At 40.1% G+C, this 60,948-nt stretch overlaps 1 protein-coding gene across 6 annotated transcripts; it reads left to right on the top strand.

Annotated features, from left to right (window-relative positions):
- Positions 1-458: 458 nt before the first annotated feature.
- On the top strand, positions 459-30,110 carry TMEM63A (transmembrane protein 63A). Of its 6 annotated transcripts, none has more exons than XM_035559373.2 (24): positions 459-602; positions 1,710-1,830; positions 2,757-2,953; positions 5,121-5,200; positions 6,730-6,793; positions 8,214-8,251; positions 9,401-9,543; positions 10,183-10,234; positions 11,342-11,450; positions 11,826-11,896; positions 12,347-12,427; positions 12,953-13,076; positions 13,435-13,568; positions 16,255-16,392; positions 17,795-17,948; positions 18,695-18,801; positions 20,403-20,489; positions 21,113-21,175; positions 22,190-22,352; positions 23,437-23,542; positions 24,859-25,026; positions 27,847-27,962; positions 28,352-28,414; positions 29,022-30,110. In XM_035559373.2, the coding sequence occupies exons 3-24, from the start codon at positions 2,768-2,770 to the stop codon at positions 29,121-29,123; spliced, it is 2,349 nt and encodes a 782-aa protein (XP_035415266.1). In that variant the 5' UTR covers positions 459-602; positions 1,710-1,830; positions 2,757-2,767; the 3' UTR covers positions 29,124-30,110. The 6 variants fall into 6 exon arrangements, with proteins under 6 accessions (XP_035415266.1, XP_050565672.1, XP_035415256.1 ...); XM_050709715.1 differs by lacking the exon at positions 459-602 and adding an exon at positions 817-908; XM_035559363.2 differs by lacking the exon at positions 459-602 and adding an exon at positions 820-898.
- The last annotated feature ends 30,838 nt before the right edge of the window (positions 30,111-60,948 follow it).

The raw sequence follows: 60,948 nt of genomic DNA, 5'->3' as shown, positions 1-60,948 counted from the left end.
ACCCCCTGTATCTGACTGGGATTTGTGAAATTCAGTGTCCCTCTTGAAATCCCACCTCTCTTCCTCCTTTTCTGCTAAAAAGAATGCAATTTAAAAAAAAAAATCTCCTTGGGGATCTGATTTTTTGCAGAGGCCAAAAATCCCTGTCACAGAGGCACAAAATGGTTTCCTCCTAAACATAGTGCTGTAGCTCATGCTAACATTAAAACTTAAAATATCATGAAGTAGTTAAAAAATGTTTTAGGCCTCAGCAGAGATTTTTGTCTTTAGGAACCAGTATAAAATTTTCATAGATATGCCATGAATGCCTAAAATAGCTGTTGTAAGCCACAACAGATGTTATTTAAATACTGTTAGATAAGCAGAAAAGTTGTCTTCTAATCTTATAAAGGCAATTCTGTCATATCCTGTTTCTTTTTTTTTTTTTTTTCTTCTCCAAGTTTTTTTCTGATCCTTCTGTCTGGGAGTAAGCACAGCTCATAGCACAGCTCGGGGCTACTCCCGTGGCCAAACAAGCCCTGCTGGCTAAAGCTGTGTGCCTGCGTCTCCCAGCTGCCACGTAACATTCGTTGCAGCACTACGGAAGAAGAGGAATCACGACGGTACGAGCAGCTTCCCCCGATGATTTCACTGGAGCGCCCCTTCTCTGAGGGCAGCACTTCAGGGTCTGGAAAACATGACAAAAAAGAGGCGGGCGGCAGCGGCTCCCCCGTCAGGAGGCGAGGCCTCCCCGTCCTGTCAGGCGGGCGGCACCAACCGCCGCCGGCCGCCACGCGCCCATTGCCCGTTGCCCGCGCGGCCCCGCCCGCTGCCGCCGCTGCCCTAGGCACGCATGCGCGGCCCCGGGGACTTGTTGCTGGGGCTCGTAGCCGGGGCTGGGGCGGCGCGGCGGGGACCGGTGCGGTGCGGTGCGGTGCGGTGCGGTGCGGTGCGGTGCGGTGCGGTGCGGTGCAGGTAGAGGGGAGGGGGCGAGCCGCTGCCCTCAGCCCGGCCCTTTTGGGGAAGGGGCTGTCGCCTGCGGGGCTTTTACTGCCTGCCGGCAGGGGCTGGCGGGGCCCCGGGCTTGGGGCAGGGGGGGCCGGGCAGCCCCGGGGGCGTCGCCGCCCTCCGTCCTGTGGGGAGAGGCCCCGCGGGTCCTCTTCGGCCGAAAGCAGAGGGAGGGAGGCGAGCCAGGAGCACAGGGGCCGGCTCCTCGCGTCAGTTGCGAGCCTCAGCAGCCTGGGTTTGCCCCGTGTGGCGCTCGAGGATAAACGGCGCTGGGGCTGTCAGGCTGGCGCAGGGTCCCTGCCGAAGTCAGGGGATGGCAAAGTGGCGGGGTGTGCTTGCCGCTGCACAACTCCGCCTGCGGGAGGTGTTGCCGTCTCTGACGAGATGCAGCGTGTTACTTTAATTTTAACTCGCAGTCTCTGTAGCTAGCGTGGCAAAAGTTTCCGAAGTTTGTTAAAAAAGACCTGTTCATTTGTCAGCGCTAGATTACAGTCCTTAGAAAGCAAGGACAGAATTATGGCACAATTAAGTGTGGTTTTTTCACAGTGCACCTGTCATCTGAGACAGAATCCTTCCCCTACCTCTCCAAGTGTCATGCAGTCCACCACTTAGTAAATTCTGCTTTGGGAGAAGTATTCTCCATGGTGGTTTTATTATTATTACTATTTTGCTCTTTAGAGGGAGACTTTGAGCTTAATCATATTCTTTTGTTTTGTTTTCAGCATCTGGAACAGTGTTGCCATGTGCGCTCTTCTTGTAGAGGCATGATATCCCAAAAGTAGTATTCCTGGACCTGTGATGAGGACCTACAATCTTTGATTTCAGAGGATAGAGTTTTTTGCGGTATGCTTTTTTTATGAATTTATCAGTCAATATGTGTTCTACATGAAGCGCACTTTTGTCCCAAGTAGATAAGAACGATGAAGTTTATAAGATCCAAGAAAAGAAGTGTTTGAAGTGGAAAGTCCTAAAGTAAGTGGGCAACTGCCTGCACTGATTTAAGAAAAAAACAAAACCCCAAAAATAGTGTTGTGTCAGTAGCTAAATCTTGCCTGATCTTGTATGTTACTAATTTATCTGAGCAAGTCAGTTGACTAAAATGAGGTATATGGCTGTCTCATAGAAAATTGGAAATACTCTGTTCTTTCATGGTAATGATATATTGTAATTACTGTGCTGCTCTCCTAGTTAAACTCTCCAATTGAAAAGGAAAATATTCCAAGAACAGAGAAAGAGGAGCATGTGTATTTGGGTAGTAATTTTTCTTCTGGGGAATTAGTGGCAGATTTGTTAATAATCTCAACGTTTTGGATTCAAACATTTGGATTCAAAGTTCATAAGCTAGTGTAATCACACATGCTCATCAACTAGGAGCCATCTTTGTACTTTTATAGTTTGTTGGAATATTTAATGCCCTGTCTTACTCCTAGAATCAGAATCCAGCCTGAAAGTAGTTTAGTGTTATAAGTTAGATAAGAGAGGAGTTTGTGTGTTCTTCTGTAGCCTTCCTCAGATGTCTGCACAGAACGTGGTTGGTTAGATGTCTGGAATTCTTGCTTGGGCACTGCTAGCAACTGAGTCTACTGAATAACTGAGTTACTGCAAATATATTTCTCAGGTGAAGAGGAATGATTTATTAAATGTGACTTCTTTTCCAAAGTAGTTTCCTTGTTGAATCTCCCTGTGTTTTCTGTACTTATAATGATAGTACATCTCACAAATATCAGGAAGGCTTTTCACATGGTTGTTTCTCTTTTCTTTTTATTAAGGGAGAGAGAAAATGAGCCTTTCCTTGTTTCTGGGTTTTGGACATTCTCATCTAGCCTACTACTGGAATAGAAGTGTACCTTTCAACTCAACAAATGAGACATACTGCTACAGCACAGCCCGGGGCAGCACGGTGCTCCAGGGAGTAACTTTTGGTGGAATCCCAACTGTCCTGCTGCTTGATGTAACCTGCTTTGTTGTAAGACCAGTTTCTATTTCATGTATTGAAAATACTAGGGCCATCTCAAAAGTTAGACGTAGAATTCTGCACAATTTTTATCAGGTAGCAAGGTAGCAATTTGTTTCCAAGAACCTTCAGAGTCATAAATGTCTTAAGGCTGTCCTGAGAACTTCAAGGTAGTTTACTTTCAAGTATTGATAAAAGCTCACATGTAAGCGGGGTGATGATGTCGCTGTATGTTGGATGTGTAGGTGTAGAGGGAGTGCAGTATGATGGGGTCTGTGTTTAGAATCATGGTGGGCTTTGTAGCGGTAGCTCAGTTTTCTATGTTTTGTCTTAATGGCAAGATCATTTTTTCCCTTACTCTGGATTTAACTCCTGAGGACCTTTTTCAGAAAGGGAACACTTCTGCTAAATTGTTTATCGAGAGGAAAACATCTTGCTTGTTTTACAAGAAGAGATACAATATGGAAAATCTGTCGCTTCAGAGATTTTTGAATTAGATTTTGTGAAGCTGTTGAAGAAATAGCGTACTGATCAGCTCAGTCTGGACAAAAGGAGAAACAAGACTATCTGCTGATCTGGAGGCTCCAAGGCAGGCCTGAGACTCCAATAAAATTTATGGTTATTTCAATGAGTTTGGTTGGTCTTACTGGTCTTAAGCCACCAGAAAAACGGAACTGTAGACCTGCAAATGGGTCTGATAAATAAGGTTTCTGGTAATGAAATGAGACTGAGGGAATCACAGTTCCTGAATTCTAGAAGGCCACTGTGGGGAAACTTAAAACTACCTCTGTGAGGTCTGAGCTGATAGTTCCATATGAACTAGAGGATGTTCCTAAAAGTTACACAGTGACATTGAATAATATTTTGTTGGACTATCTGGGGGGATGTTTTCTGAGCTGAGGTTGATTTTAAAGATGCTGAGTCTCTTCTTTTGAGTTCCTTTCTGTTGTACTCTCCTCTTAAATGGCATTAGGAAAAGTTAGCTGCTGTGTAGAAGACTTTTTTTTCTTTTTCAGGTACTGAGGACTGCAATTTATTTAGCAACTCCTGTATTCCTCCTATGTTTATGACATTTTTATTGCAAATACCCTAAATAAGTGTCAGTTGATGTAATTCTGAATATTATTTCTAGGCTGGTTTCCTAAGGAAGTGAGGTTTATGTATTGCACTGTCCACCCATTTGTCTGCTAGTTCCTTCTAATAACCGCAGAACATATCAGCCAATTTCAACCAAAGTTGTCAGAGACTCTAGTAGATTTGTCATCATCGAAATTTTTGGGTTCCTGAAGTTTAATGGACAGAGAAAAGAGAAAGATCTGAATTTGCATTTCCTGTTGGGGGGAAAGCTATTACAAGAAGGTTTTATTTATTGTGAAATGCGGAAATGAGCTGGGTAGTCTTGACATTTATCCTGGCTGGCCAGTCAGTACTTGCATAGCTTGAAATAAGTTGCGTTACTGGCACTGCTTTCTAGCCAAACAGGTATGGGATGTAGGAGGGGCTAGAAGGTGAGAGTGTAGGTGTTAACATATGTTTAGGGAACTGGCTTTGTTAGTTCTGTGTCATTGCTTCATACAGAGCAAGGTCTTTTTAAGAAATTAAAAAAAAATCCTATGCATCTGTGAAATAAATAGTGATTTTTTTTTCTTGTTTTCTTAGCCTCTTTCAAAATGTGAAAATATAGGGGGGAGAGCAAAAATACATTGGAGAGATCAACTATAAGTTTCTGGGGTTTGAGTTATAATAATGTATTAATGATTACTGAGAAGGATAAAGAATAATTCTCATACTTGAGAAAATAGTTGACCCCCCCCACAGCTGGTTACACCACTGTTTAAAAAAAAAAAAATCATTTAAAGTCTTCTGTTGTAATTCTGTGTGGGAGTAAAGAAAAATAGTAAAGGTGTATTTATGAAAGTTTTGACTTTCTGTCAACTACTACTTGCTAGTTTTCCTGACTCTTACAAACCTTTATCAGTATTCATTATCAGTATTCGGTTTGGAAATACTACATTCAGAATTCTTCCTTCATAAATTAGAACAGGAAAGTAGCCGTTCTGGCCCTTGTGTCCCAGACAAGTTGGCTTAAGAGCTAGGACAGCATTTTTGACAGTACCTATAGAATAACAGTTGTGAAACTGAAAATAAATATTCAAAGATCTTTCTTTTTCTCTTCTAGATTTTCATGTTTTTGTTTTCCACTATAAGAAAGAGATTCTGGGACTATGGTCGTGTTGCTCTGGTGTCAGAAACTGAAAGGTAAAAAGATAATTGGACTGATTTCTTGAAACCTGTTGGGGACTGTGGAAGTAAGTAGAGTAAATAGGGCTTAAATTACATGAATTTTCATCAATTAGATGTGCTTGTAATCACATACGTATTTATTAAAAATATCGTTGTTCTGCTTTGTTTGAAATACTGAGTTCTACTCACAGAGTTCCTCTTTGCAGTGTCAGTTATTAAAACTGTGTTCACCATTGTCATTGTGAATTTCGTTCTGCTGTTGTGGGTTAAGGAAGTGGAGGTAAGAGAAAAGAATAGGCTGCTTGTCTGTTAGCAAGTCACATAACTGCTTGTTAATGTTTACAGTGTTTCTGCAATAGAAGGATATTAACTCGTGTTTATCCTGGTTCAGGCCTAGTATCTTCCCAGAGCTCCCTATGCAGACTGTATCATAATAAGTATGAAGAGTTTCAAAAAAAAAAAAAGTCTTGTTATGAGTTTCTGAAATTCTTCACTGACTTTTTATTAGTGATAACTGCATCTGAGCTTTTTATTTGTTTTAAATAATATTTATACAAGGTGATCTCTTGAGGTGTTTAAAAGCTAGTCATATGTTTATGAAGTGGGTGAACTTTACCAATGAGACTCTTGCTGGTATTAATGTTATATCTAAGTTGTGGTAATCTGCAACTAAGCAAAAGGAAGTGGCTCAAAGTGTGGTTTTCTTAGGCTGTATCCATGTACAAGTGTGAAAAGTGGATGCAGCGAAAAAGATGGACAATAACTGAGACAGCATTAATCTAGCTAGCTCAGGTAGCAGGAATGAAGATGCTCCAGTACAGGCTTCCTAGTGGGCTGTGGAGATCCACAGAGATCCACAATCAGATATTTGAGTCAGACAGGTAGGAGTCTATGTTGTTATCCCTGCTGGATAGTGACCTAGGTCAAAAGTATTGTTGATACACCTATGAATACTGTAATCATGGACGTATCGATGTTGCAACATTTCTTTTTAGCAACAAACTGAAAACAGGTACTTTGCTATTTTTACTGAGACCTACAGACTCTCTAATTGTTTTTAGCCTTGCTACAAGACTGAATTTGCATGAGGAGTTCCTGCAGTTAAAGGACTTAATTGTGCAGGGAAGTTCTGAGAAATGGCTCTAAGATGAAAGGAAGAGAGGTGGAGGGAAAGAAGTGTGAGGAGGAGTATCTGAGCAGGAAACTAAGTTGCAGAATTGATCTTGCCTAGGCTTAAAACCTGTTTTGCATTATTTCATGTGACTTCAATTTAATACTTGAATAAAACATACAGTTTTATTTTTAGTTCAGTTACACACTCTCACTTCAGGAGCTCACAAGTACTAACTTAGGAACGTGAGACGCAGTACAAGCTTCTGTGTAGCATATGCATGAAAAGTGAAAGCTGCAGCCTTCGTAAGAGGAAAAAGTATTTTACTACTACTTCACTTAGTTACTTCAAAATAGCTAAAGTTGAAATAATTCTATGGAATTTTAGCATCTGCTATTAATGGTACTTAAAAACATAATTTCATTTATTTCAGTGAATTGAGATACAACCGGTTGTCAGTATCTTCGCTGGTACCTGAAGCTCTTGAATATGACAGTGTAAGTATTCTAGAGTTTTGATGTTTTTTTAATATAAACTGTGTAATGGAATCTGCTGTGGTTTGCCATTGCACCTAGCCCACTGAACCAGTCATTGCATGTAGATAGCTTTCAAGTGTGAAAAATCAGTCATACGTCATGTACTGTTTTGATAGAACTGTACGGAATCTCCATTTCCTGACAAACTATTGCCATATCATAAACCAGCATCTTGTGTCAGTGTTGTTTTCAAGTAACTCTCTTATCTGGGAGAGGGATTGTACATTACTGTTTCAAAAGGGGCAGGAATGGACTATGAAATATGTACTTAAATAACAGTTCAAAAAGTTACATTATTTTAACATTGTAAATAAAAACCTAGTTGATCTTTATAGTACTTCTTTTTTCTCATGAAAAAGAAAAATGGATGAAAGAGTGAGACTAGTAATAATGCCATCTACTTTTAAAGTTAAAGCTAGTTAGTAGTGGAAGAAAAATTTTGGTCAGATTTCTAATTGATTCTTTCTGGAGTCTTTGAACGTATACATCCCTAGTATTTTGTGTTGCAGCTTCAGAATGAAATCAGGAGAGTTGTCAAAGGGAGGGCAGCCTACATTTTAACATTTTATATATGTGTCAAATTAATATTAAACTTTATAACCAAATAGTTGCATGAGCATCAAAAGCATACTGGTGTTTGATCAAGATTGGTCCACTATTTGTGTGGTTTTCTGCATCCTTTTTTTAAATCCTAAAGCAACTTTATCACTGAAACTGTTGAATACAAATGTCTCATTAATTGAATATTATTAACTTGAAGAATAGTCCTTTCAAGAAGGAGGGTTTTGGCTTTTTTAACCATACAGAACATGCAGTGGGATGTGATCTCTGCTGTACAGTTTCATAGGAGGACTTGGAATTAATAGAAAGGCTTCTTATCTAGCTTTACATCGCTCTGTTGCTTCTAGCTACAGGTTAAGAGATTAACTTGTATGAGACTCGTGTGTAGCTTAACCTTGAAATTGGGGTCTCTGAAAATGTGTTTTTTTTTTGGGGGGGGGGGGGGGGAGGGGGAAAATCACCTGTCTAAAACTATGCATTAGAAACCGATTTTCATTACAAGATTAAATGATGACTTTTGTTCAGAGTTGGGATCTGGACACGCTTTATAAATTTAAAAAGTCCAAGCAGTAAACCTGCAAATAATCCTCCACCACCATCCGCTAATGTCTTAAATACTCTGAAGGCAGACATTACAAAGAACCCTTTAAAAATATGTACAGTAATAGGTATCTTTCTGTATGTTTCTAAACGATGATTTTGGAGTAATGCTGCAAATTTTTTAGCTAAGAAATTGGCTTTAATAGAAACACTTCTCTTAGTTGTACAGATTAGAGAGTATGTTTTTCTATGTTAGCTCCTAAAACTTCTTTCTTTATAGGGGTTTTGTTCCTGGATGACAGCTGCTTTTCGGATGCAGTAAGTATATGGAAAAAGTAGTGAACTTTTTGCACTTTTTTTTTCTTCCCCTGTGTAGATAGAATTAAATACAAACAACAGGACGTGCCCCTCCAGTGGGGTGGGCAATAGTGGGTAGGAAAAAGAATATGAAAACAAGGTGACCACATGGGAATACAGGATACCGTTGCCTTTCTGTTAGCAGTATACGGACTTCCTGATTTAGGAACAGATTTTGAACTGAAGTGAATCTATGGCTTTTGTATGGGTTCTGAGCCAATAACCAGGCTTTAGGCTTTTACCCTTCAAACAGTACTGCATGGGTGTTCCCCTGTTTGAAGCAAGTAGGGCCTTGGGTAGGTAACAGGCTTTCCCTGCAAGGGTTTTTATGGAGAACTGTTGGTTTAGTTGGGGCTGGAATTGACTGACTAGGAAAAGCCAATTCCACTGTCTCTGAGAAACTGAGCATTAGACATGTGATGTTGATTCTTTATATCTCTTTGGGCTTAGTAAACTGTGATTTTTTTTTTTTTTTTTCAAATCGATTCCTAGCTTGGATACATTGAAACAGGAAAGGTGTGGGGATTGAGCCTGTCTTTCTCAGTTTTCGCTAGTTACTTACTTCCTTTTCCAAGAACTAGTATTTTACCCATCTGTCTTGCTGAAAATGGGTAGATGACAGTTCTTTTGGAAACCTATTAATATCTTTTGCTAATTGGGAGTCAAGAGAGTCAGGTGGTTCTGTTATCATTTTCCTCATGGGAAGCCTTTATTGAGATGAGTGAATGCTGTCACAGTGTGATCCTAAAATTTGAGTTAGACTTACTACCCTGTGACTGTCTTAAAACAGGAATTCATGGCAGATGTCTGTCATCTCTAGCATGATAAAATGATATTGTATGCATATTTCCTTTTCAGATTACTTGTTTCTGTCTTAAATTCCCCTATGTTAATTCTCATATCTTGATACTGTGCAAGAAAAAGACACTGTTGGAACTTGAAGTTAAACTTCTGCATGAAAGAACACAACCGTGTTGAAATCTGATAGGGGGAAAGTCATTGGGTAGACTGAGAGAATAATGTACGTTTAAAAAACAAAATGACACAGAAAACAAGAACTCCAGTGCTTCTGAGTAGACTGACCTTTGTGCTTTTCCCTCAATGGTGTAGCGATGATGAGATTCATGACAGATGTGGTGAAGATGCCATACATTACCTTGCTTTCCAGCGTCACATCATCTGTTTGTTGATTGCTGTCAGCGTTTTGTCTGTGGGTGTCATATTGCCTGTCAACTTATCGGGTGATCTACTTGGTAAGTGGTTTTTTTTTTACATTACGTTTATGCTTGTGCAGTTCTTTCTGTTGTGATGGTTTAACTTGTAATAGTTGGTGCTAAAAGATTATTTAGCTTTTCAGATATAGTATATCTCTTTCTCCTTTGAACATATACTCAATTTTCAGTCACTTGAATTATCATTTTTCAAATATCTGACAGTCTAAGAAGCAAAGCCATATAAATTTTCTCATTTTTGACCTCAGTAAGGTTATCGGTATTGTTCTGTAAGCACTGAATTCATGCAGTTTAAAAAAAACTGTCAGAGAAGAGGAAATCAGTGAAGATGGAATAAAAATGTGAAGGAAACTGATTCTAAACCCTGAACAGCATTGTTAATTGGATATGAACAGAGACTTAGAGGAGAGGGGACATGCTGCAAAGATCTGGTATTCAGATCTTAAAAATTGTTATTTCTCTTGATAGGCTGAAAGTGGTTTATTACTTGCACTCTTTTGCCAACTTTAAAATGCAATATTGCAAACCAGCGTTGATTATGATTCTGAATATATTTAATGTTGAATAGATCAACATTTAAAAAAGAGAAAAGCTGGCTTTCTCATAGCTTGCATGTGAATTTTTGCACCAGTTAATTATGATACTTGTTTTTGTTCTTAGTTAAAGATCCCTATAGTTTTGGAAGAACAACTATACAAAACTTAGAAACTGGGTGAGTAAATCCTGCAGAGTACTTTTATGCTTATGTCTGTTTCCTGCCATAGTCTCTAAACACAATGAATTGATACTTGCAACATGGGTCACAGGGTAGGAATTACTTATTCAAGTATCATCAACTGAAACTGGGATGTGTTCTGCTTCAGGCTACGCATTACAGCACTGATAAGAAATTTAGAAACTTGGCTTCTACTCTGTCAGCTCTTACTTTCTATACCATGTGCTTTTCTTGGCTAATGATCACACGTTTAACAATATTATTTTCAGAAATTTCCATGTTGAAAGAAACCATGGTGCAGAAAGGGGAATAAAGCTGACAGCTTTACTATAACATGTAACTCAGATGACTTGAATTCTCTTACACTAGATTTGCGTGTGTCTGTCCCATTTGAGACCACTGTTAAAATTACTTCTATTTTTTAAACCTATACAATAGTTGAAATACAAGGCTATATGTTTTATATCTATCCATGCTGTTATGTCCAATAGAATTTCTGCCAATGCACTTCATTTTTTCTAACCACATTATGATTCCTAGTAACTAGTGGAGACTTTTGATTGTTTTTTTATCTGCAAAATAGATTCCCGTATCTTAATTTACCTGTAATTATTAATGCTCTTCACAAAAATGAAGAGCTGTTCATAGAACCAAACTTTCCTAAGTTTGGAGGGACAAGCTATCAGAGAAGCAGTGTTTACTCCCTGTATTGGGTTATTTTCATTTTGGGTAAGGATTGTCTTCAAGGGGAGCTCAATTATGCACCCAACAAGGTAATGGCAATAAAATATATTTTGGCAAATACCATGGGGTGTACTATTGATCATCTGAATGCAAAGGCACAAGCCAAATGCTTCCTAAAAGATCCATGCTATAGAATAGTGGTTTTCTTTGCAGTTTCATTTACTGTTTATCATAAAATGCTATGGGTAGCCCTAGTGGCTGTCCAAGCATCTTCATGGGTATGACTATTTACCAGTTACTACTTTTTTATTACTGTGTTCAAAGAAAGGTTTTGATCTGCTTAGCATTTTGATGGCTACTTGTATCAGTAGGACAATTAGTTGTTTCTATTTCTCACATTCATAACATTTTGTCCAACAGTAACAATCTTCTGTGGCTGCACACGTTTTTTGCTGTTGTTTACCTGATTCTGACTGTTGTCTTCATGAGACATCACATGAAGGCAGTCACATATAAAGAAGAAAACATAGTAAGTTTGTTTTTTTAAAGTGTTTGAAAGTGAATAGCATTAAAAAAGCAAATTGCTAAGATGCCGCCTCCTTGCTAGAATGTGATGCAAGTGTGAGGGAATTTACTGAAAGCAAAGCTCCACTGAGTGAATTGTGAAACATGGCTGGAGAGACAGGGAGTGGGGAGGGACTTGTGAAATTTTGATTTATCTTCAACTCATATAGAAGGTAAATGTGTTGCTGTCTTGAATAGGTGCAGCTCCCAACAAAATCAGAACATCCTACTTTTTTTCACCCTCTAAAACTTAGCTACCCGTGCTATGTCACTTCCTTCCTCGTATTCTTTTCTCCTTAGTCATACGGTTTCTCAAAATAGGAGTTTTTTTCTTTTGCAGGTTAAGTGCACATTGTTTATAACTGGTCTTCCAAAAAATGCAAATCAAGAGACCATACAAGGTCATTTCACGTAAGTTCCGTGCTTGACTAGTATCATTAACAGGAGATTTAAAATTATCCTGGTAGTTCTACCTGTCCAAACAGAAACATTTTTGACTCTTGCACTATTTCAAATCCATGTTATAGTATCCATCTTTTAAAAGTATATTTATTACTTAGAAATAATTGAGAATAGAAGGGAAGATACTATATTTCAATAAAGCTAGATAGCTGATCTGAATAATAGAATCTAAAAAAGTGGCTGCATATCCACACTTACCATTAATGCTGCCACATGGCTTTTATTTGGGAATAATGCTGCACATCTCATTAAAGTAACTTTCAGCACTTGTCTCTGTGGAAGTCTCCTCTCTGCGTTACACCATTGACATTGATTGAGGTGTCATTTAGGTATCAGTGATGCTCTTTGAAAAAGTTTCTTAAATGTGCTGTGTTTTCTCATGTAGTGTTTCTTTTTCAGTGTTGCCTACCCAACCTGCACTGTGCTGGAGGTCCAGCTATGTTATGATGTAGCCAGGCTTATTTATCTATTTAAAAAAAGGTACTTATTTTGTAATATATGAGTTTGGAATAATTTTTTGAATGCTTTGCCAGTCCTTAATCAACATTTACTAGTAGTACTAAGCTTGCATATACTAGAAGTGCTTTCGGCTCTTAAAGTTCTGGTCTGGTATTCAGTTAGATTCAGTTGTATTTTAAAGTGAGCTGTAGCTGGTTTGTTTGTTTGGGCAGTACAAAGTAGAAAACTGAGCTGTTAAATTAGTAACTAATTAGAAGCTGTAGCAGACCTTGCTTTGGTCAGAAATGTTGGACACAGAAGGAAAAAGGATTGTTTTCTGGGATATACAATAATAAATTTTCCTTCTGGAATCTCACAACAAGTGTAGACTCATGATATTATAGGTTTGAAAATAAATTGTATGAAGTAGACAAAATAAGATACATGAATATCTTTGATTTGTTATGAGTCCTTGACATAATTTTTTCTCTTGGGGTTTATATTCTTTGTAACTTGCTGTTGATACTGTTCTTTTGCAAAATGTTTTGGATGTATTTTTCCATCTAGGAAACAGGCAGAAAAAAGCCTGACTTACTATAAGCATTTGCATCAGAAGCATGGCAAGCGGGTCCAAATCAACCCTAAGCCATGTGGTCAGTTCTGCTGTTGTGAAATGAGAGGATGTGAAAGGGTAAGAGAATGTTCGTTCTTACTTGTGGCTGGGAAGATCATTGTAAGAGTAGAGATGACTAGTTTTTGTGTAACATCTTGTTGAACTTCAGAAGACACTTATTTATTGCAGGGAGCTCATCTTTCATGTTCTTTTACAGTAGGGAAAAGGAGTTCCCTAAAATTTTTGAAATTTAATCTTAGTGCAAAAACAGAAGTACAAAAAAAACCCTTCTGGTTGTTTGTCTTTGTGTGGTGATGTGATTTGTAATTTCTGGAATTAGTGTAAGGAATAGGGGCTATGGTTTGTGTGGACTGTATTTTAATGAAGCTATTAGCCATCTGATACTTGGATGTAACAGTCATCAATTTCCCAACAGGAGGATGCTGTAGATTATTATACTAGAGTTACAAATGAACTGATGGAAGAATTCTCAAAGGAGGAACAAGCTGTTCAAAATAAACCACTGGGAATGGCATTTGTAACGTTTCAAGAGAAATCCATGGCAACCTAGTAAGTTTTGTCTGCTTTCGTCTTTGTTCTGTTTTAACTGTAATAGTACTACTAATCTGATCTGATTTATGTTGCTTGTGTGCTTATGTTGGTTCTTCTTCCTTTCTTCTTCTTCACCATCCTGTGGATTTGGTCTGCTCTGCTTACTGGTAAGTTTCCCTGTAAGTGTGCATTAAGCCTCTATACTTCAAAGAATTTAGATGCTAAGAGACTAAATGGCTCTAGACATTTATTGGGATGAGGAACCTTGCTCTTCTGTGTGGGATCCATCAGTCTAGGCTAATAGTAGGCCAGACTAATTGGATCTTGAATGTGGGTTACTGATTTCTCCATTTTCTACTGTGCAAGTGAAGTTACCAAGCTATCACAATGGGTGCAAATTATACTGCTAGTTAGTAATCTCAGTGAAGTAGTTAGTGACTGACCTGGCCATCAGTGTTTAATTATTTTTATTTTAAAGGTAGTTTCTGGATGTTTGGTGTTGGCAAAGTACCAGGCAGAGTAAAGAGTAGAAACTGAAGTTTCCAGCTTTGAGTGTCTGTAAATAAATAGAAAGCTTAATAACTTGTTGTGCAGAATTCAGGGAAAAGTATGTGTGTATGCACGTGCTGTTTTTTTGTTGTGTGTGTGTGTGTATAAATCTGTATGTGCACATATTTCTAAAAAGTGGTGAATAAGCAAGTTGTTAGATAAGCTAGGATAAGACAATTCAAAAGAGACATTTTTAAAGTTACGTCAAATATTCTAGGTTTTAGTAATAGTTACTTCTTTGCAAGATGATGGAGGGTTATGTGGGACAATCTGTTTCAATATTCCTTTTTTGCTTGCAGATTGCTTATGACCCTCAAAATCTGTTTGACTTCAGATTTTACTACATGTGTACTTCTTACCTTTTGCTATAGATCTATGTGTAGACCTATTATCAGAAGGTGTTCAGCCCCTTTTATTTAGTTGTTTGTAGAGAAAATGCATGTAACCTGTCGTTTTCTGTTAGCAGTTTGTGAGCACCTTTTACTAGCACAGAGTGAGTGAAGGGAAGCAGAGTAATACTTGTAATACAAGCGTAACACATCATGCTTTTTTTAATTCTTCATAGCATTTCTGGTTTAAATTGTCTGTGTTCTTTTGACTCTCAAGTCACAGTAGAGAGTCAGTCTTTCAGGCTCTTTTCAGGGGATTCCAGGGTGTAGGATTTCGAGAATTTGAGACGCTGGAAAAACTTTGCATGCTGCTCTTTAACCGAGTATTAATTATGTGATGAAATCTGCCCTTCTGTTTTTGTGATGTTACATACTATACTTTGAGATTCCAGAGCATGAATTAATGCTTTAAGATGTGAAACTAAAAGGAAAAATAAGCACTGAGGTTCTTTCTCTAGCTGTTAATTTCTTGTTTATAATTTTGATAGGATAATTTCTTCTCAGACGTGTTCTGAATTGCACTGCAGGCATCTGAGTTGGATTATTAAGAAAGATTTTAGCTTGTTTAGCTTGCAGTGGATTCTATTCTTTGGAAAATTAGTTTACGCTTGGAGCTGAGGCTACCATCACATTAGAAAGTCATATGGTGCCACTAGTGGTCTCTGCTCCACAGAGCCCTGAAAAAGGGTGGAAGAAGCCAGAAGCCAGGACTGATGTTCATGGAGTCAGGTAGCTGTAGAAGCTGGATTAAAGTTGGTGCTTATGTTGGTGTAGTGTGGTTGGAATTGCTAAAGCTTGCCTCATATTTACTCTTTAAAAACAAGATATCGAAGTATCAAAAAACTTTCTTAGCATCTTGCAGCAGCAAGTATTTACAGTTTTACATCGCTACTTGAATTCTGGTAAGATAAAAATCTGTTTTGTCTTTTATTGCTTTGTTTGGTGTCTGTGTGGTTCTCTATTTTCTTTATGTTAAGAGCATGACTTAGAAAAAAGCATGTTCAGGAATTTTACAGTCTACTCTTTCAAATACAATGTATACCGTTTCTATGCTAGTGAAATGGTGCTTATCTGGAGTACCTTTTACGCTGTGACTTACACACAGTTGTACTGTCTCTGAATATATGCTTATCACTTCTGTTGGTGTGTTTTGAGAAATCTTTTAGAGCATTTATTCTGGCCATGTTTCGATTTGGTTTAAATACATTGATATTCAACTCAAAATATTAGAAGATAAAACTAAATGTGTTTATTTTGGGAACAGGCAAAAGAGGTTATTATTTTGAATTGTGAGGATACCAGCATGATGATAATTCTACGAAAAGCAAAGATGGCTAGATTTCATATTAGTGTAATGAAGTGTAGACTAATTGTTCAGTCTGCTATGACTTGAGAACAGCTGTAGTTATGTAAGAGGTGTTTGGGGAACTGTCTTTTTTCTGATGCTCTCAGACTTTGTTTTTTAATACGAACCACTGCTGCCGTTAGTGTTAATAGAAGAACTGAACAGTTCAAATCAAGATTGCTTTTTTGTTTTCCAGCTTTGTCAGTTATCAAGGGCCTGTGGTAGTAAGAGTGTCTGATTGTAACATCATCTCGTGTATGTAATAACCATTTTGTCTAAACGCGCTCTCAATCTCTAGTTATTAAGAGTTTGTGTTTTTTATTTTTCCTTTTACCACTATTACCAGTCTTCCTCTATATCTGCAGCATTTTCAGGTGTAAAAAACTTGAAAAAAATCCCCCTCTTTTTTCCCTCCTTACAGCATCCTTAAGGACTTCAATGCCTGCAAATGTGAGGGTATTAATTGTAAAGGAGAACCACAGCCATCATCCTACAGCAAGGAGCTCTGCGTATCAAACTGGAAGGTTAAATATGCTCCATATCCTGAGAATATATGTTGGTAAGATTCCTGTCTTCCACCATTTATTTATGGTAGTGTAGGTTTATAATGGGGACAGGAGAAGGGGTCTAAGTGTATTTTTCTTTAACGCTAAACTGAAACTTTATGGAACGTTTCTATTTGGCTGGTGTGAATATTTCCATTAATGCTGCTCTTCATTGACCTTGGGGACGTCTCTCAGAGGTTGACTATAGAGTTTTACCACAACAAAGTTCTGGTACCTGCAATTCTTGTTAACTTTGATTTTTTTTTAAATCCATTTTTATTTTTTTAATTAGCCTCTACCTCCTCCTCTCCATTTTTTGAGGCTAATGTATATCTACTGTTGAGATATGAGGCAAGGAATTTGGTGTTAGTGCTGAGTATTCTTCAAGTGTGTGTGTGCGTGTGTATATATGTGTGTATATATATATATATATTTTTGGCGATGCCACAGGACAAGTATAACTTGATCCACTCTGAACTATGGTCTGTTTTCCAACTTCTTTTTTTACTGACCCAGTAAATTTCACAGACTTTACTTAGGAGTGTGTGAAAGTAGATAAATGCTTTTTGAATCAAGCTGTTCCTGTGCTGTCTTCTGTCATGCTTATAGGCTAAAAATGACTAAACGTTTTCCAGTTGCTTTGTAAATAATGTAGGATTGCACCAATATAATCTTCAGGTCGTATGACAGAAAATTTGTTGTGACGTTTCCATTGCCCACACCGAAACTGCAAATGAGACAAAAAATACTATTGTTTGGCTTTTGTCTTGAAGAGGTGGCACAGCAATTTGCCATGTTAATGTTACTTACCATGAGAGTTCTCAGCAGAGGGAATGATAATGAGCCTCTGTCCCTGCTTTGTCTGTTCTTAATGCTTGGCTTTGGCTGAGGTTCAAGTCATTCCAGTCCTTTTGGGAACTGTTTCAGAAAACATTAAGAACACTGCCTGTTTAAGACCTGTGGTTGCTGTGGATGCAGTTGGATGTTTCAGCTGGGTGTTGTTTTTTATATAAATCAGAGTTTCTTGGTAGATTCTGCTTCTGATAGCTATTCTCCTTGCTGAAATTCTCTGTGTAATTGCAATCTCGTTCTAACTTTCACAGTTTAATAATGTAGAAATACTAAACAAAGTGTTTCATCCTAAAGCTTAACTACTTTGGACATTGTATTTAAGTGTTACAAAAGACTAAAGTTTTGAAAGTGCAAGTTATGTTATCACTCAAGAAAGGTTGCACTGTTTTCATTATTTCTAACAGCAACTGGGACTTCTGTAGTGCTTTGTTATTTAGCTTTGAGGATATGAAAGCCCAGCTTTGAAAATGCAGTGCCACCTATTACTTGACAAATATATATATATATATATTTTTTTTTTAAATAGCACATGCTTACTGTTTGTTTTTGTCTTTTTTTTGGCAGGAATAATCTTTCGGTGCGTGGTCTGAAATGGTGGTTTAGATGGTTTTGCATTAATTTGTTTCTTTTTATTGTGCTGTTTTTTCTTACCACTCCATCCATAATCATTTCAACCATGGACAAGTTCAATGTCACTAAACCTATTCACTACCTTAATGTGAGTATCACTATGTGTTTGGATATAGCTGTATTTCAGACCAAAATGTTACTAAATGGATAGGTGCATAATAAGAAAATGTAACAATGTCTGTAAGCTAAATTCAGTTGAAATTCTCAAAATTGTTTAATGTAGTTTCTGATTAAAAAGTGTCAGGTCCTTGGTCCTCTTTTGTTCCTTGATAGTAGGCTGGATAATTTCATCTGAAACTTTATATAATAAAATCTTTTATTTGAAGTAAAAGTTGCATTCCAAAGTTACATAACTTTAAATATTTAAAATCTAAAACCTTTTGCCAAAAATGGAATTTCATGTTCAACTTGTATTTTGATTTTTATGATGAGAAGAGGGGAATTCAGATTTTAAACTCTAAAGTAAAATGCCATGGTTTTATTTTGCTTACTGGATTGAAAACCAGGATGTCATATATATCTGGTCCTAGTCTGACTTCAGCTGAAGTCTCTTACAAACTGTTCATTTTAGATATTTCCCCAAGGTGGTATAAACTATATAAAAGCTGCTTGTGAGATTCACTCTCATGGAATTTTAATCCCAATCCTACTCCTGTTTCCTGTTTTGCACACCAGTGCTGAGCTCTACCTCATTCTAAGTCTGCATCTGAATATGATTGTCACTGTTCAACCTGCTATAATTTACAAAAAGCTAATTAGTGCAGCCTCTGTTCTTCTATCACAGCTGCATTAAACTATTTTTAACACCTTTAATTTTATTTTTTTTCCAATTAGAATCCCATCATCAGTCAATTTTTCCCAACACTCTTGCTTTGGTCCTTCTCAGCTTTGCTACCAACAATTGTCTATTACTCAACATTGCTGGAGTCCCACTGGACAAAGTAAGCAAGATCTTCCTCTGTTTCAGTCTTATCTAAGCTGTGTATTACTAGAACAATGGAGAAAGTGCTTATCTTTTATTGTGCTTTTAAATCTCCAGATCTCTCATAGCCAGGAATATCATGTTCTCATCACTTTCTAATGCAATACCTGATAGAATGATAGAATCATGTCATAGAACCATAGAACGGCTTGGGCTGGAAGGGACCTCAAAGACCATCTAGTTCCAACCCCCCTGTCATGCGCAGGGATGCCACCCACTGGATCAGATTGCCCAGGGCATCATCTAACCTGGTCTTGAACACCTCCAGGGATGAGGCATCCCCATCCTCTCTGGGCAACCTGTGCCAGTGCCTCACCACCCTCTGAGTCCCTGAATCCTACTTCAAGAAGAAGTGCTCTGAATGCCGGCATGCTACCTAAAAGAAGGACATCCTTCTTCGTGTTGTTTCACATGGAAGAAATGATGGGATGTAACAGTGCGCAAATCAGTGCTACTGGATACTGTTAGTGGTGTTCCGAAAGACCTACAGGACCAAGGCCTGTCAGATCTGTCGATGCAAGATTTTCAGATAGGACTGGTGATGTGCTGCTAACCTGGGGTATTCAGCACAGCCTGGTTTAGCATACTGGACTTCATCTCCAGTTTACCTACAGTCAGATAAAAGCATGATAGTGTGCACTGAATCCTAGTTACGCTTCATTCAATCTTCTGCCTGCAGCCGTGGCTTATTTATTTTTATATTCTGAGGTCAAATCCTTTTTAGTTTTGTACCATTCCCCCATAAGACATTGTGTCCAGAATCTGCTGTTTATTTGTCGAACTGTATGCTTTTTATCAACTTTTTTATTGATAGTTGTACTAAACACGTGAACTTTGAGCCCTTCTGAATTGGCTGAAACAGTTTTCTAGAGTCACTAGTAATTGCAGGTCTGATTTTAAGCCTTAGTATAATTATACTAACTGATATGTCCCACAGTACCCAGTGGCCATGTGATCCTATAAAAACTCTGGTTTTAATGCCATATGAGACAGCATCTTTGAAAGAGTCTGAATTGTTTATGGCATCTCTGCACTTTTCTGGCAACTGTGTGTCCTTAGAAAGATGTTCCTACTACTGTAGGAGGGGTATAGTATTAGTAGTGTTGTGTTCCCAAAGTCTTGACTCTTGGCAAGTATAATTAAGTAGCTTGTCTGAGTGTCTAGTTTCTTGGCACTGGTACCCTTCAACAAACTGCCTAATCCTTCTTAGCATAGTATTTGAAGAGCAGCTTGTTTACAAGCTGCTGAGAGATGTATCATTAGAAGAGAAACCAGCTGTGACTGGTGCTCATCCCCTTGCTTGTGGTACAGGGTGGTAGTTTTGTTAGCACAGCATCTGGACTAATCTTCTGAAATGTTTTCTGTGCCCAAGAAGATACTGAGAGCCTGCTTGGTCGAAATCAGTGAATATCCCAAAGGTGTTTCTTTTGCAAGTATATCGTAGTGATGTATATGGCAGGGGAAGCTGGAAGTCTCGTGGGTCCTGACATTCTTTGAGCAAGATCGTTCATGTGTGGAAGTCTTTAATATGAATTTCTTAGTAACTTTTTCTGTTGGCAGATCTGCAGAGAACAGAATAATGATGCATAAAGTCTACATATTTCTGATCTTCATGGTATTGATTCTGCCTTCACTTGGTCTGACCAGGTAAAGTCATAGTTTAATAGAGTAATGTTTGGATATTCTGACAGCTTTTGAATGACAAATTTTTTGCTTTCTAGTTGCTAGTTGAGGTACAGTTGATGTACCCCTTTCCAGTGTGTCTGGTGACACACTAAAACATTGTAACATTGAAATCTCATGTTCTTCATCTGAAGACCCTTAATGTTTGTGAAGTTTTGCTTTTTGTGTAGCAAAGAAATCTATGACACTGAAAGATCAATGGCTAATTGAATGTTGCCCACACTGTTGTAGCTGAGAACCTAGTTTCCTGAGTATGTCTTATACCTGAGTTAGTTTTTCTTTTTTTTTCTCTGGACCTGTACTGTGTTTAACTGTCTTTAGCTGATGGGATAGCACATATTTGCCTTACCTATATACTGGCTTCTAAAAATTATTGTCTAGAACTTTAGTATGAAGTAGGTATATTTCTTTTATTATGCATCTTTTTTTTCCTACTTCTGACCAGCAGTAAGTATAAAGCTAAAGTAGTATTCAGATTATTTGATTAAATTCTTTCCATCTGTTATCCTGATCTGAACTACTGAAAGAGAAGCAATTTTACACAGTGCTAAGCTTCTGGACACTAATTTTAACCATCTTTCTTTCAGTCTTGATTTTTTCTTCCGTTGGCTGTTTGACAGAGAATCATCTGATTCTGCCATTAGGCTAGAGTAAGTATTAGCAACAATTTGTACAATTATTTAGGATGCTTTTTTTTGCTATTGACTAACTTTGGTTAGTGTTTATTAAGATTAGCTCAGGGATGGTACCTTAGGGGAGACATCGAGGTTATAAATAAGGGGAGGAGAATGCAGATGCTTTTGCTGTGGAGAAGTCTATTTTTTTCCTGCCAGATAATATATGCAAACATTTACTAAGGAGAGTTATTTTTCCCAAACCTTACAAATTTTGTAGAAGACAAGAAAAGACAGGATGATGTAATGCAGGTGAGGGGACCAGATAACGTACTGAGGGTTTTTATGTATCGTTGACAAAGGAAGGATCTTCCAAAGAATTGCACTGGGACTAAATAGCTGCAACAGTTCTCTTTTTTGAAATCCATTGACTCACTGTTGATATTAAGAAATACAAATGTCTTCATGCGAGTACCGCACACTTGCAGACATTGGTTATTAGAAGCTCTTGTGACTGTGAGCTGAGCATGGTGACTAGTTTGCAAGGTGCCTGGAGGGAAAGAATAGGATGCAGTTATTAAGACTTAAATTATGTTCTCAACTGCTATTTCAAAGTCACTAACAAGAAGATGATTAGGAATTACTACACTGTAATAGGATAATTTTATCTTATAGTCTTCTTATCTTGTCTCAAGTTGCCGTTGTAGCCATCAAGTGATGCTCTTGTCTGTTATCAGCCACCCCATCAGACTGCTGTTTCTTTGCTTGAACAGTTTATTCCTTATCCAACCTGCGTGACTCAGCCGGTCTTCTTACAGATTAGTTTGCACTGGCATCATCAAAGTACGCTTTTACTGCACTTACTGCATTTATCGTTAGGTAGTACTCTTTTTCAGCAAGGTTATCAGAAGTCTTCTAGCCACCTCTTATGGTGGCTAGTACTTATACCTATGGAGAGAGATTTCCAAAGACGATAGAGATCCATTGTATATATGTTTTTTCTATTTGCTTTTCTGCTTTCCAGTCACTGTCTGATGTCTTTCCTTGCAGATGTGTCTTTTTGCCTGACCAGGGAGCATTCTTTGTGAACTACGTGATTGCCTCTGCTTTCATTGGCAATGGGATGGAGCTGCTGCGCCTACCTGGACTCATCCTTTATACCATACGCATGATAATGGCCAAGTCCACAGCAGAAAGAAAAAATATTAAACAGGTGTTAGAGCCCCACCTTAGCCAAGAGGCAGCAATTAAACAATTGGTTTTTATAAGAAACAGTGGGAGCCCCCATCTTTCAGACCATTAACTATCACGTCCTGACATTTTTTGGCCTTTATTTCACTCATCTGTAACAGATTTGTATTGCCTTTCTTTGCAGCATATTTAACTGTGAAGTATTTATTCAAGTAAGAGATGGTCAAAATATTCTCTTTGTAGCTCCAAGTCAGATTTTTATGATTTGGATTTTTTTAGTAGAATTCTGATGCTATCTTATACTCTAAATTGTAGGGTTTTTAAAATTTGGATCTGTCCACAGTTAGTTTCTTCTGTCAGCCATCAAGCATGTGCAATTTGATTTTATTTTGTTAGATGTGCATTCAGATTAATGCTTACCGTCTGATTTCAAGCACTGAACTTTAACTTTCAGATGACATTTTGTCTTGCAGCTTGACATTCAAGCTGTTGGAATACGAACTTAAGCCTGTATACAGCTGCCCCCATTCCTTTTTTTCTTTTTTTTTTTAGGGGGGGATGTCCATTTTAAAATAATCATGTTAAACATTTGCTTTTGTTAACTGTTGCATGTTACACCTTGTTGTGTTTGAACTGATATGTATAGATTTTTTTTCCCATTCCAAGAGGTTCAGGTAAGCATTAGAAAAAAACGGGAGTACCAACCATACCAAAGCTTTGACATCTTGAGCTTTCCCTGGTGTGAAAACCAGCAAAAGGAACAGTATACAGATTCAATGAGAGATGCAGTGAGATGAAGGTTCTGTGTTTGGCCCAATTACTTCCTACTTTGTGGCTTTAATAGTTGCTTCTTGTAGGTGAAAACACTTACCCTTGAGGAATTTTTTTTTTAAGGCTACGGAAGTAGTAACATGTTTTCTGTGAGTGTACCTGTTTAAAACACACAATACTTATACATAAGTGTTGTTTGTACCTCTCAGGGAAATAACTGATCTATCAAAGGGAGAGAATAAGAGAAGGTGGACTTGCTTTAGTGAATCTGTCTTAACTCCTAACAAATTGATAGGTGACACGAGAGATTTAAGTGTTTTGTTTTTCCTTCCTAGCAACAAGCATTTGAATATGAATTTGGAGCGATGTACGCATGGATGTTGTGTGTGTTCACTGTCGTCATGGCCTATAGCATTACGTGTCCCATCATTGTCCCATTCGGTAAGTTGTCCAATGAGCTGTGGACATCGTGAGTGAGATTGAGCCAAGTGGGAGTTAGGAAGGCCCAATTCTAGGTTCTTGGTACAGTTCAGATGCTGATGATCCTTAGGACTTTAAACTTTTCATCCCTTCCTGTGGGGAAAAATAGGACGGAAGATGGTGAATTAGTTCTTGCGCTGCATTTAGAAGTTGAAACTGTATTTGAATATTAAATGCTGATTTTATTTTTGAGTGTTGTGTGAATTAGCTCTGGTGGTGGTTTTTAGTAGTTAAGCATAGGAGTTAGGTTTGGGTGTGAGGGGATTATTTTTATCTCTGGTTCTTGAGGTCTAGGAGAAGCAGGCTGCATAAGGTATCTGGAGGTCCATCTTAAGCAGCCAAGCTTGACTTGAGACATTCTGATCCCCAAATCCTTTAGGCATGTTTGCAATAACATTTGTCTTAAAGTTTGAGTGAAGTATGTAAAATAAGCACAAAAAGAAGTATGTTGATACAGTAGTAAGAGGCTGGAAAACTACCTGTCCTTTGCACTGCTGCAGCTCTACTGTGTTGCAAACCATTTATCTAAAATTCCATGCCCTGAATGAGAAAAGGGGCTGTGGCCATCACCTGCATGCTCCGTGGTCTTGACCCTAGGGATGTGACCTAATGATGTCCTAGCCACTTTGTTTGAGACGACGTCTTGGTGAATGCCATAACTATCCTCTGACAGGAAAGGAAATGCTGTACTCTGCTTGATGCGCTGGCTTAGACAACCAGCTAATTAGTTCAGGGTATGTGGGTAGAGTGCAGCTGCCCTGTAGTGTAGTTAGAGCTGCAGTCCTTCTGTAGGGCCTGGAGAAGGTCTCCAAGTCACAGGCCGCCTTGCTGTGCGGGACGGGTCGGGGAAGGACAAAAGCTGACTTGAAATCCAGTCGTGGATTTATTGAAGGCTCAGGGGAAAAGACAAAGCCATTGCTAGACTTTTCTTCTTTACCCATACTGCAGTGAGGGAGTTACCAAGCCTACCCAAACAGATTGGCCCAATGTGCCAGCACTAGAGAGGAACTCGGGCTCTACTCTGGGAGTACAAGTGGTGCCACAGAGAAGCGTGAGGAGAAGGGGAAGGATAGTGAAACCCTGGGGATGTTGGCCCTGCCCCATGAACTACTGTAGAAGCAGGCTGCTCTCATGAAGCTGTACTCCATTCATATTTGGGCTGTATCCACCATTAGTATCTGGATCTTCAGTCGCTTTGTTGGTATAGATCTCACAGGATTGCTGCTTTTATCAAGTCTTCAACAACCTCTCCTTGGCTCTTCCTTTTTTCCTCCCAGGGTTAATATATATACTCCTGAAGCACATGGTTGACCGCTACAACCTTTACTATGCATATCTCCCTGCCAAGCTGGAAAAGAAGATGCACTTTGCAGCAGTGAACCAGGCTCTTGCAGCTCCAATTCTCTGCCTTTTATGGCTCTATTTTTTCTCATTTTTGCGACTGGGTAAGCTTTACCTTTTTCCACTGAGAACAGTCTTACTTCTCTTGACATCTTTCTTACACGTGAAATGTGAAGTTCCATAGGCGTTATGGGCTTCTCTTTTTGCCTCTGTAAATGGGAAGTCATGGGGGTTACCTGTTGCACTGAGGTATGCAATATTTGCAGCTTATACAAGTTTGCATAAGATGCTCTGAAGAAGGCATAGATGGCTGATGTGTTAACTGGAAATATCATGTTCCATTCAGTTTTTTCACTTTACAGGAAGTTGGGTTCCCTAAATCTGCAGAGTTTGAATTGGCCAATTGGACTGTAGAGTGACAGTATTTAAAAATAAACAAATAAAAATAAACACACCAACGTTAAAGAAAAGTCTGTTCAGAATTATTGTTAGTAGATGGTCTCTGGCTTCACTACACACATTTGTGCAGTCTGTATGTAAGTTGAATTTGCCTGAGTGAATTGGCTATTACTTCTGTTGTACAACTGTTGTTTAGGAAAAAATTCTTAAAATGTTGGCAAATGCTACTAAGGCCTTTGTTTTACATCATGTGTCAAACTTTATACGGAAGACTGCAGTGAGATAGTGACTCTCCTCCCCATACTGTGATTCAAAAACTCATGGTTTTGTGTAATTCATTTTGAATACGCAGATGTTCTTTATTTTGCAAATACTTGGCATTATTAGTATTGGCTGCAGTATACTAACAGCTTTGGCATCAGAAAAGGTACGTGATAGCTTACAGCTTTTTACTCATGATGTAGGAGGAAGCACTCGTCATGGAACAGGAATGTTGGTGATGCTTGAGGGAATTAAGTTTCCCTTCTTGGGAAGGGAGCTCTTGGAATCTAACTGTATTTTACCTTCTCTGTTCTCACAGCACTGATGACAAAGTATGTTTGCATCGTGCTTTTCCAGCGTACTTATAGATAAATGACAGTCTGCCAACAGTATATTTTTTAACTTTGGGGAGTTCCCAGTGGATTTAAGAGGCACTCAAAACTATGGCTTCAGGCTATCTTTGGAGTTGAGCAGGTGTCACTGTGGTAATTATATGCTTGGGAGATTTTCTCCTTTGTTTTGAGATCTCTCTCTGCAACTGGGATGACGAACAAATTCATGTCCTCTAAAATAACAGCAGAATTTTGAGAGCATGCTTTAGAAAAAAACAAACATGCAGCAGTTGACGTGTCTCTAATTGTTATGAAGGAAACCCTGGTGTAGTAAAAATGAAATCCTTATATTTCCTGGTTCTGCGGCAAGACCATCATTTGCTGTGGAACTTAACCCAATCTGTTTTTTCCATTACTATGTTTGGCTTGGTTTAGTATAGAATTACTGTTTAACTGGATATTCTTCAATGCCTTGATTGGACAGCCTTGTGCACTGACAAGTGGTGTGAGGATGAGAGGCAGGACCTTGACGTTTTGATTTAATTGCTACCCCTTGTGCCAAGGGGAAGGAAGGAGGGGGAAGAGTGCTTCCTTATCTGCAAAATAAATCACTGTGTGTGTAAAGTTTTATTGCTTAATCAATGACTTGTGTAGTTTGCCTGGTGCAGTGACGGACGTTATGGATGCAGAGTACAGCGATACTCTATTTTCTCACTCACAGAAATGTAAGGCTAGAAAGACTTCTATCCCAGTTCTGAGTCAGGATCAAATATCGCTTGACTGCTCACAGTACTGCATGCAGACAGGCTGCACCAGTGTCATCTATTTCCTCCTCAGCTACTATCTTCTTCCTCAGCCTGTGTCCCTCATGGCAGAGGACAACAGTAGTATCAGCAGTTCAGCCTGTCTCCTGGGATGGGCACCTAAGTCCCATGGTTCTCTAGAGGTGTTGGCAGCAATGAGTGCTGAGGATGCAGGGCAGGGGAAAACTGATTTGTGGAGACTTCTCCCCTGATGTCTGCTGTTTGCCTTGTGGCTCACTCCATACATTGGCTTTGATGTAGACGTTCCTCAACAGCTGGTTAAAGAGTGATGTAACCTATGCTTAGAAAACCAACTTCTTCTAAAGGAGATTCCAGAATATCCATAGGGAAGTTCTTTCATTTCCCTTGCTTGAACAGCAACATGTACTTTGTTTTTTTATTCCTCCTCTCAAATAGATCTGCACAGATCTGTTCATATAACCTACTAAACAGTAAACTTGTCTGTTCTGTGTCACTACATATGCTGGGGTTAACACAAACACACACAGAAAAGAGGATTGTTATTGCTCGTTTTGGCCAAAGAAGTTTAGAAACAGCTGGGTTAACTTTTTCTCACCAGTTCTTACTCTGAGAAGCTAGTCATGTTATCCATATATATATATATATATATATATATATATATATATATATTTCCCTGGGAGGTAGTGGAGGAACAACTTTTAATCTGTAAAGGTCATTTTTTTCCCCTTTGAGCTGTTTGCAAGCCCTCTGGTTTGGTACCACCATCCTATTTAATAAATGGACTCTACCTATTACATTTCACAGATCATTAATTAAAAGCATCTTAGAAGTGGGCCCAGGATAAATGAGGGAGGAGAAGAAGGATCTGCGAGCCTTGTTTAGCATTCAAGATTTGCAGCTGCCTGCCTTAGCCTCTTTTTTAAAAAAAAAAAAAAAGGGGGGGGGGGAAATAACTCATTCATCAGTTTTAGCAGTCAGCAGGCTTTGTGCTTAAGCAGCTTCTCCTAGTTGAGGTGGGAAGTGGCTTGCCCAGTCCTCCAAGGAGGAAACATGAGGCTTCTGTGAAAATGGGGAAGACAAATAAGAGTGAGTTTTTTTTTTTTCTTGCTCTGTATTTTTATATTATATTTTCTGGATATTTTTCTAGGCTTTAAAGCACCTACAAGCATGTTTACCTTCCTGGTTGTCAACATCACAATCGCTATTTGCGTGGCTTATTCTTGTTTTGGCTGTTTCAAGCATCTGAGCCCACTGAATTATAAGGTAAGTGGTGGATACCTTACACCTTTCAGCACCTGCCTATGTATCTGATGTAGCACCAGCTAGTCATGTTGGGGTGTTTCTTGCCTTGACAGTAGCGATGGCTGTCCACAAACATTAATTCCAGTAAGATGACTAAAAAGGGCTGATCATTAGAGGCAGATTACTTGGCACAGTGGAAAGTGTGCCAGTTTCAGCAGGAACCAAATCTAAGAGAAAGAGCAGTATGGAAAAAGACTGGAGGCGAGTTCATTGTAACTGTACATTAGAGCACCAGCACTGCCCAGTGATTTCTTTCTGCTGGTTTTCAAGTGCTTACCATCTCTTAATACTGTTTTAACTTACCAGTTTGATATTGTCTCTCTCCCTTTCCCCCACGTTACTGGTTACAGATAGAAGACGTGCAGTGCGAAAGCGGAAACAACACAGATGTACGAACCATCCCAGCGTCTTCTGTAAGAAGTTAAGAGTTACTAATATTCTCTTACATTTCTCAGAAAAGCCTAACTTCTCACCCTGCTTGCCAAAGAGCTTGTGTAGGACATACTAGTTTGAATGGACTGTAGGACTTCCATATGTTGGTGGGACCAGTGAGTTCTGCAGCTGGGCTCCTTGACTGTTCCCAGGTGGTGTTCCAGAAGTACCTTCAGCTGAAGTTTTAGGAGTAGTTGAGATACGCTACTTCCAGCAGCACTAAATGCTGTTCTGGGCCTTACACCAGACAGTACCTGACATCTGGACAGCAGCCAAATGTAGTCAATTGCCACTGCTTTGTGACTTTGAAAGTTGTGACATGTATAGCAGGTCTTTGCCTTGTCACTAAAAAGGCTGTAGGACTGAAGTAGAAATAGAGATCTTTGTGCCACATCTACAAGTTGTGTGTGTACAGGTGAGAGGTGCACCAGGAAGCCTCCTGTAGCATGCAAAAGGCCTCGGGTGTTAAGCTGAAGAATGGGAAAATGGATGAAAAGAAGAATGGCAAGGGGAAAAATTATCCTGGGTAAATTATCCCAACGTTATGGTCTGAGAGACTAGTAAAATCCTTAACGCTTGTGATTTCAGATGTACATCCCCCGAGTTTTGCATCCTCATTCTACAGAAAGGACGATGCTTGCCCAAAAGGAGCAGCCATCATATGGCACCATGGACAACAGTAGTTCGTAGGCAGGAGTTACAAGCTGTTCTGCCCAACCAGCAATTATCAAGAAGGGAGTGAAAGGCTTTCTCTGAATACTGAGGACTAACACAAGATGGAGCACTTGGTCCAACATTAGAAGAACTAATTCCCCACCACTGCCTACTAAGTATTCTGATTTTTTTTATGAATTCCTGCTTACAGAAGAGAGATAGAAATAATTCATTGTGTGGTCTGCAGCTGTGCTTGGAGATCAAAAAGCAGATGCCTTGGGACTGATTGTTTTCCAGGCTGTCTACACACATTGTTCAACATGTTTGTTTCACAGAGTTGCTGATCCTCAGGGACTTCACGTCTGCTATCTCATTGCTTGCCTTATGAAGATAACTTATGCTGCATATAGATAACTGATCACCAAAGCAAATGTAGCTCTCTATTACCAACTGTCATTTATTTATTCAAAAAGATTCTTATAAAAAAAAAAAAGCTTTAGTATTTATAAACTCCTTGGTATGTGCTAAATCCTGAAGCAGCGTCACTTTTTTGATGAAAATACTGTTTGTGTGGGAGTGGAGGATGGTGTGTGGGAATCTCTCCTCTCTTTTCACCTGAAGCACGTTCATTTTTTCCTTAAGTAATGAGATGAGGGAGTTACTGTGCACTTGAACACTAAAAGTGCCAAAGCGCAAAAAAAAGTCTAGTTTAAGAAAGGAGTGAGTTACCTGATAGTGTTTTTATACATTTTTGGAGGGCACTTAGGTTGATATTTTTTGTTCACTGTTTTTAAGGGCCTTCCACAATGAATGTTTACTTGCCAACAATAAAGGGTGTAAATATTTTATCTTTCTTTTAATCTTGGGTCAAAATGACAAATCTCTGGGTTTTCTCTATAGTACCAATATATGAGCTGTAAGATATTAAGTTTTTAAATTATGTAGTAGGCGCCAATTTATTCCGAAGTACATTGTGTCAAAGTACAACTAAAAATCACAAAGCAATAAAACAGTTCAGAAGTTTCAGGCTGTCTTGTTTTTTTTTTTTTTTTTCCTTGCATATTGATGTATTTCTTTTGCTAGCTGCCTTGCAGTGTGAGCAGTGCCATGCACTGTTTCTAAGAGCACTGTCATGAGACTTACAACAACAGTATGTTCTCTGGAGGGGGTGAATCTTTGACCTTTGGGCAGGGAGATGATTTTTACATTCCAAAGACCTGTGTTTGTTTGCCTGCTCATTGTTAAACCTTTTAGCTCCTGAACTTGACCTGTATTAGCGTATCTGTGAAGCAGCAACATCAGAAGAATGGAGTAGAACTTGTGCCAGGGATGAGTACGTACAGATGTTTAGTTTTTTTGCAGGACTGCCTCCACCTTCTCAAGATGAGCACTCTGGACAAATGCTGAGCAGGAGACCTGTCCTGCTGCAAGAAGGACCCTGCAGAACTCTGGTAATGCAGATGACAAGCCCATCCTGTTAGTTGTAAGTACACAGCTCCTGGTTCTTAAAAGGTAAGGGCGGAGCCTTTTTCTAGTAGACGTGGATTTGCATCATGTTTCTTTATATTGTTGCTTCAGTATTGCAGTTGGGGGAGCTGGGGATCATGTGTGTTGTTTTTATTTTACTTTGTTTTCAGCAATCACGGTCTTACTGAATACATACTGGCATTGAGTCTGGGATGAGTCCTGTGGCTGGTGTGTTGCAATAGTTGGTTACAGGCTCTTCAGGAGGGACGGGCAGGGTAGGCGAGGTGGTGGGGTGGCGATGTATGTGAAGGATGGGCTGGACTGTGTGGAACTTCAAGTTGGTGATGGCAAAGTTGAGAGCCTCTGGGTAAGGATTAAGGGATGAACAAATAAAGGGGATGTCATTGTGGGAGTCTATTACAGACCACCTGGCCAGGATGACAACACTGATGAATTATTCTTTGTAGAACTAAGAGGTGCCTCGAGATCGGCTCCCCTCGTCCTAATGGGGGATTTTAACTTGCCAGACGTCAACTGGGATCACCACACGGCTGACACGAGCAAGTCCGGGAGGTTCATAAAGCACCTAGATGATAACTTCTCGGTGCAGGTGCTAAGTGAGCCAACTAGGAAAGGCGCCCTCCTAGATCTGTTGCTGGAGAACAGAGAGGGTCTTGTGGGAGATGTGGCAACTGGCGGCCGTCTCGGTCATAGTGACCATGAAGTGGTTGAGTTTAGAATTTATGGTGACAGAAGGAAAACTGCCACCAAAACTTCAGCCCTGGATGTGGGGAAAGCAGACTTCAGGCTGCTCAGGGAACTAGTCAGCAAGGTCCCCTGGGAAACTGCTTTTGAAGGCATTGGTGTCCATCAGTGCTGGTCCATCTTTAAGCACTGCCTCCTAAAAGCTCAAGATCAGGCGATTCCAAAATATTGGAAGTCAGGCAAGCGGGGCAGAAGGCCGGCCTGGCTGACCAGGGATCTTCTACTGGAGCTAAGGCGAAAAAAGAAAGTGTACGGCTGCTGAAAGGAGGGTCAGGCGACGATGAAGGAATATAGGGATGCTGTTCGTGTTTGTAGGGAGAAAATTCGTGTGGCCAAAGCCCAACTAGAGTTGAAGCTGGCCATGTCTGTGGGAGACAATTAAAAAAAGGTTTTTTTAGATATGTGAACAGAAAAAGGAGAACCAAAGAAAACATAGGTCCGCTACTAGATGGGGAGGGTCTCCTCACAGACAATGACATAGGCAAAGCAGAGACGTTTAATGCCTTCTTCGCCTCTGTCTTCAACGCTGATGGTGGGCTTCGGGACCCAGGGTACCCTGAGCTGGAGGACCATGATGGTGGGAATGACAAACTCCCAACCGACCCTGAACGTGTGCGGGATTTGCTGCTCCACCTGGATCCATACAAGTCCATGGGTCCGGATGGGATTCATCCCAGGGTGCTTAAAGAGCTGGCAGACGTCATCGCGGGACCTCTCTCAATTATTTTTCAACGATCTTGGGAATCTGTGAGGTCCCATTGGACTGGAAGCTGGCAAATGTTGTGCCAATTTTCAAGAAGGGTAAGAAAGAAGACCCTAGCAATTACAGGCCTGTCAGTCTCACGTCAGTGCCTGGTAAGATTATGGAGAGGATGATCCCTGAAGTTATTGAAGCGCACCTGGGGGACAATGCAGTCATTGGTCCCAGCCAACATGGGTTCATGAGGGGTAGGTCCTGCCTAACAAATTTGATTTCCTTTTATGATAAGATCACCCATCTAGTCGATCAAGGGAAACCAGCTGATGTGATCTTTTTGGACTTCAGCAAAGCTTTTGACACAGTTTCCCATAGGATCCTACGGGACAAAATGTCCAGCATACAGCTAAACAAAACCATCATACGATGGGTGAGCAATTGGCTGACGGGCAGGGCTCAAAGGGTTGTGGTAAAGGGGGCCACATCTGGCTGGCGGGTGGTCACTAGTGGGGTCCCTCAAGGCTCCATTTTAGGGCCAGTCCTCTCCAATGTCTTTATAAATGATTTGGATGTAGGACTAGAAGGTGTTCTGAGCAAACTTGCCAACGACACCAAACTTGGAGGAGTTGTGGACTCGGATGAGGGTGGAAAGAGGGTCTTGCAGAGAGATCTGGACAGATTGGAGAGCTGGGCGATCACCAACCACATGAAGTTTAACAAGAGCAAGTGCCGGGTCCTGCACCTGGGACGGGGCAACCCTGGCTATACGTACAGACTGGGCGACGAGACGCTGGAGCGCAGCCCTGCAGAGAGGGATCTGGGGGTTGTGGTTGACAGCAAGTTGAATATGAGCCAGCAGCGTGCCCTGGCAGCCAGGAGGGCCAACCGTATCCTGGGGTGCATCAAGCACGGCGTTGCTAGTCGGTCGAGGGAAGTGATTGTCCCGCTCTGCTCTGCGCTGGTGCGGCCTCACCTCGAGTACTGTGTGCAGTTCTGGGCACCACAGTACAAAAAGGACGTGAAACTGTTGGAGAGTGTCCAGAGGAGGGCGACGAAGATGGTGAAGGGCCTAGAGGGTAAGACGTATGAGGAGCGGCTGAGGTCACTGGGCCTGTTCAGCCTGGGGAAGAGGAGGCTGAGGGGGGACCTCATCGCAGTCTACCACTTCCTCGCGAGAGGGAGTGGAGGGGCTGATGACCTATTCTCTGTTATCACCAGTGACAGGACCCGTGGGAACGGTGTGAAGCTGAGGCAGGGGAAGTTTAGGCTGGACATCAGGAAGAGGTTCTTCACCGAGAGGGTGGTCGCACACTGGAACAGGCTCCCCAGTGAAGTAGTCACTGCACCAAGCCTGTCTGAATTTAAGAAGCGATTGGACTGTGCACTTAGTCACATGGTCTAAACTTTTGGGTAGATCTGTGCGGTGCCAGGAGTTGGATTTGATGATCCTTATGGGTCCCTTCCAGCTCGGGATATTCTATGATTCTATGATTCAAACAGGGGAAAACAAACAAACAAAACCCAAAGAGTCCATATTTTCTTACTTGTCTCTGAATGTTTCATACAGCTGTGAGGACAGAAGGTGGAGACAGTCTTTTGTATTAATTAGATCAGAAGTCTGTGATTGTTCTAACTCACTCCTTCCTGCAGTACCCCATCCCATGTGGGTGTCTTCAGAAATACTGGACACTTACAAATACACTAATTGAGAAAGCAAATAATTCAGCTACTACACTTGACCTGTGTACAGTGCTGGCTCTTAGGGATTTTTATGCTCTGCGGTGTAACTTACTTTTTGAACAAGTGGCCTTTCATATTTGCATATGTCGTGTCAGAGACAAACTCCTTTGACTCTTGGATTTCCTTTCTGTAAAATTGGTTCCTTTTTTATCTTATATACGTGTGTGGTGGATTTTTCATACAAGGTGAACAGCATATCAAGCTGCGATAGAGATAATCCTAATATACAAAAAACACAGAAGAAGACTGAAGTCTTGTAGTGAGCCTTCTGATAAAATATTTCACTCTATTGTGCATTTCCTTGCAAGGCTTTTCAACTGTGCTGCTGCTACTACTACTACAGAAGTTAAAAAAAAAAAAAAGTCCACAAGGCACTTCTTACTGCTGCTTAGTAAAAATTGCTTGGCATAACTTTGATCGACATTAATTCTGTGCTTGAATTAAATAAAAACATTTCTTAACTACCAGTTGCCCCTTGGGCTTGATTTTAGTGGCTAACATCACTAGAATCTACTTTCAGGAAGGCTTTAAATCAATATATTCAGAGATTTCTCAATATACCTAAGTGACTGGAAAATTATAGCAAATAGTTTTCCCTTATGATTTTAGACCATATTTGATCTCACTGGAAAGCCAGAGGGATTCCATTGAAGCAATGGATCCATAGCAATAGAAATCAGAAGCTGAAATCAGAATCTCAGGTTCTGGGCATCAAGTGCAGTATTTTTACTAATAACCTTTGGACGAGAATCTAGTTCTTTAAATATTTTATCAAAACCTTGCATGTATTTTTAAAGGGGGTATCTAAACAAGGCAGAATAGGTGACATTTGGAGAACTATTAGATGTGCAGTAGACCTAGTTTTTATTTGGATTTTCTTTTTTTTAAAAGAGGATGTATCTTGGAATTGCTGTAAGGTAGGGCTGATGACACTGTCTAACCGTAGGTATCTAACACGGTAACCATGTGGCATCCCTAATCAGCAGCCCCCTAAAGGCAATTCAGAATACTATACTGAAGAGGTTATGTTGAATATTAGGAGAAAATTATTTACTGAAAGGGTTGTGCAACATTGGAGTAGGCTGCCCAGGGAAGTGGTTGAGTCACCATCCCTGGAGGTCTTCAAGAAACGTGTAGATAAAGAATTTAGTAGCATGGTTTAGTTGTGGACTTTAGTACTTGCTTAAGGGTTGGACTAGATGATCTTAAAGGTCTTTTCCAACCTGAATGATTCTATGACTATATTCTCCCCGCTGACAATGTAAGCGAGGACTATTGGCTTCATTAACGTCACACGCTTGTAAGTGATCAAACATTATCAGCTGTCAGTGAGCATTATTCACAGCTCAGTTATGCAGGTCCATGGCACTGACCTGAGATGCACAGTGTCATTTCAAGCGCCATTAACAGCAGCAAATCAGTTGTCAGCAGGTCTCATGCCTTGACCAGACTGGGGAGGGATGTTTAATTGAACTAACGTTAGCTAACACCAGGGCCTGGTGTGGTGGTGGACCATGCATGTTTAAGCAATGCTTTAGTGTCTCAAAAACCTGTATGTCAGAAAGCTGTGCTGAATCCAAAGCAAGCTACCCAAGCAAGTGGCAATTTAGTACAGGGCACAGGCACAGAAGAGTGTGGTTTGTCTGACAAACCACAGAAGTTCCATTGCTCCTATTTTCTCCACAGCAAAGCCTTCACTGATGCCTTTTTAGCACTACTTTGTAACACATCAAGCTATAGCTCACCTAGTATATGTGCCACTTCCCAAACTGGCTTTGGGCAGTGTTAAATTAACTGTCCAGCTGTGACATAATGACATAACTTGAGGATTTGTCCACCTGCCAAGCCTTGAATAGCAGTGTCATAATAGTTTTTGCCTAGAGAAGCAAAGCATTGCTTCAAAGCATTTAAAGGCAAATCCCAAGCTTTTTGCCTGTTCATAGAAAGAAAGCCACGTTAACAACAGTCAGACATTAGTAGACAAAAAATCCAGTGTCCATTTTAAGAACCCGTCTGTTATATGCTAGAAGAACACTGTAGCAATGACTTGGTCTTGTCAGATAACAATTTGGTAATGAAGCACGAAGTCACATCGTATTCCAAGCCTGGCACCAGCACCCAGGTAAAGGTCCTGCAGTTCATCAGGCTGTTCAGAATGTGCCTGCCTGGGGCCAGCTTTGTCTACAGGTGGATTTAATTTAGTTAAGTGATTGGCAAATAGCAACTGTGTTCCTAGTGATCTGTCCTGATGGCCACTGGGCAATTAGTGCTCATGGTTAAACATGCAAAACTGGATTGCTCTGAGCTGTGATCACTAGTCAGCAGTGGCTCCTTCCAGAAAGTGGGCTATAAGTAATTTTTTTTTTTCAAGAGTTAACAGCGTAATTGCACAACTCCAACCTGAATACAGATTTTTCCTTTACATGAAGGCACCATGTTATCTTTCTGGACTCATCATTAAATCTTACCTAATTGCTGTACTCTAGAGATGAAAAGTCCCTCAGATTACAGCTCTGGGGGACGAAGTGATGTTGACTGGAGTTGGTTTCTCCAACGTTTCTTTCTTTCTTTCTACACCTATTCCTGTAGAAGAGTGCAGAAAAATGCATGTGAATTGTGTTCTGTTAGAAGAGTTATTATTTATTAACAGGGTAATTGGTGGAATTTCCACCTAGTCCTGTATATCATATATCATTACACTTAATTGGACACCAGAAACTTGAAATTATGACTACTTTTTGGTTATTTAAAAAAAATGATTATTTTTATTATTTAAAGGTTAGTGTTTAATCACTTGTTGACCTAATGATTTAATAATGTAGGTCCAGATGTATTAACAAAATAAATCCTAATATACTTCATAAAAAGTAAAGAACATTTAAAATCCCTTTTTGTTTTTGCCTTGGCTTCCACCTCTTTTTGAAGTTTGTTACATTAGGTAAGAATTCATGGTGGGAAAAAAAAGCTTAAATCTTATGATCTACATATGGTAAGAGCTCACTGTGATGTTATGTAAACATAGATAAAAATATACCACCTCAGAACCAGGATTCTCTCATAGAGGTTGGGGCCTACTGTACAAGATAATGCATTACTGTTTTTTACATCGAAAAATCAGTTGCATTTAAGACCTTGTTTTTGTCAACAGTCCTCAAATAGCCTGATGAAGTAGCTATTACTGTTACTCCCCTCACCGTACAAAAGTGGTAGAGAAAAATGACATCAAAAGTTTCACCAAAATCTTACACTTGAAATAGAGTGATAACTCAGCTCTCTTGTCTTTGATTTGTACTTTTCCAAATATTCTTCCACTTGCAAGTTCAAGGAACGGTGTAGAAGAATGGCTGAGGCAGTGCAAACCAACCAAACAAAAAAAACCCTAAAGCTAAACCTTGAAACTGAATTATGAACTTCATCATTAAGTAACTGCCACAAAGCAAGATGGTGCCTGAAGATCAACATTAAAATATGAATAACAGAGAAGGAAGTGCCTGAAAAGACCCTGCTTTTGATACCAGACAGCAAGCAGAATGTTTTACCACTAGAGGACAGTATAATGTAAGCAACTGGGAATGCTACACTTGGCAGCGAAGACTCATCGCTTCAACGTTGTTGAGAAATCCAACAACCTGAAGATAGAGTACTGTGTGGCAAAGTGAGAACTAAGAGTGGCACATCATTTTCCTGGGACGTGGATGGAGCACTAACATACAGGCACAGCACTGTCAGTGCAGGGGCTGAGCCATTAGGTTGATCCTTGCTTTTCCACTCAGGCAAAATGGCATCAACTTTGATGCAAAAGTTGTCCAGCTGAGAACTGAGTTAAAACTAGAGAAAGACTTCAAGCGATGGACCTGTTAACAGACCGTGCACAGAACTGAAGGGATGTGGTGGTTTTACCCTTCCCCCTCCTCAAAACAAAAAGGGAAGAAAATATAATGGAAAGGGCTCAAGGGTTGAGATAAGGACAGGCCTGCTCCTGCAGGGGCTCTCCATGGGCCGCAGCCTCCTCCAGGCCACATCCACCTGCTCCACCGGGGGCTCCTCCACGGGCTGCAGCGTGGAGATCTGCTCCCTGTGGGACCCATGGGCTGCAGGGGGACAGCCTGCTCCACCAGGGGCCTCTCCACAGCCCGCAGGGGAACTGCTGCTGTGTGCCTGGAGCACCTCCTGCCCTCCTGCTGCACTGACCTTGGGGGCTGGGGGGCTGCTTCTCACTCCTCTCTCCCAGCTGCTGTTGTGCAGCAGGTTTTTTTTTCCACTTCTTCAATCTGCTCTCGCAGAGGCCCAACCAGCGTCGCTCCCTGGCTCAGCTCTGGCCAGCAGCTGGTCCCTTTTGGAGCAGCTGGAGGTGGCTCTGATCTGACATGGGGCAGCTGCTGGGCTCTGCTCACTGAGGCCACCCCTGCAGCCCCCTGCTACCAAAACCTTGCTGTGTAAACCCAAGAAAAAGGACTAAACAGTTTTTATAAAAAAAAAGATAAAATTAATAAATAGAGACTGATTATTGTTGTTTATTCCTTAATATCATTACCTTCTCATTTCCAGAGACCTAAAACACTACTCTGATCTCATTTAGGTTTCTGAGTCAAGTCATTGACTTCAACGTAGAGGTTTCTCCCAATTTCTTATGCTGTCTTTCAGCCCAAGTCCTCAAGTGGTATGATCTACACCAGAAGAAATGGCAGATTTGAGGTGAAACCTGGAAGGGATATATATCTGTGCAGCAGGAAAGGCCATTTGCATCTCCTGTTGCAGCAGTGCCCAGGACACAATGGAGAAAAGGACAACGAGATGACTGCACTGAAGAACAACGGTACTATACAGAATATTTCAGTGTTGTTTTTTTTTCCCTCGTATCAATGGATTAATTTACATCCATTCCAGTTTAGCACAGAACACTCTTCTAGAGTTCAGAGGCAGTGAAATTTCTGTTGAACCCACTACAGGAAAAAAAGGGATCTGAATGAAGGTCCACAGGCACTCAGATCTGGGCCTCTGTTCTGAGCAAAAGCAACCACATGTAACCACATCGCCAGCAATGCCTGGTGAAGTCAGTTACACCCTTTTTCTTGCTCCTCTGCACCAAAACAAGGTGTGTTTTTACAAACATCTCTTTCAACAACAGTCCTGGCTTTAACACTTTGTTCCCTCCAGCTTATACCCACCTCACACCACAGCCTTATTTGTGCCAGGAAAACTGCTGGTATGGGCACAGGCTGAAGTGTATTGAGGAAAATAACACACACACACACACACACACACCCCCCCGCCCCGAAAAGAGAGGAGAAAGAGAGGAATTGGATTAGTTCCCCAATCTAATTCACTGCACATCCACACAAACCGTTTACTGAGACAAATCAATACGTAGGTAAGGGTGGGAAGCAAGCAAGAAGGAACAGCTTGGGGATGACACTACTATGAGAAGGAAGTACGCGTGAATCCACAGCCCCAGGGGAAGCTGAACCTGATCTTTAATCGCTGCTGAAGCACATTTAACTTTGGCACTATCTGAAGTATTCAGCTCTTAACCCTGTACCCTGAGCACCTAGACAAAACTCAGCATTGTGGAGGTCTTTTCAGTTAGAAGACACTGGCACAGATGTTTATTCTAACACAATAACTGGTTCAATTACCACCAATTTCACAAATAATAATTAGCTTTAACTACTAGATTCAGTAAGTACTGTTAATTTATCATTTTAAGACATTCCCCCATCCTCACATCCCACGTCCATCCTGCTCACCAGCACACGGCAGGGGCACAGGGAGGAGCGGGAGCCTTCTTCAGCAGCTCTGCTGCTGACAGCACAGAAGCTTTCTTCATCAATGCCAGATCAGTTTTAGGAGACTTTTAACTGCTTCCAGGCTGTGCTCCTCATCACAGGCTCGGCCTCTCAGCTGTGCCAAATACAGGCATTCAGCCTGTTTGAGTACTCATACTCTAGCTGAAGGGCTAGAAGCCTCCCGCAGAGAGAAGGCAGAAACCAGAACTGACAAATTATTAAGCTAGACTTTCAAGATAATACTAACAACTCCTTTTACAGTCTGATATTTCCCAGCTGTGCAAGAATCAAACACATGAGACAGCTAAAAGGTGCCCCCAGCTGGTAAAGGGAGATGCTGCCCCAAGAGGTCTTGCTCAGCTTTTCTCCTCACTTACCCAAGATACGCTTTCCACTCACGTTGTGGTTCTTGCTTTAGTTCCCAGACTCAGCTATTTTCCCTCTGCATATGTGCTTCCCCATTCTCCGGATTACTTAGTATTGTCCATTAGTCCAAATATTCGAGAAACCTGTGTCCTTTTCCCCCCCCCCCCCCCCAGAATTGGTGGCAAGCATGCCTATCTCTCAAAGCGCAATTTTTGTAACGTGAGTTAAGTAAAATAAAGGGCATGAGTAAAAACTCCAGATTTCAGGAAGCCTTACCTGGACAGTTATTAATGAAATCTTCAAACACACATACACACATTTATCCACCTGAATCTTTTCCTTGGATACAATTGCTTATGAAACATGCATACAGTCATAGGGAAAGAGAATTTATGCAAATAACTATAAAAAAGATGGGGGGGAGGTGAGGGAGTCAATAATCCTAATTTTTCCCTCGAATATTGTAAATTTTGATCTCAATAAAAGATAAGCTCTGTGCCTATGAGGAGGGGAAAATGATTTTTAAGAACCTGAGTTGCATAACGTCTGCATATTCAGCGGCAAGTAACTATAGACATTTTACAGAGCCATTCACTCTTTCCCCACTTTTGTCAGTTCATATTCCAAATTAAGTTTTAAAACATTGTTCTAGCTGCAGAAAACACAGGGTCTGCTAGAAGCAGTACTCTAAGTCTAGAGTCTAGTCTGCTGAGGCAATACTCCACAGATGTGCTTTGGGGTAATTCCGAAGACATACCCTTCAAAACATATGAAACCTGTTCAGCTCCATATATATTAATCTTACATCACCTGAAGAGGAAAGGCTAAAAAATAGATTTATTTCAGCTTAAAAAACATAAAAATAAAAATCTTATAATGCCATCCTGAAGATTTTTTTTTATGATGCCAAAGTTATACTGAGCCCTTGTGTCCAACAGTGCTTCCATTTGTTCTGCTCAGCGTTTATTTTCATTACTGAGCACATCAGACTGGCATTCCACTTGTAGGTGTAGTAAGAGAAAACCAAACTCGAACTCCCTTAGTACAATGTACTACTTTCAATCCTGGATGCCTGCATTAAGCCAACTAAAGGTCAGAGGAGCTGCAATTATACTCGTTGTTAGAAGAAACCAGAGGCCTCAGTCCAGAAATGTATCAATGGAATTGCTTAGCTTTCAGCTGTTAAGTACCATGCAGAAGTTTTGTGGTACTTTCCTAGACAGGATCCTAAGCATGGATTTGGTTTCCAAATGCTTTAAAGTAAATTTACAGGTGTTGCTAGTATGACCGTCTCTCACCGCTCCAAATAGCAGTACCCAGGCATGCGATGGTTTATCCTGCCTGTGCAGTCCCCTTCCTACACCACAGCTGCACATGGAGCTGTATTTCCAGTTTTAAAGGTTTGGACTGTGTGATTTATAAGAAGGATACTGGCTGTCTCAAGTACAAGGTAGCACCTCTAGCAGATCAGGGTTCACATTGGCATCAGTATTGATATCTTGGTACATCTCTCTGACATTACAGGGAATTCTCTGGCTTTAATGTTTGTTAGTCTTATCCAGAAGGTGTATGAACAAGTGCCTTAGCTGGCCTGAACTGCTTTTTCAGCCCTAAAAGTTGCATTTCCAAGTGAGAATTGAGATGCTGACATGCCAGCATGATGAAAGCCTGCAGTGTAACAGTACATGTTGCATCTCTTCTGCGGATAAAGCGTCACTTCCCAGAAACGCTAGCATGATACCCTTCCACAAGCACGAAATTGTCTATTTTGGAGGTGGGGAGAAGAGAGAAAAGACTTCCTAATTACCTTATTGTGTTCCTCATACTGTCAAGTGACCTATCACGCTGTGGTTAAAGCATGTGAGGTTGGTTAAATCCCTCTACATTATATAAGCTGGTGGTCACAGAGAACAAGGCACATTAGACACATGACTAAGCAGGCTGCAACGTGCGTAAATATGTCAACTTTGCCCTGGGCAACTTAAATGAAAAAACAAAACAAAACAAGAAAACAACCAGACTCTTCCACCATCCTGATTACAATTTTTGGTGGCTATTTTACATCAAATTTTCCCTGCCTGCCCTCTCCCAACTCCAGCTGTGGCACTTTTCCCATACCTAGTGCCAAGGGCAGGAAAGTGTGACAGAGACTGCTGTCCGGGCTTTTTTCAGCTATTGCAGAGGCTCTGTCCCCAGCCCCAACCTCATTTTATGCATGTTAACACAAATCTGGGGAGGTAACGTGTCCTTAGGCTACAACACTTGCGTACAGTCACAGCAAACTGGGAAGGGAGCGCATTCTCCATCTCATGACCAGACAGCAACGCACACGCTCCCTGCATTTCACTTTTGTCACGCAAATATCTCTTCATCTCAATTCCAACTCGATTCTGGGGACGTGGCCTAAATTAGCACTGAATGATGGCTTATCTGTGGCATTTAAATAAACTATATAATTTTCCATTCAAGTCCATACAGCTACATTGCAACAACATATCTACTCAACTGATTTGCAACCCAATTAATCTCTTTTAAGTCAGGTTCTGCAGTCTAGTGGCTAACAAACTAATAAAGGTAGGCACAGTCCAAATACACTGAACACACACTGCCCGTGTACAGCGATTCAGTGTATGATTCACTTTCATAAACCCTTTCTGACCTTTTACCTGATTACTTCCTCAAACACAGCACAGACAAATATATATAAAAAGCATACAAAAATTAGAAAGCAACTAACAGGAGGAATAATAATAGCTGCTTTTTTTTTTCTTTTTTTTTGCTGTTGTGCTAATCTTTACTACATGCTCTATCAAATATTTGACTAATTAATTTGACTAACCTTTGACTAATTAATCAGATTGACCAAGGCATAGGTTGCTCTTCATTACGAAATGAGTGACAGCAGAGAATACTTAGATTTCTGAAGTATCATACCCCTAAAGGCCTCATAAAGGGGTCATTATTTTAAATATAAAAAGAAAAAATGTTATATGAATATGGAATATAGCAATCTATAAATAGTCTAGTTCTATATTTTTTAAAAATTGCATTGGTTTGTACAACTTTCTGCCACTGAGAATGTAAAACTGAGCACAAGCAACCCTGAGTAAAACCGTAAAATTTTGTCAACAAACAAAATTTACATTTACAATTAGGGAAGATCAGGTTAACATGCTACAGCATTTCACCACAGACATTTGCACCATAATGTGTGACAAATTGCAGGCATAAAAATAAACGCTAGACCTAAACCCTCTCATGCAATATCTTCCCCATTTCACCTTTTGAAACAATTGCTAAACGTCAGCCCTACTTGGTCTCAGAATACGTAAGGTAGCACACCTCAGGAGGAAAACATGCTTTAAATGTTTTGCAAGGCTTTGGCAGGATGATCGAAGCAGCACCAGTATAATCCAGCCCACGATCAGCAGAGTTGAGATGGAAGAGAAAGACCAGAGCTGTTACAGCTTCTACCAGGACATCGTACATTTAAAAGAAACATATGATAAATCTGAGAAGCAAAGGCTAAATGTGTTATCAAGGGACACCATCCTGCACATACTTTACAGTGAAAAATCATGCATTTTTTTCCCCTCATAAGATATAAGACTTTGTAAAATGGTGCTTCAGTGCATTTTTCCCCCTAAATCAGATTTAAATCAGATATTAGGAAAAATGTATTTACCCTCAGGGTGGTCAGACATTGGGACAGGCTTCCTAGAGAGGTGGCTGTGCCCCACGTCTGTCAGTGTCCCGGAGGCATTTGGACAGTGCCCTCATTTATGTGCTTTAACTTTTGGTGAGCCCTGGTGTGGTCAGGCAGTTAGATTCAATGGTCTTTGTAGATCCCTTCTAACTGAATTATTCTGTTCCATATGAATAATTTCTTAGTAGAGCACAGTATCCAAGGGACTGTATCATCAGGATGCTAAAACCAAGGCGCGATGGTTTCTTGCAGCATCACAGAGCTGACAGCTCACTGTTGGGCTGTGCTATGAGTGCGTAACTGGGAGAGACAGTGAAGCTTACAGCACGCTAGAAAATCTCCAGGGAGTGGCAGAATTGTGAAAAAGACTGACTATTAGACCGGTGAAGTCATCACGGTGATGTTTTGCAATTATCGGTGATCCTCACCTTCAGCCATGCAGCAGGATGCCTGCTTTGCAGCCCTGCTAGGGGTCACTGCTCAGCCACGGAGCAGCATCTATCTCCCTTTTCCCATGTGAACGTGGGACACTGCCTGATGCTTTGACGCAGGAGACAATGCAGAGGGTCAGAATGAGTCACCCAACGAACCGTCAGTTGAAATCACAAATCTGTATTACAGAAGATCCTACAAACCCCACAGGGAATCAAGTCCTGTTACCCTTGGCACTGGACCAATGAGTAACAAAGAGCTGCTATCCCAAACAACTCACCATCTCGATTGCTGACAAGATGCCACAGGGGGAGAAAACACAGGAACAAGATGCAGATGGATAAGCATAAAAATAGCTTGAAGAAAAGCAGAAGTCCCAGCTTCTCCTTTTCCTAACCATTTATTTATACCCTTTGGCAGCATGGCACAAATGCAGATGACTTAAAGATACCATAGTCGCCCTTAAAGAGAAACATTCTTCCTCCCTGTACTTGGGACTCTATTTCCTCATTGCTTTATCAGCAAAAGATTAGCACAGTTCAAGGAGCTCAGGCATTCAAATGCTGATGCAAACTCTGAAACACATTTGGCAGTTTCTTGAATGCTGCAACAGGCAGACACCCACAGGTACAGATGCAACCCGGTGAAATCCTCAGGTCTGCAGTAAAGCTTAATCACGCTATCAAACACAGCTGTACCAGTCACATGTTGGGGATTTCCCAGCTGCAGAGTCTATCTCCCCAAGCACACATAGTTAGAAACAATTCACTCACTATGTAATCAGCAACCATGTGACAATTTCATTTTCTCTTTCAAAACATCCAAACAAGTCTGGATTCAGAAAAACTGTGGCTCCATCACTGGGACTCTTTCTTAGTACTCTTCTGCACTGGTCATGTCAAGTAAAATACTGCTGCTACAGTAGGACTGTACTTGTTTTTACACAAAGTCCTTCTGTGATCTTTTTTCTGGAAGGAACTAGATGTTCTTATGCATTCATGAGATCTAAAGATTTCTTTAGCAACATGATCTCGACCAAATCATTCTGACCACAGGTCAAATGTGTGACACTCAGTCATCACTGGGTTTTGAGTCTCTGTCCCTGGAAAATAATAGGTGAAATCTGTGTAATAAGATGTCCACTTTAAACAGAGTAAAAAATAACTAGGGAAAGAAAAGCCTCTATTTAAAGTTATTTGTACATTCTAGTTTGTTTTGGTTGCTCTTCTTCTCCTTCCTCAGTTTCAAGACAGAGTGTAAGACCATGAAGGAATAGGTGCAGTTGAACTCTGTCGGCTCTTTCTCTCCCTCTCTGCTCATCATCTATCAGTATTTCAGTTCTCTACATAATAAAACCTATAGAAAGAAATAATTCTTTCCTTCTGGTTCCTTCTTTAGCCTTTGGCAGGTCCAAGTGGGAATATTACTATAATAAAATTTAAAAATAATAATAAAAATAAAAGTTTTTATTGCAACATACATGTATTAGGGAAACACTGGTTTTGCTGGTCATATCTGCTGCAGACAGGAGAGGCTTCAGTGGCAATAATTTTATTTCAGGAATGCAAGAGGAAGTCAGAGGAGAAAATTTCACTGAGGGCCCTGCCCTTGGAAGGCATCTGATTTAAAATAAGGAAACAAGGACATATGCTCTAGCCACAATTTTTGTTTATCACCTCCAGCTGGCTACTGCTTCTGAATGCTGAACAAATTTGAATGCTCACTGCAAAACATGCAGCGTGCTCTACTCCCGGACAGTAATCTTCAGTAACACCAACATCTATAGCTAGATGCTACAGTTCCCTCAACACTCGTATCATCCCACTTTTTACCACACCCTATTCTAAAACAAGAAATAAAAATATCCAACATTATCAAATAAAACTATGATACATCTTCCAAATATGCAGGAGTCTCAGTCGCAGAGGCAAAATGCATAAAGTTAAGAAAGAGGAGGACCTGCTGAAAAAAAAAATAAAAAAGAAATCAGAAAACTCAGATTTAGTTTTGAGTTCTGCTGGTATACTAGTATGGAAGGCATGCTGGTGAAAATTTTGCATAGAGAACAATATTGTGATATCTGATCCCTCCTTTTTGCAGCACCACTTCTGGAACACATGGCATTATGGTCTGAGCAAGCATGGTCAGGTGGATAGCAGACATAAGTGCATGACTTGGGGAGACTTCACCAACAGGGCTTTTTATGAAAATTCACTCCCCACGGTAATCTGACCTCTGAGAAAAACCCTAAAGGAGGATGGTGCAAGTGCTACCTCTGTCTCCACTCCTCTGACATACTACATTGCTCGCAGAGAAACGGAAAACACCGGCAGCAAACTGGTGAAGTGGTGTGGCACTGATGGGTTGGTGGTCAGCACACTGTAATGCACTGGAGGATGGGAGCACATGGACAGACAGCTGGCATCTGTGAGGTATGGACATCCAGTCTGAGCTGGAGATAAGCTAGAGCAGGCAGGAGAACGTTAAAGAAGCAATTCCTGAGGAAGCTGGTAAGAAGGCAAACACTGTGAGTGCTCAAACAGTCCTTGAAGACATTGAATGACTGTGGTAAGGAGTATTAAAAGATGACATTTACATGTTGAGGGTGGAAGTGGTAATAAGCCAGAGAACGTGGAACTGTCACCAGTGGAAAAGAATGATGCCATTATTATTAGTCGTGAACATTGTGCAATGATTCACCTGATTTAAATGCTAAAAAAAACCCTACAACAACAAAAAAACCACTGAATGGGCAGAATGAGTGGGAGAGATGAGGGACACACTCCAACATAAAGCCATGAGTGTGGTATATGTGTTACAGTTGTCAGTAACTTATAACTGCAGTATCCTCCCAGAGCAATTAAAATTATGATTGAAATTGAGGTGAGAAAGTCAAGTGAGAAGTTTTTTTAGGAAGAATTCTTAGGATGTGCAAGAAGTTGTAATGCCACAGCCAAGGACAGGATAATTTTGGCTACAAATGGTGTCTTGTTTCACTACTCAAGTGTGATCAGTAGTTAGTAAATGAAGAATAAAGAGAAACAGAGATAATCTATATGAATTAGGAGTCATGAAGGGCAGAAATCAATAAGGCAAGCTAGACTCATGAGCAGAAAGACCAGAGCTGACAGGACCAATGCAGCACAAAGTATTTAGAAACTGTTATCAATACTACAATAGTTGTAGCAGTAATGTAAACCTTTTGCCAGATAGAGGTGATAAAATTTTCTAATGGTGATGCAGGAGAGGCAAAAAGTTTTAGAAATATTTCTATTCTCTATTTGGAAAGATGTTCTTATGCCACATGATGATGACCAAGTATTTTCCAATTGCTTAGTAACCAAGCAGGATGTTATACAACAGGTACTACAAATAAACACTTTAAAATCAGCCAATCCATCTACCTTACACCTGAGAACTAATACTAAGAAGGCCTTAGAACTAATCATGTTTATTTTAATAAATTAAGGCATTCTAGGGAAATTCCATTTCACTGGAAAAGCGCTAATGTTGTGCCAAGAAAAACAAAAGCCAGCAGGATGACTCAGAGAGCTAATGGGTAGTTAGGCTGACGTTACTTCCAGGTAATAAAATGGTAAAGCTGTTATAAAATTATATTAATAAAAATTAATGTACAGGAATATAATTAAAATCAGTTAACATTTTTGTGGCAAATAGATCTTGTAAAATAAAGTTATTACATTGCCTGATGAGACAGAAGTTTAGCTGATGAAAGTAATTGTGTAGATGTAATATATTTTGGAGAGTATTTGACTTAAGAGTGTATGATGTTCCAATTATTAACATTAGCACAACAAAATATCAATAAAATATGTTAAATGGACTAAAACCAGAAAAACATAACAAAGTAATAATGAACGGAGACTTGTAACTTAAACGTGCTTTAGGGCTTATAATTTTCATCAATGATTTGGAAATAGATATCAATACCTATAATAATAAGATTTGAGAGATTAATAAAAATATAAATGAGGATGAAAGCTGAAGATAGCCATGTACACCAATTTGGACCAGTTAATAAACCAATCCCATTCAAACTAAACATGAGTTAATACAGCCAAATGCAAAGGGACTAGACCTAAAAGCTTTATAAAACTATATGCAACACTGGTGAAACCTAAGGTGAAACACCACACCAAGTTTCACATTTTAAAACCTTTTCAAAAGAGAATACGAAAAGCATACAAAATGAAGAGAAAGCGTCTTATAGTGAGATGTTCAAAGAAAAGACTTAAAGTTCATTTATTAACGTTATTAACTAGCTTGACTTAATGTTTCACAGAAAATACCCGTTCCTACAGGGTACCTCAGTGTAAACACAAAGTTCAGGTAGGAAACAAGGCACGTTAAATAACAAGTTATTTATAACTTAAATTACCATGGGAATTCTCAATGGCATCTTTAGTTCTTGAGGTCTTCAAGTCAAGATACCATTTTGAGTGTTGCAGCTGAGCACATATTTAGATGCTTGCTACTGCAATTGGAAACCATATATTCCGTACAGGGTAATAATGACCTATGATACAGAGAGCAAATTAACTTAGTAGTCCCTTCTGGAATTATTTATTCCTGTAGATACTGTAATATGTTTTACTCTTTCTTCTGAAGAAGTCAACTGACATCACTCACTTTGGAATATTCTCTGTTGAGATCTGCCAGAAATCACTAAAGATTGTCATATCCTCAAGTTTATGATCAGAATAAGTATTCTCTGGAAAGGAAATTAAATGGTTTGTGTTTAAAAAAAAAGGAGTGAGGTGGTATGGGGTGGGGAAGGAAGCAAAAATTAGTTGATCCCACTGAGATTAATATGTGATTTCCCACTGATTTTCATGGAGGCAAAACCTGAAGCAAAGAGTTCATAAGACTACAAAAATAGTTCTACATTTTTATTGAGTCTAAATATCTAAATATTATCTAAATTGAGCGGAATCTAATAGTTCTTAAATTCTACTCAATTTCTTCAGTAGCAACTGCTTGGCTTTGAGCATGGTGCAACAATAACAGTCAGGCCTTCCGCTTTTCCAGAAATAACCATGTCATAAGGTCCTGCTTCCTTGTTTATGTATGTATAGACATCAACAAGACTATATAAAGCCTTTCCACAATTTGTTCACATACAGTTGTTTCCTTTTGATATATTTTTAGATCAATTGCACTTAAACAATACTTCCTCAACCTACTGAACTTTGCTCCGGGACAGATGATCAAGAGACATGCAAATAGTGTACTGGTTAAAGGATGATGGCCAACACTTTCCACAATGCTTGTTGAAAGGGCATGGTATTATTCTCCTCATCACGGAGTTTAGCATGGCTCTGAAGTGGTGCAATGCTCATGTTCACAAACTCTGCATCTGTCCTTTGAATTGACTCTGAAGAGGGATAGGGATAAATATATCAACGTGCAAGAAGCAGAAGCTAGCTCATGATCTTTCAGATTTCTAATAAACTGTGTCACTTTGAAAAAAAGAGTTTTAAGTCTCTTTCCAAATAATTTTATCAAAAGCAGAATTGTAAGGAAGAAGATGACTCATGAAGGAAAAGCTGTGTCTGTGTGCTCCTTTCCTTCTTTGGTATGGGGTACAAAAAATCAGTAAACATTTGAGAGTGTATTTTCCTAAGGCTAGGTTGCTGCATGCCTTCAAGCATATTACCTTAGAATATCAGGAAATGTCAAGTCTACCCTTTTCTGAATTTTCCACTGCAGAGGATATAAACAGGCACAACTTCTGATTAATGGCTCTGGTGCAGGAAACCTTTCTCTCCATTCTGCCATTCCCTACAGAGAAAGAGGTGTGGCAAAGCACAGCTGTACCTTCAAGATTTTTCGTGGTTGAAAAAACTTGACTGCTAAAGCAGCAGAGTGGACAAAAGTCACAAGAGACTGTGGAGACATCAGGATATTTTTACATGGTTAAAGTACAAGCTAAATCAGTCCTAATTCCAGTACTGGGCACTGTTGCATGAATGTATTTCCCCTCTCAGTGTGTAAAGTACACTGAAAAAAAATCACAGAAGTTTTCAAAAAGCAATTTCCAGCTACTTTGTATGCTGTAAAAACTTTCCTTTTCTGATTCTATTTTCATCACACGCAGCTAATCACATGTGTGTCTTACTGGGCAGAGCACTTGTGTAGAGAGAGAACTTGGTAGCAAGTCCCCAAAGGATGAATAAACTCTTTACATGCAACTTCTGCCTATAAGTGCTGATTAGCCACATAATTAACAATTGGAATATTGAGGAGAAAAGCACTTGGAACATCTGCAGTTTGCAATGCTTATAATACCTGAGCTGAGAATCCACTGCGTATTAGAATATACGCACGTACATATTAGTACATCTTAATGAGGAAAAATGGCAGCAATTTCATCATATGCCAGATGACATCCCAGCATGTGAATAAAAACCTTGAAATGTTGAAAAAATACTACAATGTTCATTTTTGTGCTAACTGGAAATTGTTGAAATATTGTATTTAACAATATTTAATTTGTGTTTCAACATAGTCTTAAATTACTAAACCATCCTGAGCGGTGATTTTTAAAAGATGTTCACGAACTAAACAGTTATACAAGGACACCCCCTGGATAGGAAATCCTGAAAGAACTTCTACGACAGTAATCCAAATTGTACTAGTGGTTCAAGCACATCTCTCTTCCCTATGACTCAGTATGGGGCTAAATCCCCCATGCTTTGAGAAACACCACACCATGTAGGAGATCACAAATCTGCTAACATTTTCAAGAGGAAAAAGAGTGATAGAGGCCAGGTTAAATATCACTGTTGGTGACTATCCTATTGATCTTCATTTCCCTCTAAAGATTGACCTAAACAAGCTGTTCTTCACTTGCTGATACACTGTGTTTTTAAATGCTGGTTACAGGTAGGCATCTCATTCATGGCAGCTGAATACCATCCCGTTTCTGTAACTACTTGGGCAGATTGTTGACCACGCTGGCATTCTGAAGGAAAGCTGAAGCGTATATATCGGTGCAAAGCAGCATAAACCTACTTCTGCTTTGTAGGAACGAGATATGATTGTAGTGCTGATTCTATTGCAACTCCTGTTCTACTGGCAGAACTAAGGATGTGTGGTGGTGGCGGCATATTCTGCAACTGGTAATCCAAAGGAGACATCTAAAAAAGAATCAGGCACTAGTGAGTAACATTGAGAATGAAGACGAAATAACATTGAGAATGAAGACGGAAATAAATGGACTTTGAGATCGAGAGAAGTACATGACATGAGATGAAGAAATGGAAAATGACTGACACAGGGACAGACAGGACAGGCACATAAATGGAATGAGAAAAGGCATGGAAGCCTGGGAAGGGTGGGAGCATATGGCTGTAACGTGTATTACGGAGTCAGGGAGAGCTGGATCGGGACTCAAACTGGCAAAAGTGCAGGATATATGTAAAAGTAAAAGAATGGTGATGAATAGGGTGTGTGTGTGTGTGTTGGTGATGATTTGGCAGGAATATGAAGCTAAGTACTTGAGTCTTATAATCTGAATTTGATGGAAGATGAAAAGTTGGTACAGGCAACATTTTCTCAGCTGTTGAACTTGTACAAGGTGAAATTCACTCCATCATAACTGAAATGCATGCCTATTGTGAATGCCTCAAGCCACCACAAACTCTCTTCCAGGGTCCTGCAGAGCGCTGTTGTTTATATGGCCTGGATCTTAAAAGAAATGATTGTAAGAGTGCCTTGCCCTGTATAACGCCGGCGATTACCTCAGTAAGAAATGTCCTGAAGTTTCAGCAAGACAACTGCTCCTTCCCCAGCTGTCACCTCTCCTGCCTGCCCCTGCGGGCCCTTTTCGGTGAGTGGCCTGGTTCTGCTGTCCCTACACACAAGGAGCAGCTCCTGCCACCCGGCAGCCCCCAGAAGTCCGGCCTGCATGAGTTAGGATTAGAGAGTCAAGCCTACGGAGACTGACGGATGAGCTGTTCCTCCCCAGTAAACTAAAATTATTTGCTGGCCTCCAGGCTCCATTTTCATGTTCTCTCCTGACTCATGCTACCCTTCAGCCCTGGATCCTAATGAACCTGACTTAATCCGGCCTTCTGTGCTGCTGATCACTGCTAAGTGTTCCCTGTCGCTGTTGTTCCAGCACTGTGCTTTGAGACAAATGAACAACGTGGTTGTTGTGACAGCACTGGGTGAACAGCACTTCCAAGGAGAATGTCCCAAATCTCATTAAGAAGAGATAAAGACATCTGGATCCTAAGACAGTTAAAAACAAAAAACAAACAAAACAACCCAAAACAAACAAAAAAAAAGCCTCCCACTGTTTTGAAACCAATTTACTACGAAAAACAGAAAGAAAAACAAGTTTGCTGCCAACAAACTTCGTAACCCTTGTCATCTATTACCACATGAACGAAGCACTCAGTGACTGGCTCCAATACCACTGCCAATTATTATGACAACATACAGTATAATTGTATTATATTTACAGTATAATACATGTGAGTATTCGATAGAGCCTGGCAGGACTTCAGTCACTGCCTCTTTTATGCTTTAAAAATCAATTTTTCAAACTGCGTTTGCTGTATAACATGTTCCCTAATTACATACTTTACTGTATAGAGAACAAGAAATAATATTGAAAGTGATTTCAGGCAAACCACTTAACATTTAGTGAAATAAACCAGTTTTATTCATACACCATCGTACCATTACCAGTCTACGTAATGTCTATATTCTATAGACACACCCCATCTCGTTCCCATTGACATTAGTGGCAAGCTCTTCAGAAGTTACTGCTAAAGCAAAATCAGGACCAAAATGTTCAGGGCCTAGTTTTAAAGGGATTCCTGCCTCACCAGTTATTTCACTGTTGCAAATAACTGTAAAGGTAAACAGGGCCATTTAAAAATCTGCTTACTTTGCAAATGACATTAGATAGCAAATTTACCAAATGACTCCATTTATATTTGCCGAATCACTTGCAAAATTCAAATAGGAGGTTGCCTTGGAAAATATGAACTAAAAAGACACATGTTCTGACTCAACCACCTAATTACTAAGAGACTCCATTGTCAGCACATAGACAGTAACTCAGTCAAATTTCTGTGTGGGCTACCTACTCTGCAGATAAATCAGAACACAGGTGCAGAGGTACTTAATATAGTAATGTGCATGGTAGCTGAAGTTCACCACGCCTAAGTGACAGCACAGAAACATGACCACTTGATGCTCAGGCAAGCCTGAGCTCAGAAGTAACGTGGTTCACACAGCTCTTCACCTGAGCTAACGAAGCTCACTAGATTCAAGATATCATTATAAAGCACCAGCTTGGGTGTGTCTACACAGTGTTCCACTGAGCATCCAGTTTCAGAGATGGCTCCTCTCAGGATGGGCTAAGAATAAATGAAATCAATCCAGGTTTAAAAGCTTAGATTTAAAAGCTGTATTATTACCCATAGCTTTCTTTTCTCCGGACTATCAGGGTCCTTCACTGTCATGGCTTAAATGCATTCCTTCAATAAAATGTTAATTAATGTATTAACTGAATAATAATAATAATAATAATAAAAAGTTATATTGATGAATTGATGTAATGGGCAAAAATCTGGATAGATGGTCAGTTTCAAAAAGTAGTGGCTAATGGGTTGTCCTCAGCCTAGAGTCTTGTAGCAAGTAGAGTATGGCACAGGTCCACAACGGGAGATCTGTTCTATTTTACATCTATTGATGACCTGGAGGAGGCAGGGCCACTAATCAAAGGGACCTAAATTGGCTAGAGGGTTGGGCAGCCAGGAATGCTATGAAGTTCTGCAAAAACAAATAAAAGTCTTGCACTTGGGAAGGAAGAACCCCATGCAGCATTACAGGCTGGAGACCAACTGGCTGGGCAGCTGGGGATATTGGCAACAGACTGAACACGAGCCAGTAGTATGCCCTGGCAGCAAACAACGACAACAGCATCCTGGGCTTTATCACCAGGCACATAGCCAGGGGATCAAGAGAAGTGATTATCTCCCTTAATTCAGCACACTTTAAACAGCACTAAGAATACATCCATTTTTGGGCCTCCCAGTATGAGAACGATGTTGATAAACTGCAGTGAGTTCACTGAAGGGCCACCAAGATGGCCAGGGGGCTGGAGCACCAGCCCTCTGAGCATCTTCATGGCCTCCTCTGGATTCTCTCTAGCAGGTCCACATCTTTGTTGTGCATGGCAGAAGGATAAGAGGAAAAGGACCTAAATTGAAATAAGAGAGGTTCCAACTTGATATAAGGAAAAACTTGTTCACCAGCTGAGCACTGACAGAGATTGTCCAAAGAGGCTTTATTGTCTCCACCCTTAGTAGCTCAAGACCTGACAGAATAAAGCCCTGAGCATGTGCATATGGATGCTGCAAGTTGAACTCCAGTCACTGACACACACTAGCTTGTTCTACTATTGATAGGTGCTCAAAAATGCATGCCATCTCTGCCAGTTCCAAAGTAAAGCCCTAGCTACTTGGAGGCAAAGTCAGAGCAAGTAACAATTGCAGAAAGTAACAATTGTCTTGTTAAAAGCAATATTTGGCTTGGAAATTTTAGTGATGGCACAGTGTTCTGAGTGGAGCTGCTCTGCAAATGCCTGAAGAATGTTTGGAATCTCTTAGAGGCTTCTCTGACCACTTCGTTTTCACACTTTAGCATGATCTGTAGAACCTCAGACTCATTTATAAAGTTAACAGGAAAATTTGGAATATATGTCTCTGCATGTATGTAGCACTGGCTAAAGAGGAAAACAACAGAAGCATAAAGCTGGAGAGAAAGTGCTAGGTTAATTCCTCAAGCATCTGTCTTGGGATATGCTTAATATTTTCCCTTGTGACCTTGGCACAGAAGTTAGGTCTATGGTAAGCTGTTAATACAAAGGAAGACTGTGTTCCACACCGAAGGAGAATGGGTAACTGCAATAACAGAAGCAGAATGAAATTAGATAAAATAAAGTACATAGTCATACACACAGGGGTATGAATTCCTGTGACAAGTTGGAAATAACAAATGAGGAGAAAGAATAGGGTGTGTTACTCCATCAGGGGATGACTATGAGCCATCACTGTGATGTGGCACAGAAAACACTAACATATTCTGTCAGGATGCCAAGTGCTAATCAGAATGAAATTTATTACATATAAGGTCTTGTCACTCTTATTCAAATAAAATTAAATCAAAATAGAGCAATTACAGAAAAGTCTCATTTGAGCACCCAGGTGACACTAGTTAGAATAAAATAAATGCTAAAGATGTAGGTAAAATGTCTGTTAAGAAAGAGAAATGTCTGATCAAACTATTATCAAGCTAACAACATTCACTACTTTGAATATTTATTTAAGGAGTAAATAATTTCAATTTAACATGAGCACCATTATGTACTACTTTTTATTTCTCTAGACATCAGTTTTAGCATATTTGTCTTCTAGATTCCTCCTTTTTCCATCTTTGGTTCAAAGACTATGGATAGCAACAACCCTGAAATTTATTTAAAAATGGATCCACACAACTATAGATAAATCATCTGTTCTCCTGCAAGCTTTACAGGAAACTTTAGCAAAAATATCAGCTACTAGAGAGAGGCAGAAATGACAGAGTTTCATTGCATCATGAAAATAAAGTCTGTGCAATTATGAAGTCACGTTACTGGCATTAGGAACCTCACCACCATTCTTCAGGCAGGATCACCGAAAAAGCACAATTTCTCCCACTACCATCACAGACTCATATCCGAGGCTGACAGTGAATGTACAATAATCTTGAAGTCAGACAGTAATAAGCATTACATGGCACTTTGCTTGTTTAATTAATCCTCACAGGTCTCTTGATAGGTAGGTTAGAGATCAGCCCAAGGCCTCCAAAGTAAATCAACTAGGTTAAGAACACAGCAGCATCCATCTGCTGTGTGTGTATTGACCATTAGATCATGCTCCTCTTCTAGGAAGGGATCCTGGTAAATCCCAAGCTTTATGGGAAGCAGCTTCTGTTTAAACATTTAAAACTTTAGAGCACTTACTGGAATAGGAAAAAGGAAACGGAAATAGAAAATTTGAGAAATCCAAGTTAATCCAAGAAACATGATAGCAATTGATCACAGTGCAGTCTGGAAGCAAAATGCAATCAATATATAGAGGGGAAGAGAACAAATAAAAAGGGCATTGCTTCAGTGACTGAAACAAAGATCTGGCTGTAACCTCAAACTGCAGCCAGAGGTGATTAATTCGTTCTCACCCTTACTGTACGATAAAAACTAGAAAGCTAAACATTAAGAAATGTCATCTAATGGCAATATACAGCCTTCTTACTACAGTGTAAAAGTGGACTGGGGCTGCTATTAGAATTGCTATTCAGTGCTTTAAAAGTGGCTTACTCATCGAATAGACTGCTTACTCACTGCCAGGGAGTGTTTTGGTGCACTCGTGCTCCTGGAAAATGATGTTAGCATGAACATTATCCTGGCTTTTAATGACTTTTCTAGATCTGATATTGATATTTTAAAACTTTATATTTTCATGACAAATTGATATTTTTGGTGACAAATTTCAAGTTGTTCCGGGTATTAGGAGCATAACATTGTTAATTAAAATGATGCTAATATTTATAAAGTTTATGGTGCTACTTATCTAAACAGAAAGAAATTATCACACAAGCCAAGTATCCTAAATTTTAAGCAAATACTAATTTTATTTAGGAAATAAATTGTAATGATTTTTTAAATCATGAAAATATTATTTTATACCGAAGGAGTAATTGGAGACAGGTCGGTATAGTCCCATATATACATAGAGGACAGCAATACTATTTTGCTGTGAAAATCAGAATCTTTCATTATACAATTTGGACATATTTTAAATAGAGAAGTAAGCATTTCCCACTATGCAGTTTGGAAAACTGAGGTCTAACACTCAAGAGCTCAAAGGTTAAGCTCCATTATTCATATTTGACAGTATCCTATTCCATGTGCAGCTACAATAACTCACTTTATGTTTTCACATTTTACTCTCCAATTCTCAGATTGTCCAGTGTCTCATAGGATCATCTCTGAGGGCAACATATGAACACATGCCCACCTCTGTGTCCTATACTTGCTTTCTGGAATTAATATAACTAGTATAATGTAAAAAGAAAAAATAAATTGGTGACAGATTCTAAGTTACGTCAGAAAATTACCTAGCCGTCTGTGAGTGCAAGAATGTAAGAATGATGGTCCAGTTTCTTTCCCCTTCTCCCCAGACCGGTCAACAAGCCATAGCGGAGGATCAGACCCGCTGCCTTCCATAGTGAGGCTCGTGAGTTACTGCTAGGATTAAGGACACAGACACTCATGTACAACTGATCCCTTATCGTGGGTTTATGTAGAAAGGTTTTGGTAGCAGGGGGCTGCAGGGGTGGCCTCAGTGAGCAGAGCCCAGCAGCTGCCCCATGTCAGATCAGAGCCACCTCCAGCTGCTCCAAAAGGGACCAGCTGCTGGCCAGAGCCGAGCCAGGGAGCGACGCTGGTTGGGCCTCTGCGAGAGCAGATTGAAGAAGTGGAAAAAAAAACCTGCTGCACAACAGCAGCTGGGAGAGAGGAGTGAGAAGCAGCCCCACAGCCCCCAAGGTCAGTGCAGCAGGAGGGCAGGAGGTGCTCAAGGCACACAGCAGCAGTTCCCCTGCGGGCTGTGGAGAGGCCCCTGGTGGAGCAGGCTGTCCCCCTGCAGCCCATGGGTCCCACATGGAGCAGATCTCCACGCTGCAGCCCGTGGAGGAGCCCCCGGTGGAGCAGGTGGATGTGGCCTGGAGGAGGCTGCGGCCCATGGAGAGCCCCTGCAGGAGCAGGCCCCGGGCCGGAGCTGCAGCCCGTGGAGAGGAGCCCACGCAGGAGCAGGGGGTCTGGGGGGAGCTGCCGCCCGTGGGGGACCCGTGCTGGAGCAGTTTGCTCCTGGGGGATGGACCCCGTGGTACGGAGCCGTGTGGGAGCAGTTCTTGAAGAGCTGCTGCCTGTGGGCAGCCCCCGCAGGATCAGTTTGGGAAGGACGGCATCCTGCAGTTGCCCAGCAGTATAAAACCACCACATCCTTGAACCCTGAGGTCAAATCAAACACCCATTTCTATTTCAGATACTATTAACTCTGATAATGTAAGACTTTTTTCTTTTTCCCTTATATTCTAGAGATTTTAAATTATTATTAATTTTCATTTCATGATTCCCTAAGTTCAGTTTTCCTGAGTTTAAATCTTTAAAAACATTTTTTTCTTAATATTTTTCTCTGATTTTAAATTCTTCTTTCTTTCCGAGGTTTAGATGACATAACAAAATGAAAGCTGCTTCTTTAAGGCTGACACAATAAGAGCTTGCAGGCTGTCTTAGATTGCAGACCATTTCATTTCTCATAAGCAGGCTATCATTAGCTACCTTTAGGAGAATGAATTTTATTGATTGGTTCAAATCAAACTTGTGACCCGGTGGCAGTATTAGATGTTTGTTACAAAGCGTCATCCCCTTATTAATCTTTCATTAGACAGCGTGATCCGAGAAGCCAGCAGCAGTCACACCACGCTTACTCTCTCGAGTGATGCCACCACAGAGGGCTCCCTTATTGGATCACAGCAATTACTAGCCTTACAATGCAGGTTCTGAAAGCCTTATCAAATTTCGTCCTAGATATGGCAAGCTTACAAATAATCATGTGCTGTCTTTTTGGTGAGGACATCACAGAATTACACCGAAATGCAGTAAGCTCAAGTCATTTGCAATTAAACATGTGACTCGATTCTGAGATGATGCATCTTCTTTTACAGCATATGAAGTATTTTACAGAAAGGCTAAATACATAAAATCATGTCCTAAAAAGTTCCAGTCAAAGAAAACTGCCAAATTAAATTTGTTTATGGCAATGAAGCAGAATCTCTCGTAGCTGGATTGCTGCGTCGTAGTGCTGTGATTTAAAGGAACTGAGTAACAACTTCAGGTAAATAGCAGCCAGCATGAGAAAGAGGCTTCTGTTCCTGAGTACCCAAGCACTGCTACAACACAGCCCCAGAGGGGGACATAGGTTCTTATTTTCAACTCAGTAACATATCATAATAAGAAACTGGGGGAAAGTTGGGAATTGTGCAACTCCGACAATGCAGAGCACCAATGATTATTTGCATGCAAACAAACAAACAAAAGGTTAAAATTTTAGTGCCTCTGAGTGAAGAACTGTCCTAATATATTGCAGTTGGAGCCTATACTTTCAGGAAAGCTCAGTCTTACAAACGTAAGGGTTGTATCACTACACAATTTTCTTCAGTCATATAGAGCTAATATTAAAATCTCAACACAAGGCATCCCATTAACCTCTTTAACCATTAAAATAAAAGGCCTAGCAAAGAATAAACAACTCTCCATTAATAGAGGATTTAAAAATGCACACTGCAGGAACATTCTTACTCATGCAGCTTGAAAATGATCCTGGCTAAAGGACCATGTTTTGAGCAGGGATATACACAAGTGACGTGAACAGCATGCATCCAATTGCCCTACTACAAGGGCAAGGTGGTGGATGCTTCCATTCCCATAGCTGTTACACCTTACAGAAATGCAATCCATGGACACATCCATGGCAAACCCAATAGAGTTGTCTGTGATCAACATGATTGTGACAGGACAGACAGCCTACACAGAGTATCAAGATTAAAACTGACTTCCTTTCACACATGAAAAAGTTCCCCAAAAAGACAAGTCCAGGACAGGTAGATTTAGCTAATGCTATGAACTGTAGGTTCATCTTATTATGGGCAGTACGAAATGCCAATGTGACATTTACAACACAAACTCCAGTGGTTCACAGTTTGGAATTTGCTCTCAAAATAATTTGAGCTTTAGGAAACTGCACTGCCTCCTTTTTTATTGCACTGCTGGCTTGGGCACTTAATGAAGTACTTATCTCCTCTCATGTTTAACAGGAAACTGTTTTCTCAAGTCTCTCCACCAATGCACACATATTTGGAGAAACAAAATGATACTACTCTAGCATCATTTAGATGATTCTTAAGAAGCAGTATATGTGTAAAAGACAATTTGTTTATTTAGAAGGACCATGAAAGGCGTAACTACATTTTGCAACTTACTAAACCTCAGAATTCCTTGCTTAAATTGCTGGAGATTAATAATAAACTGTAGGTGTCAGCATGATCATGGGCACATGAGCCTACTATAATGAAGCCAGAGGCAATTCACATTTTTCAACAATGCTGTTCGTTTCACCCAAAAAGTCAGAAGTGGATCATTTCCAGTAGTAAACAATAATATGACATATGAAACATGACTGTAGTAACTGACTCTTCTGTAAATCATTCCACATAATGCCATTTGTATTAGAAAACAAACAAACAAAAAAAAAAAACAGAAAAAAAACAAAAGGACTGGAATAGCAGAATGCCTATTCATGAGTTATACAATTCTTGAACCAAACTGTTAGCAGCTATATGTATTTCTCCCCACCCAAACAACGCTTTTCTAATGGCAGTAGCTCGTCCCACAGTTCAGTGGCAAAATTAAGCCCTGTATATGGAGCAATATGTAAATTGGTAAATTCCAAGTGTCTTAGTACAAGATGTTACAAGACTTTGTGAGTGGAATATTTTTATCATTTTGAGACACGTGAAACAGTGAATGTTGATCTTCAGATCTGGAAACTCCCTGCACAAGGCAGCCTTGAAAATAAAGAAATAATAACTGCACTTTAGTAAATGACATAACAGTCTATCTCCTTGCTTCCCTCGGGCTCTTGCTTGCTTGGCTGAAAAACAGAGACAAAATGGAGCAACTCATATGCCTCTCAACAAGACGACAAAAATTCTGTTCATTCTAAGACAGCATTTTGTATCTGAAAAATACAAAAATCAAAA

This window comes from Cygnus atratus, chromosome 3 (genome assembly GCF_013377495.2).
Source record: "Cygnus atratus isolate AKBS03 ecotype Queensland, Australia chromosome 3, CAtr_DNAZoo_HiC_assembly, whole genome shotgun sequence".
NCBI classification, from domain to species: Eukaryota; Metazoa; Chordata; class Aves; order Anseriformes; family Anatidae; genus Cygnus; species Cygnus atratus.
This window is presented reverse-complemented; position numbering and strand designations above follow the sequence as displayed.

Coding starts and splice junctions, on each gene's coding strand:
- TMEM63A (XM_035559373.2), top strand. CDS start 2,768: ATGAGCCTTTCCTTGTTTCTGGGTTTTGGACATTCTCATCTAGCCTAC. Junction 18,802..20,402: donor CTGGAGTCCCACTGGACAAA/GTAAGCAAGATC, acceptor TTCTGTTGGCAG/ATCTGCAGAGAACAGAATAA. Junction 25,027..27,846: donor TTTCTCATTTTTGCGACTGG/GTAAGCTTTACC, acceptor ATATTTTTCTAG/GCTTTAAAGCACCTACAAGC.